Source organism: Echiichthys vipera, assembly GCF_963691815.1.
Source record: "Echiichthys vipera genome assembly, chromosome: 23".
Classification (NCBI taxonomy): Eukaryota; Metazoa; Chordata; class Actinopteri; order Perciformes; family Trachinidae; genus Echiichthys; species Echiichthys vipera.
In genome coordinates, this window is record NC_139848.1 from 13,733,563 (window position 1) to 13,805,651 (window position 72,089).

Below are 72,089 nucleotides of genomic sequence, written 5' to 3' on the forward strand. Positions count from 1 at the left end.
AGCAAACAGGACAGCAACAAGTGAAGATAGATGGATAGATAGATAGATAGATAGATGGATAGATAGATGGATAGATATTTCAATAATACTGAATTATTGAACAGTTTCTCACATTTTTTGGAGGTTTAGTACAGGTTTGTGCCGCTGACACGGTGTTGACAGAGTGCAATCTTTAGCTTAAGCTAACCCCCACATGTCCACGGAGCAGCTAAATTGGTCAACAGAAAAAAAATCAGCAGATTTCTTGGTTTGAACAGGACTGAGCTAGCAACACAGTATAGTGTTTGTGACACCCATAATCTCTACAAGCTAACATCAGCTTAAATTGGCTAACTCATGTGAGAGAAGAAATTGTCACGCTAGCTTATAACTGTCCATGGTAAAATGATTTGCTTTCACAGATATCTAAGTTATAACAACATTGAGCTAGCAAAGCAGTTAGTGTTTATGTGTGTAGTATTTATTCAGTTGTAAAGACAAGCTAATGCTAAAAACAGTAGGTTAAGCTACGTTAAGCTAACAGGGTTCACTCTTTTGGGGGGGGGGGGGGGGGGGGTTCGGACCGGTTTGTGATGGTGACGTGGCGTTGACAGAGTGTTAACTTTAGCTTTCTTTGTAAGACACTGTTTAAATTGGAATATGTCCATCGCCTTGATATTGCCATACTTAAGGTAATGTTTTATAAAAGCAATAGCTCACTTCAGATCATGATATGTTGGGATTATATAAAGGCCGTTGCAGTTGTTCGTCCCGAAGCTGCGGGACATAAAAGGTCTGTTAGCTCAATGCTAACACAAGCTGGCTCTGCACTGTAGTAGAAACCCAGAAGGAGAAATGTTGCAAGTATTCAGATGTCAGAGGCGTTGACTCATCCTCACAACGACTTAATAAGTTAATGCTTATCAGACGTTAGCGTTAACAGCCTCACTGAGCTGGAGTTCATGAGTGAAAAACATATTTCTCAACAAACCGCAGTGTGTTAATTTTATTATCTATCATGCTGATGATTTTAAGATGTCTGCCTCTGAAATGTTTGTGTTCGCGCCAAAACTCTGGAGGTTAAAGGAAGTTATACTCTGTGATGCTCCCAACTACAACGAGAAACTCGACATTACACAAAAGCAGCTACTAAACCACCACCTGTAGCTAGCTACATGTTTACGTCAGGAAAAGATTGGTTGAAAATGATTAAAACAAAACGCAAAATAACTCAAAATGTATGCAAAATGACTAAAACAGGATGCAAAATAACCTCAAGTAGATGCAAAATGACTCAAAATGGATGAAAAGGCACTAACAATGAATGAAAAATGACTAAGACTGGATGCAAAATGGTGCGAAATAACTTAAAATAGATGCAAAAATTACTAAATCGGGATGCAAAATAATCTCAAATAGATGCAAAATGACTCAAAATGAATGGAAAAGAACAAACAATGAATGCAAAATTACTTAAAATGGATGCAAAATGGTGGGAAATAACTTAAAATAGATGCAAAAATGACTAAAACAGGATGCAAAATAACCTCAAGTAGATGCAAAATGACTCAAAATGGATGCAAAACAACTTAAAATAGATGCAAAATGGCTAAAACTTGATGCAATATAACTTAAAATAGAAGCAAAATAATTCAAATAAGACGCAATGACTGAAAAAAGAAGCACTTAATTCTTGAAACTTCTGTCTTTACTCTGAGTCGTTTCCTCAGACGTTTCTGTCTCACTGTAAATGTTTTTCATGTGGCTTCAATGATCTTCCATAGCGGGGCCCAGCAGCAGGGGTGTGGTGCATTCACAGCCCCTGCTGATGACAGGAGCCCCAGGTGACGGCTGCCGACGTGACACGAGCGCTGACCTGTCATTACAGCGACATCACAGGGTGCCTAAACAAGCGCACCCTGTTGTTTGGCCGGGTGGGGCTTCACAGCGCCGGCGGCACCAAAGACACCTCACAGGATTTCAAACATCACCGACAAGTCAATTCAGAGATCGGTCTCATGTAATTTTCAATTCCTTTATCTTGAGATGACAGAACTAAAATTAGACGCAAAATCGAAACTGGATGCAAAGTAGATTAAAAGAGATGAAAAATGACTAAAATTGGATCCAAAATGATTAAAAATGGACGGAAAACAACTCAAAATAGAAGCAAAATGGCTAAAACTAATTGCAAAATTATCAAAACTAGACACAAAATGTTGTCTTTTTTTTCTTGTTCATTTGAAAACTTTGGAGGCCCAGAAGTGCCAGGTTTACTTTTATTTTTTTAATTCTAAAAATGTAAAACTAGATGCAAAATTAAAAATAGATGCAGAATTATTAAAATTAGCCGCAAAATGACTAAAAAATATGCAAAATGACTCAAAATGTATGCAAAATTACTAGAAGTGGATGCAAAATGATTAAAAATGGATGAAAAACAACTTAAAAAAGAAGCAAAATGGCTGAAACTAAATGCAGAATTATTCAATTAGCCGCAAAATGACTAAAAAATATGCAAAATGACTCAAAATGTATGCAAAATTACAAGAAGTGGATGCAAAATGATTAAAAATGGATGAATAACAACTTAAAAAAAGAAGCAAAATGGCTGAAACTAAATGCAGAATTATTTAATTAGCCGCAAAATGGCTAAAAAAGATGCAAAATGACTCAAAATGTATGAAAAATTACTAGAAGTGGATGCAAAATGATTAAAAATGGATGAAAAACAACTTAAAAAAGCAAAATGGCTGAAACTAAATGCAGAATTATTAAAATTAGCCGCAAAATGACTAAAAAAGATGGAAATGACTCAAAATGTTTGCAAAATTACCAGAAGTGGATGCAAAACGATTAAAAATGGATGAAAAACAACTTAAAAAAGAAGCAAAATGGCTGAAACTAAATGCAGAATTATTAAATTAGCCGCAAGATGACTAAAAAAGATGCAAAATGACTCAAAATGTATGCAAAATTACTAGAAGTGGATGCAAAATGATTAAAAATGGATGAAAAACAACTTAAAAAAGCAAAATGGCTGAAACTAAATGCAGAATTATTAAAATTAGCCGCAAAATGACTAAAAAATATGCAAAATGACTCAAAATGTATGCAAAATTACTAGAAGTGGATGCAAAATGATTAAAAGTGGATGAAAAACAACTTAAAAAAGAAGCAAAATGGCTGAAACTAAATGCAGAATTATTTAAATTAGCCGCAAAATGACTAAAAAAAGATGGAAATAACTCAAAATGTATGCAAAATTACAAGAAGTGGATGCAAAATGATTCAAAATGGATGAAAAACAACTTAAAAAAAGAAGCAAAATGGCTGAAACTAAATGCAGAATTATTTAATTAGCCGCAAAATGGCTAAAAAAGATGCAAAATGACTCAAAATGTATGCAAAATTACTAGAAGTGGATGCAAAATGATTAAAAATGGATGAAAAACAACTTAAAAAAGCAAAATGGCTGAAACTAAATGCAGAATTATTAAAATTAGCCGCAAAATGACTGAAAAAGATGGAAATGACTCAAAATGTATGCAAAATTACAAGAAGTGGATGCAAAACGATTAAAAATGGATGAAAAACAACTTAAAAAAGAAGCAAAATGGCTGAAACTGGATGCAAAATTATTAAAAGTAGACGCAAAATGACTAAAAAAGATGCAAAATGACTCAAAATGTATGCAAAATTACAAGAAGTGGATGCAAAACGATTAAAAATGGATGAAAAACAACTTAAAAAAGAAGCAAAATGGCTGAAACTGGATGCAAAATTATTAAAAGTAGACGCAAAATGACTAAAAAAGATGCAAAATGACTCAAAATGTATGCAAAATTACAAGAAGTGGATGCAAAATGATTAAAAATGGATGAAAAACAACTTAAAAAAGAAGCAAAATGGCTGAAACTAAATGCAGAATTATTGAAATTAGCCGCAAAATGATTAAAAAAGATGGAAATAACTCAAAATGTATGCAAAATTACTAGAAGTGGATGCAAAATGATTAAAAATGGATGAAAAACAACTTAAAAAAGAAGCAAAATGGCTGAAACTAAATGCAGAATTATTTAATTAGCCGCAAAATGACTAAAAAAGATGCAAAATGACTCAAAATGTATGCAAAATTACTAGAAGTGGATGCAAAATGATTAAAAATGGATGAAAACAACTTAAAAAAGCAAAATGGCTGAAACTAAATGCAGAATTATTAAAATTAGCCGCAAAATGACTAAAAAATATGCAAAATGACTCAAAATGTATGAAAAATTACAAGAAGTGGATGCAAAACGATTAAAAATGGATGAAAAACAACTTAAAATAGAAGCAAAATGGATGAAACTGAAAAAAGTATTAAAAGTAGACGCAAAATGTTGTCTCACAAAAGTCTTCATTAACATTTCAAAACTTTGGAGGCCCAGTAGTGCTGTGTTTACTTTTTTTTTTTTTTAATTCCTTTATCTTGAGATGAGAGGATAACTAGGTCATGATTAGATTATCAGATGTAGTGTTGCATTCACAGCAGCTGTGTAAATATGATAAACCCAGTTCACAGCTGGTGATGACACAACATGATGCTTTTAAAGAGTTTATACAAAACACGTAAATACAGTTGTATTATATCAACAAGTATGAACCCAGAAAACAATCTGTGATTTGAATTGATGCAAAATGGCTAAAATTAAATAATCAAATTAGTCACTAAAACTTGATGCAAAATTAATTAAAATTAGCCGCAAAGTGACTTAAAATTGATTCAAAATGACTAAAGATGGATGCAAAATGACTCAAAATGTATGCAAAATGACCAAACCGGGACGCAAAATGACCTCATTTCGATGCAAAATGACTCTAAATGGTTGCAAAATAACTAAAAAGGGATGCAAAATAACACACTGGATGCAAAATAACCTTAAATAGATGCAAAATGACTCAGAATGGATCCAAAATAACTAAAATGGATGCAAAATAACTAAACCGATACAAAGTGACTAAAACGGGATGCAAAATAACCTCATATAGATGCAAAATGACAAAAACTGGAATGCCAATAACCTCAAATAGATGCAAATTGACTCAAAATGGATGCAAAATAACAAACTGGATGCAAAATGACTTAAAATAGATGCAAAATTACTTAGAATAGATGCAAAATGACTCAAAATGGATGCAAAATGACTAAAACAGGATGAAAAATAACTTAGAATAGATGCAAAAGAACTCAAAATGGATGCGAAATAACCTCAAATAGATGCAAAATGACTAAGAATAGATGCAAAATGGCTAAAAATGGATACAAAATAACTTTAAAAAGATGCTAAATGACTAATACGGGAAGCAAAATAACCTCAAATAGATGCAAACTGACTCAAAATGGATGCAAAATAACAAACTGGATGCAAAATTAATTAGAATAGAGATGCAAAATGACTCAAAATGGATGCAAAATGACTAAAACAGGATGCAAAATAACTTTGAGTCAAAAGAACTCAAAATGGATGCGAAAGAACCTCAAATAGATGCAAAATGACTAAGAATAGATGCAAAATGGCTCAAATGGCTTCAAAATAACTTTGACTAAAAGTGGATGCAAAATGGCTTAAACTAGTTGCAAAATGATTAATATTTGAGGCCAAAATGACTACCACACTGCAGGTGTTGAGGCTTTTGGACTCCCTGTAGATACACAGTCATCACTTAGATCAGAGACTCCAGACAAAACGTGACTCACACAAAAAAGCTCCATGAGACACAGCAGGGGTTAAGAGAGGACCGTTAAATACTGCATTACAGCTAAAGACGTGCAAATACAGTTGTTAGAGCACGTTAGCGGAGAAGAACCACACGTTCTTCACGTCAACTGTCTGCTCAGGTCCATGAGCCAAAGACTAAGTGACGTGTCGTTGGCCCCTCAGGGCAGAGACAGGAACTGCAGCGGCACGTCCCACATGATCAAGTCACGCTGACTCATGGTTTCCCATCAAGCGCGTGCTGGCGCTCTCTGTGGCGAGGAACTTCTTCAGAAATGACGGGGACCTCCTGGAGCCGTCAGAGCCCAGACACCCCCCCATGAGTTTTGGGAAGTTCATGGGAGAAATAACTCTTTACTGACTCAGAGACGAATGGAAGATAAACTGTAAAATCATTCCTTCCCCTGCACGACTTCACATTAGTGATTTACACATTCAACCCATCAGAATTATAACAATTATTATGACCAACAGTCGCCTTTTGTCGTCTAACTTAACCGTCACCTTTTAATGTCTAAACTTAACCATCGACTTTTAATGTCTAAACTTAACCCTCACCTTTTGTCGTCGAAACTTAACCGTCACCTTTTGTCATCGAAGCTTAACAGTCACCTTTTGTCGTCTTAACTTAACCGTCATCTTTTGACGTCTAAACTTAACCATCGACTTTTAATGTCTAAACTTAACCCTCACCTTTTGTCGTCTTAACTTAACCGTCACATTTTGTCGTCTAAACTTAACCGTCACCCTTTGTCGTCTAAACTTAACCCTCTCTGTTGTCAAACTTAACCGTCGTCTTTTGTCGTCTAAACTTAAACGTCACCTTTAAATGTCTAAACTTAACCATCGCCTTTTGTCGTCTTAACTTAACCGTCATCTTTTGACATCTAAAGTTAACCGTCACCTTTTGACGTCTTAACTTAACCATCGCCTTTTGTCGTCTAAACTTAACCGTCGCCTTTAAATGTCTAAACTTAACCGTCGCCTTTAAATATCTAAACTTAACCATCGCCTTTTGTCGTCTGAACTTAACCATCGCCTTTTGTTGTCTAAACTTAACCATCGCCGTTTGTCGTCTGAACTTAACCATCGCCGTTTGTCGTCTGAACTTAACCATCGCCTTTTGTCGTCTTAACTTAACCATCTACTTTTGTCGTCCAAAGTTAAAGAAAGACGAGTCGGGACACGAGGAGAAGAGACAACGTTTCTTTCTTGTCACTTTCAAACAGTTCCATCGTTCAAAGTACAAAAGGACAAACAGTAAACAGAGAGCAGTGCTATGGAGGCACAGGAGGGCCAAAAAAGAAAAGAATGAGAACATAAAGGTGCATCTTTTAAGAGGAATGAATAAAATAAAATAGGGAAATTGTTTTTTAAAATATAAACAAATTATAAACATTTACATTTATTTTATATTTCATATAAATTATTTTTTCTCTTCATTCACCTTAATAATTACAAATGTTTTATTATTTTTTTTTGATTTGCATATCCTTGATAAAATTTTCAATTTTTAATTTATTTTATTTAAAAACTTTTATTTGCTTATTCGTCTCAATATTTCCAATTTTTTTATTTTTTAAAATTTCATTATTTGTTATTTTTTCCAGAGTACATTACCATATTTTTCATGTACTTAAGTTATTATTTATTTCTCTTTATATTACCACATGTATTTTCTCATTCTGTCACATTTTGCGTTGGCGCTCCTCTGCCTCCGTACTTAAACGTGTCCACAGTGTGTGATGAACATAACAAGTGAAGATATGTTTGAGGTCATCCTGGTCTCAATGTGACATTTTTATTGAAGTCATTCAAACAGGAAAGCTGATCTCAGACCTTAGGTAGATACACGTAGATGCAGCATTCGGCGCCGGTTCAGACCCGTTGTGACCACAGACTTTGCGGAAAGACTTTCTCGCATCAAAGACAATGACACACGTGTAATGTAGAGAAAACTGAACAAAACGTACACTGCAACATCGTGAAAACCCGACCGGTTTCAACTTTTAATCAGTTTTCTATATTAAAGTGCAGCGAATAGTCTTAGAGTTCTGTTAGCGCATGTGTTCCATTGTTGTGTATGTGGAAATTTATCGCAATTTTTGTGAAAACGGCTGGACGACTCTCTGACTAAAGTCGTAGCACACCATTCCCGATCATTCTCCGTTTTTTGAAGTGTTTAATTTAGACACATAATACATACTAATTATAATGTTGAAAAAATTTAACGCAAACCTCAATTGCGATTTGGTGGTCTTGGGCTCTTTAAGGTCGGTTATCCAATGTCTTGTATGTGGAAATGAATCGCAGTCTTTGCGATTTTTTGTTAAAACGGCTCGACGACTTTCTGACAAAAGTCATAGCACACCATTCCCGATCATTCTGCGCGCTTCGATGGCTTTACTGGAGACACATATGTAATAATTATAATGTTGAGAAAATGACCAGTTCATCTCTGACCAGTTTAAACTTTTAATCGGTTTTCTACGTTAAAGTGCGACAATTCATCCCTAAAGACAGGTGGTCTTGAGCTCTTTTAAGGTCGGTTATTTGTTGTTGTGTATGTGGAAATATATCGCAGTTTTTTGTGAAAGCAGCGGGAATACTCTAACAAGTCGTAGCGTACGTTTCGATAGTTTCATTAAAGACACTGATAAAGAATGGATATAAAATTAAACGCAAACCTAAATTACGTTATCATTAAATGATAATGAAATCGCAAGTCTACTGACCTGTTAAAATTCTTATCGGTTTTCTACATCAAAGTGCGGCGAATCGTTTTCGTTTTCTTTGACTAAAGTCATAGCACACCATTCCCGATCATTCTGCGCGCTTGGATAGCTTTACTGGAGACACATCTGTACTAATTATAATGTTAAGAAAATGTAACGCAAACCTGAATTGCGATTTTTGCGAAAACCGTGTTTGATATCAAACTGCAATAAAGACGTATATCTCCTTATCCGTTTAAAATTTTAATCCGTGAAGTGCGGTGAATCGTTTTTGAGTCAATTTCCCATTTTGTGTGTGTGGAAGTTTATCGCAGTTTTTGCGATTTTTAGTGAAAACGCATGTGTTACGAAAGTCGTAGCACATTATTCCCGATCATAATGCACGATATATGTTTCCTTAAAGACACTAACATACAAGGGTTAGAAAATTTAACAAAACCTAAACTGCGATATCGTGAAAACCGTGTTTGATATCAAACTGCAATAAAGTCGTATGTCTCCTTATCCGATTAAAATTTGAATCCCTTTTTTTACATTAAAGTGCGGTGAATCCTTTTTGAGTCAATTTCCCATTCTGTGTGTGTGGAAGTTTATCGCCGTTTTTGCGATTTTAGTGGAAACGCATCTTTTCCAAAAGTCGTAGCACGTTATTCCCGATCATTATGCACGATTGATGTTTCCTTAAAGACACTTACATACAAGGGTTAGAAAATTTAACGAAACCTAAACTGCGATATCGTGAAAACCGTGCTTGATATTGAAAACTAGGAATATTTTTTCGTTTAAACACGAGGCGAATCTCTGACAAATGTTTTCCGTGTATTTTTTTGCGCGTGTACAAAGAACGGATACGGCGAATATTAATCAGTGTGCATCACAGAATAAATAAAATACTAAAACTGGAGCACAAACTTCTTGAACACTACTTTAGTCCAATTAAACACCAAATTATTATTATTTTTGTTATTATTATTACTATCATTTTGTTAGCCTTTGCCCGTTTTTGGATAGAAACACTTTTTGGTAGAAAACAAAAACCTTGTAACTTAAAAAAACACTTGAATGTTTAATTTCAAAGGAAGGACTTTGTCTTAATATTTCCAATTTTCTTATTTATTATTTTATTTTCAAACTTATATTTTCTCATTGATTCTTCTTAATATTTTCATTTTTTATTATTTTATTTAAAAACTTGTATTTGCTCATTTATTTGTCTTAATATTTCCAATTTTCTTATTTTATTTTAAAAAATGTGCTTATTAATTACTTATTTCCAATTTTCTTATTTATTATTTTACTTCAAGTTTTTTTCTCATTTATTTGTCTTAATATTTCCAAATTCATAATTTATTATTTTATTTTAAAAAATGTGCTTATTAATTAGTCTTAATATTTCCAATTTTATTTATTTTATTTTAAACTTATATTTTCTCATTTATTCGTCTCAATATTTCCAATTTTATTTATTTATTTTAAAACTCTCATTTGCTTATTTATTCGTCTTAATATTTCCAAATTTTATTTTAAATATTGTATTTTCTCATTTATTTCCATTTTTTAAATTCATTGTTTTATCTAAAAACATGCATTTGCTCATTTATTCGTCTTAATATTTCCAATATTTGTAATTTTATATTTCATTTAAAAAATTGATTATTTGTTCCTCTTAATATTTCCAATTTTAAATTCATTATTTAATTTAAAAACTTATTTGGTGATTTATTCGTCTTAATATTTCAACCTTTTTGAAATTCTCTTTCCTCATTTGACCACCTTTTTCACTGACTCATCACGTTTTCCTCTTTCTATTGTAGATTCTATTGTTTTTGGACAGAAACACTTTTAGGTAAAAAAACAAAAACCAAAAAGTAAAAAAACACTTGAACGTCACATTTTTATTACAACGCTGGCGCTTCGCCTCAACGAACGCCGCCATTTTCCTCCTGGACGAAAACGCCGCGAACGTAAACGGGAACGCCGGTTGATGCCGCGCGGGTCTCTTTCCTCCGGTCTGTGGTGGCGCCGGTCTGAACCCCGACGATGAGCAGCAGCTTTTCAATCAAACGTGACGCAAAAAGGCGCAAAAACCCAAGAAGAAGTTTGTTTTCATCGTCCCGCGTGAAGCTTTTTTCGTGCACGATAAACGTACGAATACTGAGCGGACGACCTCCGAGCACCTTGAGTTTACACAACAGTGATGAAGACGACGAAGAGGAGGGAAGTCTGACACTCAGATATTAAATACATGCGCCAATGTGCCGTTAAAATGTAACAAAACAATATTTAAATGAGTGTAGGTGTTAATAAAATGATCAAATGTGACTTTAAATTAGATTTCTGTTTCAATTTGTGTTCATTTGTCTTTGAATTCAATTGATTTACTTTCTTTTCCCCATTATTGGTCACAATTTTTATTATTTTCTCCATTATTGGTTTTCTTTTTGACTTTACTTAAAGTATTTATTATTATGAATGTGTTTATTATGCAAACGAGGCTCATTAAAATAATCCAAAAGCAAATGGATTTTGTTTATTTATTCATTAATTGTAAATTGCCTGATTTAATTTAAGTATTTTTATTGATTGAAAATGATTTTTTTTAACATTTATTCATTTTTTTCAATTTATAAAATTGAAATAATGTTTAAATTGTTATGTATTCAGCACATTTTTACATATTTTAAAATGTTTTTTACATTTATTCTTTCGTTTAAATGCATTCATTTATTATTTTCTTTTACATTTATTTTTACATTACTTATTAGAATGACAGCACCTGTATTTGCATAATAATATGTAATGTAAAATAAATAAAGAAAGAAAATGCATGAATAAATAAAGACATTAAAAACTTAATACTTGTAAAAAAACATTTAAAATAAATTAAAAAATGTAAAGAACACAAAAATTAATGTAATTAAAAAAAGATCTCATACCTTCATCCATTAATAAATGCCCACATTTAATTTTTTATATTATTTTTGGTACACTTAATGTTTTAAATATTTTAAAATGTATTTTTACATTTATATGTATTTATTTATTTTCTTTTTACATCATTAATTCGAATGACAGCACCTGTATTTGCACAAGATGTAATGTAAAAAGGAATAAAGAAAATACAAAAATAAATAATAAATACATTAAAATAATTAATGGATTAAAAATACATTGTTAAAAAATGCAAAAAATAATGTAATAAAAATGAACTCATACCTGTATCAATTAATTAATGCCTACATATTATTTTTGGTACACTTAATGGCATGTTTATTGATGTATTTGTAAAATATTTTTAATTGTATTTTTACAGTTTTTCATTAATTTATATGTATTTATTTATTATTTTCTTTTGAAATTTCTTTTTACATTATTATTCGAATGACAGCACCTGTATTTGCATAATAAGATGTAATGTAAAAAGGAATAAATAAAGAAAATACATAAATAAATAAATAAATAAATACGTTAAAAACTTGATAGATGTAAAAAAAAACAAATTTAAAATAAATTCAAAAAATGTAAAGAAAATGAACTTATGCCTTTATAAATGAATGAATGCCTACATTTCCTTTTGAATATTATTTGTGGTACATTTAATGGCATATTTAATCATGTATGCATTGTTTTGGTTCTGCAGTGAGAGTAAAAAAAAAAAGCACGATTTCAAGTGATAACTGCGAGACATCAAACCGTGATGTAAGGCACCTTTTTACAAGTGCTACGCCCTTTCAAAATAAAGTGTCTGACTCATGCCCAAGTAGAGATTAAAAACAATAACGGTAACAACGAGGACTGGCCGGCTGACGTTACAGCACCAGGCTGGAGTCGTGTTCAAAATGAAAAAATAGAAAAACCCGATCGTATAAAACAAGACCCGGTTAAAACATGATCGTATAAAACAAGACCGGCTCCTTCTCTCGTCTTTTACAAAGTAACAGTCTTGGTATTTTTGCATACGAGCGGGCTCCAGAGATAAAAACGGTGATAAAAAAAGAAGCAACGGCTTTGACTTTAGTCACATAAATAAGAATATAAAAAGCAAAATCATCTCTGCGGTATGATACACGTCACAGCGTCGTTACGGATAAAAACGCGACTCTCGCCGTCGATAAATACGAGTTTCTCCTTTTTGCGATAAGTCGCATCGTTTCGCGGGAAATACACCGCCGCTGACTGAAAGTGGCGATCAGAAGTTCTTGAAGATCTCCAGGTCCTTGGGAGGCACGGGCGGGTCCTTCTTCCAGTCGTCCTCCGGGTAAACGTCGAAGTTAGACGTGTCGCCCTCGTGCGAGACTTTAGGGACGATGGGAGGCTGCGGAGACAAGAGAAACCATAGAAACTAGTTAACACCTGCTTCGTTGTTGTTCAAGACGCAGTAGAACCGAGAACCGAGTAAAACGCCACCTCTTTCACTTTTTTACAGGCAGAGGTCGTATTCAAGAGGCCACTTTATTAACTGTGACCTGAATGTGTGTTATCGTAACTTTCTCATAAGGCACCATTCATACAGGGTGTGTGACTAATACCAATCACTTACCTCATCAATTATAAGTCATTAATATGGATAATTAATAATAAAGTAAGACTATCATGGGGATGGATGTAGCCGCTGTGACGTCACCGGAGGCAAAATACCAAAATGTGATGCAAAATGAGTAAAAATAGATGCAAGTTACTAAAAATAGATGCAAAATAATGAAAAAAAATTGATGCCAAATGACTAAACATAGAAGCAAAATGACTAAAAATAGAAGCCAAATGACCTAAAATCGAAGCAAAATGACAAAAATGTGACACAAAATTACTAAAAAATAGATAAAAGATGACTAAAAATAGATGCCAAATAACTAAAATTAGATGCCAAATGACTTTAAATAGATGCAAAATGACAAAAATGTGACATAAAATGACTTAAAATAGAAGCATAATGATTAAAAATGTATGCAAAACCACTACAAAGGGGTGCAGAATCGGAAAAAGTTATTGTGGAGTCCCTCAAGGAACTAGTCTCTAGTTATTTCTCTATCAATGAAAACACACCTGGTGCCACAGTTCATGTGCTCAGTTTATATGTCAAGGTTTATTTTGTTTGATATGATGTAGACTGAATTTACGTCACATGGACGATGGTCTGAATTCAAACTTTTGTGTCTCACCTTCAGTTTCCTCAGAGGAACGGCCTCCCAGTCGATGATCTTGAACCACCGATGTTTCTTCACATCATCAGCTCCGTTCTGAAACAAAACAGCTTTTATTTTTAAAGAAACACCTTTGAAGAGTCCCATAAACACAAACAAAATGGAACAATGCTCACGAAAACTGAAAACAACAGAGCAGAATTAACCCGTCAGGTTGAATCAGCCACTTTTAACGATGACACAGTCGTTTAACAGCTGCTGGAGCTCTGATTGGCCAGACTCCTGCTAACACACGACAGCTGGCCAATCAGAGGTCCTGCTGCTGCTGTGTGTGTGGAACTTAAAGTGATCAGAGCCCAGGGTGTGTGTGTGTGTGTGTGTGTGTGTGTGTGTGTGTGTGTGTGTGTGTGTGTGTGTGTGTGTGTGTGTGTGTGTGTGTGTGTGTTGAGATGTAATGTGTGTGTGAGTATTAAAGCTACCAACAGTTCTGTGTTTTTCAAATGAAAACGACTCAGATGTTAGCAGGGAGCAGCAGGTTAGCACAGTGAGCTAATCAACAAGGTTATGAATATGAGATGCTAGCACTAGCTGAGTCGTTAGCTGTGCTACATTTGGAAATGGCGGCACAGAAACTATAAACAACATGACATGACTAAAAGAAAAACTAAAAGGGATACAAAATGACTAAAAATAGATAAAAAATGACTAAAAATAGATGAAGAATCACTACAAAGGGATGCAAAACATCTACAAGGGGATGCAAAATAACTAAAAAAAAGACACAGAATGACTAAACTAGATGTAAAATGACTACAAAGGGATGCAAAATGACTAAATTAGAAGAAAAATGACTAAACTAGATGCAAAATGACTACAAAGGGATGCAAAATGACTAAAACAGATGCAAAACCCCCACAAAGAGATGCACACTTACTAAAAGATGCAAAATGACCACAATGGGATGCAAAATGACTACAATGGGATGCACAATCACTACAAAGTGATGTAAAATGAATAAAATAGAAGCAAAATGACTAAACTAGATGCAAAATGACTACAAAGGGATGCAAAATGACTAAAAATAAATGTGAAAACACTACAAAGGGATGCACAATTACTGAAAAAAAGATGCAACGAGACTAAAAATGGATGAATAATGACGAAAAATAGATGCAAAAAGTCTACAAAAGGATGCAAAATGACTAAAAATAGGTGCAGAATGACCGCAACGGGATGCAAAGTAACTGAAGCCTGACGGTGCTCATCAGTACACGTGTAAAGAAGCATTTCAGTGTGTTAATGAGCGTTGCGTGGGCTCTGCAGAGGGATAATCAATATCATCTTGTCTGGGATTATGTGGATTTAATCAGTGGGCTCAGAGAAACAATCGCAGCTCCCACTGAGGAGGGACACAAATGTGTGTCCTAAGGCTGAACTGACATGAGACACTCCAGACCTGCTCCTGTGTTCTGCAGCGTGGCTGCTAAGGAGGCGTCGGGGGAGTTTCTTTAATCCCACCGTCATAATCGGGTGTCAGGGAAAATCATTCACTCTTTACTGAAGAAGACTCTGCACGTGAGGCAGTACGGGTGAATGTGAACCGAGGGAGGATTCACGTGAGGAGTAAAGCTACCGTTGAAATCTCAGAGAATACCCACTCTTTAAATTTAATACTTTAATCTCAGAGATTATCAAGTTTTTTCCTGTAAATTTAACACTTTAATCTCAGAATATTCAAGTTTTTTCTTGCAAATTTACCACTTTAATCTCAGAGAATCTTCCAGTTTTGCTCTTGTAAATTTAACACTTTAATCTCAGAGAATATTCAAGTTTTTTCCTGTAAATTTAACACTTTAATCTCAGAGATTATTCAAGTTATTTCTAGTAAATTTAACACTCTAATCTCAGAGATTATTCAAGTTTTTTCTTGGAAATGTACACCTTTAATCTCAGAGATTATGAGTTGTCAAGAGTCTCAGCTTTCCAGTCGGACCCAATTTTAGACTTTCAAGACTTTTTATAAACCCCAGTATTCAGGAAATCTTAAAATACTCAGGTGAAACACTCAACTTTATTTCTCGTAAATTCCCGACTTTAATCTGAGAGAATATTTCAACTTTTTTTTTGTACATTAGCGTATTTAATCTCAAATAATATTTAAATGTTTTCCTGTAAATTTATGATTTTTTTAATCTCAGAGATTATTCAAGTTTTTTCTCGTAAATTTGACACTTTAATCTCAGAATAGTCAAGTTTAATCTCAGAATAGTCAAGTTTAATTTCAGAATAGTCAAGTTTTGCTCTTGTTAATTTGACACTTTAATCTCAGAGAATATTCATGTTTTTTTCTTGGAAATTTGTCACTTTAATCTCAGAATAGTCAAGTTTTGCTCTTGTAAATTTAACACTTTAATCTAGTAATCTCTTGTATGTATGTTTTGTTATTGAACATTACCTACCCCTCCTCCAGCTCTGTAAAAAGACTGTTTATGGACCCCAGTATGCTGAAATCTGAAAATACCCTTTATCTAGAACAGGCACTGCAGGAGGAACACTGCACCATTTCTGGTCCTTTAAAGCCTTCAACGAGCCTTCTGTAAATGCGTCTCCCGTCCTGACTGCTGACCTCAAACTTACTCCTGAAGGGGTGAAACATGGGAGCCAGCCAGTCGAACCAACTCACCTTCATGTTGCCCAGCCGCCTGGCTCGGTCGATGACCAGAAACTTCTTGATGAGGTCTCTGGAGGGGGAAAAGACACGGAAAAGAGGCTGTCACAACGTTCTCCCAGCCAGCGCTGTCAGAAAATGACAAATGCCTCCTCTCCGAAGGTAGCCTGACAGCCCGTGAAAGGTGGCGAGGGCCGGCTCCCGTGAAATATTTTAATTGAAGGAAAGTTCTCGCACGCAGGAACTTTCTGAGACTACGGACGTGTGTGTGTGTGTGTGTGTGTGTGTGTGTGTGTGTGTGTGTGTGTGTGTGTGTGTGTGTGTGTGTGTGTGTGTGTGTGTGTGTGATGTGGACGCCTACGCGAGGGCCTTCTGATGGGATGTGATATCTGCCGACGAATGGAGATAAAAGGGTGTCGACGGGCGGCTGACAGCCAGAGTCTGGATATTTGCGGAATGAGCGTTCACTTTCTGATGGACGGAAGTGTGTGACGCGGGACTGTGCAAGAGTGATATAACGGTGGACATGTTGAAAAGCCTTCCGTCTGCGGGCTGCAGAAGAGACGGTTTAACGTGTGGAGGCGTCAGGCCTGATGGAGTGGTGCTTTCACACGCTGAAGCAGGGCTGTAAACTAACTTTTTACAGCCCTAACTAACTCATTACCGACTTATCAGAACTACAGGTAGGGCCGAACTGTTTCTGAGGGGAACTGTTTTCTACCCCGGTGACGTGGGGGGAGCTACTTCAGCGCGACGCACATTAAGGACACACACACACACACGGCGTCTTACTTGACATAGAAATCCAGATGGCGTGGGAACTCCAGTTTTCCGGCCAGAATCTTCTGATAGATTCCAAATGGATTGTCATCGAAGAAGGGCGGGTACCTGCACACACACACACGCACACGCACACGCACACACACACACACACACACACACAGTCAGAGTGTGCAGACTCCATCTGTACTCGAAAAAAACAGCATGATGCAACGGGCAGGTAATGGCGGTGAGAGGTTGCAAGCCCTCACCTGAGAGGGAAACACGTTACGCACTGTGATAACTTCCTGCTGCAGACAGAGCAGCCTTTGTTCAGCGTGTGTGTATCTCTACCACGTGCAGACCTGTCGCCGCTGAACGCTTCCCCAGCTCCCCTGTTTCTCCGGGCCTGGTCAAGTCATTACCCGCAAATTACATAATGGGACCGGCCTCTGAAAGGCATTACGCACGGAGCAGACGGGCGCGTAATCGCACCGGTTTGTCACACGCCGGTGAAAAGCTCCAGAGTCTGAGACTGTGGGTTTTGGGATGGATGGAGGGGAGGGGGGGGGGCGTCTGGGAGCCGGCTGTGCACCGCAGACGCCCAACTGGTGCTGTCATAGCTGGAGAATCTGGGTCAGTGTGGCGGGATGGGAAGACGACACGATGGGACCGTTTTACGACTTAAATGATGGTTTTACAGCAGAGGAAGCCACGACATATTAGGGTTGGTATTAAATGGACGGTAAAGGTGTTTAAACGATGTGATGTTCACCCTTTCAGGTCTGTTTAAGAGGAGATTTTATAGATTTACTCGACTAAAAGTTAGTTTGTTCAAGCTCGATGAGTTCTGACCGCGTCGACATCAGGTTATTAAACTGATGTTTGTGACAGAGTAAGAAGAGTAAGAAGTTATTTTCTTTTTTGTCGTAAATTTACGATTTTAATCTCAGAGAATATTTAAACTTTTTTGTCGTAAATTTACGATTTTAATCTCAGAGAATATTTAAACTTTTTTCTCGTAAATATACAACTTTAATCTCAGAGAATATTTAAACTTTTTTCTCGTAAATTTATGACTTTAATCTCAGAGAATATTTTAACTTTTTGTCGTAAATTTAAGATTTTAATCTCAAAGAATATTGAAACTTTTTTTGCAGTAAATTTCCGACTTTAATCTCAGAGAATATCCAGATATTGTTGAACATTTATGGCTTTAATTTTCAGAGATTATCCGAGTTTCTTCTTGTGAATTCCCAAATTTAATCTCAGATTATCAAAGTTTTTTAGGGGAAATTTACATCTCTTTTCTCAGATAACATTTAAACTTTTTCTCGTTAATTTATGTTTTTAATCTCAGATTATTTCAAATTTTTTCTTGTAAATTTACGTCTTTAATCACAGAATATTTAAACTTTTTTTCTCAAAAATGTACCCCTTTAATCTAAAAAATATAATTTATTTCTCATGAATTTACGAATACTGTTTTATTGTTAATTTACGACTTTAATCTCAGCAAACATCCCTGTTTTTTAGCCCAAATGTACAATTTTAATCTAAAAAAATGTTTTTCCTCATAAATTCACGACTTTAATCTCTGAGATTATCCAAGGGTTTCCTCATAAATTCACAATTTTAATCTCAGAGATTATCCAAGTTTTTCCTCATAAATTCCCGACTTTAATCTCAGATCATCCAAGTGTTTCCTCATAAATTCATGACTTTAATCTCAGATTATCCAAATTTTTCCTCTTAAATTCACAACTTTAATCTCAGAGATTATCCAAGTGTTTCCTCATAAATTCACAACTTTAATCTCAGAGATTATCCAAGTGTTCCTCATAAATTCACGACTTTAATATCAGATTATCCAAGTTTTTCCTCTTAAATTTACAATTTAATCTCAGAGATTATCCAATTTTTTCCTCATAAATTCACAAATTTTAATCTCAGAGATTATCCAAGTTTTTTCCTCATAAATTCACGACTTTAATCTCAGAGATTATCCAAGTATTCCTCATAAATTCACGACTTTGATCTCAGCGATTATCTCAGTTTTTCCTCATAAATTCACGACTTTAATCTCAGATTATCCAAGTTTTTTCTCATAAATTCACAACTTTAATCTCAGATTATCCAAGTTTTTCCTCTTAAATTCACAACTTTAATCTCAGAGATTATCCAAGTGTTTCCTCATAGATTCATGACTTAAATCTCAGATTATCCAAGTTTTTCCTCTTAAATTCACAACTTTAATCTCAAATTATCCAAGTTTTTCCTTTTAAATTCACAACTTTAATCTCAGAGATTATCCAAGTTTTTCCTCATGAATTCACAACTTTAATCTCAGAGATTATCCAAGTTTTTCAACATAAATTCAAGATCTTAATCTCAGAGATTATCCAAGTGTTTCCTCATAAATTCATGACTTTATTCTCAGAGATTATCCAAGTTTCTTCTTGTGAATTTACACAGGATGATTGTTTTCGGTTCAGAGCAGAAACCTGTCACTGAGGGCAGGATTATGGGGGGGAGATCATTTATTTTCCCTTCTGCTCCCACTTGGTGTCTTTTCAACTTGGCCCCAGAGGAGGACCATCGAGCGCCTGCAGACTTTTCAGATGCAGCCGCCACATTCTTGGATCGCAACCTGTGACGAACAATACGGCGGGATGAAGAGAGCTCTTTGTCTGAGGAGGTCTCACGGCAGAGTTTCTTCCCTGGACACGTCTGGTGCAGAGGACTTCAAAGCCTGCCCCAATGCATGCTGGGAGAAGGTCACATTCTTCACACTAATTGAAAGCCACGAAGCGTTTCCTCCCGTGATATGAATATTTTATAGTTATTCTTCATTTACAGTAAATGGTCAACAATTGATATAATTAACGTTGAAATTTCCCAGGTGATTACTCACATTAAGAACATTATTTACTAGTTTTAGTTTTCTGAAATATTAGGATTAAAATATGCAAATGAGGCATTATATAATGCTAACATAGAGAAATCTATGGACGCAGAGAGTGAAGTCAAAATAAATGTTTTTGTCTGAAAGTATGGAAGACTAAACCTGCCAAAATAAAAAATAGATGAATAAATAAATGTTTTAATAAATAAATAAATATGCCATTTAAATGTTAAATGTACTGTATTTGTTTTTACATTATTTATTATTTATTGCAATGACAGACCCTTGTGTTCATAATGAAGAAGAAATGTAAACATAAAAAATACATTTCTGATAATAATTTTGAAATGTAATAATAAATAAATATATGCACCATTAAAATGTGCAAACAATAATATTAACAATAAAAGTAGGCATTAATTCATTGATATGTTATAGAATAGATATTTCCGTTTACCTGTGTATTAATGACAATATTTATTTACTTTCCTATTTACCTTATTATTATTATTATTATTATTTATTTTTTCATTTGATTTTTGTATTTATTAAAAAAGGATTTAGTATTTTTTTCATTATTGAATATTTATGTAGATGACAGACACGTCCGTTGCACAATGAAGAAGAAATGCAAATAAAGAGAATACAGATTTTTTTAAAGAATAATTTAGAAATATAATAAATAAATAAATATGCCATTGAAATGTGCCAACAACAATATTAAAAATAAATGCAGGCATTAATGAATTTATATAATGTGACATAACTGAAATTTCTGTTTACCTGTGTATTAATGCCAATATTTATTAACTTTCCTATTTATTTATTTGTATTATTTATTTTTGCATTGAATTTTTGTACTTGTTTTAAATAATTTATTATTTTTTAGATGATTTATTATTGATTTAGATGACAGAAACTTCATTTGCGTAATGAATAACACATATAAATACAGAAATAAATAAAAACATGATAAAATGAATACATGCAAATATTAATAATAATTTAGAAAGTTTATAAAAATAATAGGATAAATTCAATAAATAAGAAGTGTTTTTAAAAGGTAGGGAAATGAATACAAAGGTTAATAAAAACTTTGCTAATTATAACAGAAATATCAATTTGTGTCACATTTTATGAGTTAATTAATGTCTATATTCAAATTTCATATTATTTTTGGTGCATTTTAAGGCGTATTTATGTATTCAAGTTTTATTTTGGCAGCTTCATATTTATTTCTGTAAATGTATGAGTTTAATCTCATAGAGATACAGATATATAGATATATTTGTATAGAGAATATATTAGGTTTTCTCTAAAATGTACCCTTTAATCAAAGAAAAAAAAATTTTTTCCTCTGGAAATTACACTTTTTTTATATTGTTAATTCATTGAAATTTACTTTATTAAATTTCCTATATTTTTTCTAAGTAATTTTTTCATTTATTTTTTGTATTTATAAAAATAAACATTTTTTACATTATTTAGATGAGATACTTCGTTTGCAAAATGAATAACACATGTAAACACAGAAATGACAGAAATAAATAAATAATAAATAATATAAATAATCATAATAAATAATGAAAATAACTATTTGGAATTCTAATAAAATTAAAAGGATATAATAAATAAATTGGAAATGTTTTAAATAGGCAGGTAAATCAATACAAATGTTAATAAAAAAAGACTAATATAGATGAAATATCAATTTACGTCCCATTTTCTGAATGAATGAATGTCTCCATTCATGTGTGATAATATTTTTTATAACATGCATTTAAAGGCATATTCATGTATTTCAGTTTTACTTTGGCAGCTCCAGTCCTCCATACGAAAAGGAGGTGGAAGAATGAAAACTGAAGAAGGGGGTTTCCACAGTGGACCACTGCTGACCTGGCGCCCCCTGCTGTTTAAAAACATCTTACCCAGCGAGCATTTCGAAGACCAGGATGCCCAGAGCCCACCAGTCCACCGCCCGCCCGTGACCTTTGCTCTGGATGACCTCGGGGGCAAGGTACTCGGGCGTGCCACACAGCGTCCAGGTCCTGCTCACACACACACACACACACAGAGAGACAGAGACAGAGAGAGAGAGAGAGAGAGAGAGAGAGAGAGAGAGAGAGAGAGAGAGAGAGAGAGAGAGAGAGAGAGAGAGAGAGAGAGAGAGAGAGAGAGAAAGAGAGACAGAGAGAGACAAAGACAGAGAGACAGAGAGAGACAGAGACAGACAGAGACAGAGACAGAGAGACAGCCAGAGAGAGACAGACAGAGACAGAGACAGACAGAGACAGAGAGAGAGAGACAGACAGAATGAGAGACAGAAATAGACAGACAGAGAGAGAGACAGACAGACAGACAGACAGAGTGACAGACAGACAGACACAGACAGAGAGAGAGAGAGAGAGGGAGAGAGGGAGAGAGACAGACAGACACATACACACACACAGTAAGGTTATTAAAAGACTACTTCTATTAATAATAATATTAAAAATGATGTAAAACAACAGCAAATAGACAAAAATTGACGACAAATAACCACAGAGAAGCAAAAATGTCAAATAAAGATGCAAAATGAACAGAAGCTAATGCAAAACAACTCAAATTAGACCCGGAGAAATGTAATCACGTCTATGTTTAGTCATTTCAAACCTCCTTGTGGTCATTTTGTTGTTAATTTGCGTCTTTTTGTAGATGTTTTGATTCTTTCTTTAGACGTTTTGGGGTTTTCGCCTCTCTGAACTCATTTTGCATCCCTTTGTTGTTGTTTCTGTCATGCTGCAACACCGATGCGCCCTTTTCCCCGTTTACCAAAACCAAACAAACTGATGGAATCGCGGAGAGAGAACTCTATGCTCAGTCCGTTTGAAACCTTGGACGTGGTTGTTGCCCGGTGATAACGGAGGGCGACAGGAAAAAGCACTATAAAAAGACAGTAAAATAAGATAAAATAGCAAAAAAGTGCGGAAAGGAGAGGGAGCAACTGTTGCTGGCTGCAGCTTAACACAGCGCCGGAACCGGAAAAGACACTCCACTGTTCCATACTGTCACTTAGTTCTTAAGGAAATGCTGCTACATTTTTAACACTGTTATCACTTATCGCTCCTTCTCACTTATTTAGTTTGTACTTATTTCATTTCAATCTGCTGCTAAACTGCACGCTGCGTATTGTTGTATATTGTATAAACCTACGCTTAACCACGACGTCTGTTGCACTCTGTCACACTTCATTGCTTGATTTATTTAACGTTAGCTTTATTTTGATTTGATTTATGTTTTTATGCTTATTGTTACTCTGACCCTTTCCAACCTTTGTATTGAAACTGTTGCAAAATTATTTCCCTCGGGATAAATAAAGCTTCTTGAATCTTGAATCTTGAAGTAAAGGGCTGGTTATTCGGCGCAGACTGACAGTGCAGCTGATTGACACGGTGTCTCTCTGTAAAAGCCACTCGTCCTCTGATGAAGAGCACTTGGCCCGCCGCCCGCCTTTCATCGCCTGTCACCGATATCACCTGGGTAATGACCTTTTTTCGGCCAGTTGCCATGGCGACGGTAATTTGTATGGAAATGATGTCGGCCCCCGTGGAGGCCGAGGAGGCTGCTGAAGTCAGCGGGAGGAGGAGGATGAAGAGGAGGAGGAGGAGGAGGAGGAGGAGGAGGAGGAGGAGAAGAAGAAGAAGAAGAAGGAGAAGAAGACGAAGAGCTGTTGTTCTGTCATCGTAAGCCAGCAGGGGGCGCCGTGGTAGCATTCGGGCTGCGGCAGCGCTCCATCACGTCCCGTACACGGCGAGTACAAGAGAGTTATTTTGCATCTTCAGAGTCTTTGTGCATCTATTTTTGGTCATTTTGCGTTTGTATGTTTGTTTTTTGTGGTGATTTTGCATCTATTTTTAGTCATTTTGCATCCTTTTGTGGTGTTTTGCATCTATTTTTAATCATTTTGCACCTTTTTGTGGGGGTTTTGCATCTATTTTTTTAGTCATTTTGCATCTTTTTGTGGTGGTTTTGCATCTTTTTTGAGTTGTGCACGTCCTCATTATGGTTTTGCAACTATTTCTGGTAATTGCATGTCTCTTTGTAGTCATTTTCCATTTATTTTAAGCCGTTTTCCATTTCTCCGTGTTCATTTTTCACTTCCTTTCGGCCGTTTTATGCCTCTTTTGTGCCTTTTTTTTAGTCATTTTGTGGACACGGCGAGTACAAGAGAACGCGAGGCAATTGTCTTCCCGCCACAGGAACTGTGCTGCCCTCCGTCTATATAAGTGGGTCCCTTCACATCACAGAGGGATCCACTCCATGTGCGCAGGAGAATGTTATCCGACTCCATTATGTTTACATGTCAGCTAGGGTCAGCGCTCCGGAGAAACACTGCAGCGGCGAGGCGTCTCTGCAGACATAAAGCCGTTCATCTTTTCAATTCTGCCGAGGTCGCTGGGAGGCCTCGCTCGCCGTATATCTAATTCAGACTAAATTACATCAGTGCGCCCTGCAGGGGAGCTGCTGCCGCTTCCTCGGGAGTTGTTGGGATTCCCTTAAAGTGTGAAAGCATCTCGAGGACATTCATTACTCTGCTGTCACACTCTGGACTTCCCTACGCCCGTGATTTACAGAGCGGGTCATGGATGAGGGCCGAACTCATTAACCACAGAGACACGATAAAGCGGCCAGAGATGGAAACAAGTTGCTCCACGAAACGTGTTTGATGACACCTAAAGTCAGGGATGAGGCGTGTCCATTTATACAAAGATGCGATTCAGGGACTTTTAATAATATTTGACGAGATCGGTTTGATCTGATCTGATAAGTCTGGCAAGAAAAGCGCATCCTCGCTATTGAAGAGGACACTTTAGCACACGTTTTGGCCCCTAGAGGACACTTAAAAATGCGATTTTGGCGCTTCAGCACACATTTAGGCTCCTGGAGGACACTTTAAAATGCGATTTTGGCACTTCAGCACACGTTTAAGCTCCTAGAAGGCACTTTAACATGCGATTTTGGCACTTTAGCGCGCATTTTGGCTCCTAGAGGGCACTTTAGCACATGTTTTAGCCCCTAGACTACACTTTAGCATGCGATTTTGGGACTTTAGCACGTGTTTTGGCCCCTAGGGCGCACTCACACTGTCCTTCCACACCTGGCCAAAACAGGATTTTCGGCTAAAGCCTAGTGCGTTTGACCAGTGTGAGTGCAACCGCTCCACGCATAGCTGCGGCCAGCTGGCCGTCAACAGCCCGTCTGAGAGAGGTGGGCTTTTGTAGAGCGCGCTTGCACATGTACGAGCACGAGCGTGCGCACGTGTACGAGCATGAGGCCTACTCCGGTTCTGATGTCATGTATGTGTGCCTGTTCGGACATAGAAAATAGAAGGACGGACCATGCGCGGACATTTAACAACAACAACAATGGCGTTGAAAGGTTCATGTTGGTGTGGTGTGGAAGTGGAGTGTTTACTGCAGATTTGGCCGATGAAAATATTCAAAAACAGTCGACAAGACGCACAAAAACTCTGAGGTCTATGGAAAGATTTGTAAACAAAGCGACGCATTGCTATGACGTCATCAATGTGTGTGACGTGTGACGTGTGATGTGTTATGACGTGATGACGTATGGACAGCAAGAAGCATTGGCTGAGGCCGGGGCAGTGTGAGTACAAACGGGCTGGCAAGCGGGGGGAGAGGGAGGGGGGACAGTACCCTAAAGCCCGGGGCGCGGTGCGGAAGGACAGTGTGAGTGCGCAGATATTTTAGCATGCATTTTGACACTTTAGCACGTGTTCCGGCTCTTAAAGGCCACATTAGCACACATTTTGGCTCCTAGAGGACACTTTAGCACACGTTTTTCAACAATTGCATCAGTAAGGGAATCACAAGTATTGTTGTTACTTTCTCAACACCAAGAGACCAAATGATAACCGGCGACTTTATCCATTAACTTTAATGTTGGCGTTAACCTTTAATCATCCCTTTGAGCCAACAGCAATGAAAATGTCCAACTGGAGAGACGACAAGATTCAGGAACTTCAGTCGTTAAAGAGGAACTATGATGCTTTTCCGTCTTTTCTGACCTATGAATGTAGTTATGTTTTATAGTCATGTTAAATAAAAGCAAAGGGTCAAATAATTAAGTATTTGCATTTAGGAGTGAGCAATAACGACCCTCTCGGTCCGCTGTGCTCAGCTCTGAACGCTAGGGTCTCGGTCGCTATCAGAGATTTCTCCAAATTTCTGAGTTTGGCCACTTTTATGCTGTTTTTCGGGAAATTAACCTGTTAAAGCGCACGTTAGCATGTTGCGCAGCTAACGTGGCTAGCTTCCATATGCAGTAGACAGTGTTTTCAGCTGCTGAGGTCGCTGATTCCGTATATGTTAAGGGGCGTAACATTTCCTGGTTCGCAGCATAAACAGTGTACCAATCACAACAGAGCGGACCAGCCGACCAAGCAGAGCACACTCGGCTCTGGGGGGGGGGGGGGTCGGAGCATGTAACCCTAGTGTAGCTGACCCGAAAAACACAAATATGACCCTGAAAACCAGCATAATAGGGCCTCTCTAGGGTTCGATGCCGAAATCATCAGACACACAGTCAGTTTTACCTTCCTCGTAATCACAGATGTACACTGATGTTATTTCAATCACCTGTCAGAAAGCTTCTTAGCGAAGCCAAAGTCCGTCAGGCGAATGTGTCCTTCGCTGTCCAGCAGGATGTTCTCAGGCTTCAAGTCACGGTACACGATTTCTTTGGAGTGAAGGTATTCGATGGCGCACACGATCTCAGAGGTATAGAAGAGGCCGGTGGCGTTGCTGAAGCGCCCGCGGCTGCGTAAGTAGCTGAACAGCTCCCCGCCCGGCACGTAGTCCATCAGCATGTAAAGGAAGCGCTCGTCGTGGTAGGTCCAAAACCTGAGAAGCAACAAAAAAAAAAAAAGGTTCACTCAATAATTGATAAATGCTGCCCCGCGTGTCCACCGGAGAGTAAAAGTGTTAAAGCACTCCCTGACGAGTTAAGGAAATCAGAACAAATAAGTCTGCGTTATCCCCCCTGTGAGCTCTGGAATTGTGTGCTACAACTATTTCGGCTGTGAGGGCACTTCAGAGGAATAAAAACAAGAGAGCACTGTCACCGATGAAGATGGAAGAGGCTCCGGTGTTTTCCAAAAGTGCTGGCTGCTGGCCACAAGGACGATTACCCACTCTTTCCCACAGTGCTATTTAATCTCCACACTTCCTGTAGCCTTTTCTGCTGACCTCCAGTCACGATTACTTACAAGAATACAGTCTTCAAAACCACAGGTCTTTTTTTACGATGCTTGGTTTACTTGGATCCTGACGTGCAAGAGATTAGTGCCCGACCGATGAATAAATCAATAAATAGACCAGACGAAATTTGTAGCATAAGCATTTAGCTAACTATTTCAACTGTTTGTTACTTTTAGCTAACTATTTTAACTGTTTCTCTTACTTTAGCTAACCATTACAACTGTTTATCTGTTACTATTAGCTAACTATTGCAGCTTTTTGTTACTTTAAGCTAACTATTTCAACTGTTTATCTGTTACTTTAAGCTAACTATTTCAGCTGTTTGTCTCTTTTAGCAAACTATTTCAACCGTTTGTGTAACTTTTAGCTAACTATATTAACAGTTCATCCGTTACTTTTAGCTAACTATTCATTTTATCTGTTACTTTTAGCTAACTATTCATTTTATCTTTTACTTTTAGCTAACTATTCATTTTATCTTTTACTTTTAGCTTACTATTTCAGCTGTTCTTCTATTTCTTTTAGCTAACTATTTCAACTGGTTATCTATTACTTTTAGCCAACTATCATAACAGTTTATCAGTTACTTTTAGCTATCTATTTCAATTGTTTATGTTACTTTAAGCTAACTATTTCGACGGGTTATCTGTTGGTTGGGAATCACTAGTTTAGACATATGACAAAACAAAAATGTCAACGATATGATAATAAACAGTGTCTCCATTTAAAGTTAGGCCGTTGGACGAATATAACGGCTTCTGGAGTGATGGTTTGGCCATTGATATGACTGTGTTTCTTAACGCGGCGCATAGAACTCTGTGAATGAAGGATTTATTTGGACCACACCAGAGTGGGTGATAGTTGGAAGACTTTAAACACTAACTAAGAAAGTTTTGGTGAGTTTTATTTAGCTTCTGTCCAGTTTAAGTAAGTAAGTAAGTTTTTACATAAACGTGTTTTTTTACCTAAACGTTTCATCACTACATGCTGTGAACCGCGCCACGCGGTTCACAGGCGGCGTGAACATTACAGGTGTGTCGTAGAGATCACAATGAAAGCAGAGTTCAAATGTTGTGTCTAGATGGTAACTCAGGATTTGCGAAATCTTGCAAAAACTTAGAGAGAGACTTGCTTCCCAACCACCTAACCTAACCTGTACCGTTTCAATGTCGATGCCTAACCGTAACCATCTCTAGAGACTTGGGTAACCATCTAGACACGACCTTTCGACCATGACCAATTTCAAAAAGGGCCATGGCCAAAAGTCACTCACACAGGTCATTTGGATCATTCCCATTCTTATTTAAAGTATAGACCCGTATTTGTAATTGTAACAAGCAGATACCAACATGTGTTTGAGACTCACAGTCGGATGAGGAAGGGGTGGTTGACCTCGGCCAGCACCTCCTTCTCGTTGTGGACGTGCTGCTCCTGCTTCAGTCTGATCACGTCGGGGATTTTCATCTGCTTCAGGGCGTAGAAGGCGCGGCTCTTCTTGTCCTTGACCAGGAAAACTCGGCCAAAGGTCCCTGTGCCTGAGGTGGTGGGGGTAGAGCAGAAGGTGAGGATTTACCACCGTGACAGGAATCAACACCAAGGGGACGCTCCATCTTGGTAAAGTTTGAGGTGCTGTGTTGAGCTACACTGATGTTCAAAGTTGTCATTCATCGATAATGCGTGCAAATACATATTCAGAGATCGGCAGGCACGGAACACGACAATAACACTGTGAATTCACCCGTCTGTCACAGCTTATCCCAGTCGGGGTCGCAGCTGACAATGTTATAGGGATTGACAGTAACCAATCTGAGAAAAATGCCACCAATTCTTGGCCTTGCGTGTAAAAGAACGCCCACGCAACTGAATCGATTCAAGCATGGTTTGGAAAAGTCTCACAAGATGGATAAAGGTTGAATGTGTAGAATGAGCTGAACAGCGGCATCTAGTGTCTCAAGATCGTCGTCGCAACAACGTCGTTTTGGTCAACGATTGTTCGGACACATGAGATGCGCAACTCCGCCAGCCTCCATTTTTAATTGCTAGCTAACTAGCTAAACGCTAAATAAACAAATATGATGATCAAATTTATGTTTTATCCACTCACTCTATAAACAGGAGTTTCAAATTTGTGTTATTAGCAAGCTAGCGTAGGCTAACTGGTTAGCCATTATTATTCAGCTCTATAGTTCTATAGTATCTATTTATTCCTGTATTCATGTATTAATTTCTGCATGTATTTATTTATTCAATTATACATTTATTTATGCATGTATTTATTTATTCATTTATAAATGTATTCATTTAATAACTAGCTAAACGCTAAATAAACAGATATGATGATCAAATGTATGTTTTATCCACTCACTCTATAAACAGAGGAGTTTCAACTTTGTGCAGATCATTTTCTGTAACGAGTGTAGTATAAAAGCATGCAATTAGCAAACTAGCGTTAGTTAACTTTTTAGCCGTTATTATTCAGCTAACTAGCCACTGGGTCCGCGGTCCCTCCAACTCATTACCAGCCACTAGGAGACTACTTTCGGTGGGAGCTAACTTGCTATACCTGGAGTAGTGTTGCCGCATTTAGTCGCCATAATTGATGGTGTGGAACGCAATGTTTTGGATCAATTCATCATTTTTACTTTTTCTAAACACTTCAACACATTACTATCAGTGTTTCTGCTATATTCACGTCCTGTTTTTATTATTTTTGAACCTACAGTTTTGCCTTTTATTATGTAAATATTTGTCTGAATTTTGCTTTCTGTTGCGTTACCCAATGGCATAGGGTTTGTCGGATCAAAATGAACATAGATGAAACTGTCAATTAGATTTTTTTGGAGGAAAAGTCCAGTCTGCCGGCAGTGGTTTACAACGCTTTAACATTAAAAAGTGTTTGCACACAGACAAAAAGCCCCAGAAAACACCTCATGGCATCAGACTCGATGATCCAGCGTCAGTGCGCGTGATGAGACGATGACAGGCTGTTATTATCATGTTATCATGAGCCTGGGAGAGCTTCCAATCCATCTGCCTCCGGGCAGCTCAGGAACGTTTCAGGCGAGTTGCGACAGACAGAGAATGGCTCTCTGTCGCCCTGAGCTCCGTGCTGCTGTTAAATACCAGGACGAGCGTCCGGTGTTGACAGCGCGTGGTCCAACAGTCCGCCGCTCTGACTCATGATTCCTGATGAAATGCGGGCTGTCTCGTTCCGCTGCTTTAATAACAATCAACCTTTGTCTCAGGTCTGCTGCTGTTGTCATAGCAACACAGAAACAGACAGACTAAAAATAACTGAAAGTATATGCAAGACCAGCACAAAAAGATACATGACTAAAAATAGATGCAGAATTACCACAAAAAGATTAAAAATGACTTAAATAGATGCAAGACCAGCACAAAATAATGCACAATGACCAAAAAAAGATACAAAACCACCACAAAAAGATGCAAACTGACTAAAAATAGATGCAAAACCACCACAAAAAATGCAAAATGACTAAAAATAGATGCAAAACCACCACAAAAAGATGCAAAATGACTAAAAATAGATGCAAAACAACCGCAAAAAGATGCAAAATGACTAAAAATAGATGGAAAACCACAACAAAAAGATGCAAAATGACTGAAAATAGATGTAATACCACCACATAAAGATGCATAAAGACTAAAAATAGATGCAAAACACCACAAAAAGATGCAAAATAACTAAAATAAATGCAAAACCAACACAAAAAGATGCAAAATGACTAAAAATAGATGCAAAACCAACACAAAAAGATGCAAAACCACCATAAAAAGATGCAAAATGACTAAAAGTTAATTAAGCCATTGTTTGCAGTGCACTTTACATGGAAGTGTTATTTCTTTTTGCTGTTAATGTACACTTAATATAAATAAATTAATCAATTAATAAATAATATTAAGATAACATTTAGATCTGTGTTAATGTCTAAATGGCTAAATGTTGATGTGAAGCCCGACGCCTTCACTCACACAAACAGGTTTACGCTTCATTCTTTCAGCAGTGAGATCGGATCAGTATCAGGTATCAGCTGCAGCTCAGCCCACGTATCAGTATCTGTCTGGATCAGTGCATCTCTAGTATTTATTTATTCATCTATTTATTCACTTCTCCATGTATTTATTTATTTATTGATCCTCAAGTCATGTTTAACCCTCTATAGATCCTGTATTTATTTACTCCTGTATTTATTTACACCTTTATTGATATATGTATGTTTTTATTTATTTATTTCCGCATGAATTTATTCATTCCTGTATTTATGCATTTATTTCTATATTTATTTATACATTTATTGATCCTTGAGTCATATTAAACCCTCCGTAGGTCCTGTATTTATTTATTTATTTCTGTATTTATTTATACAGTTATTTATTCATGCATGCATTTATTTATTCATTTATATGTTTATTTTTATATTTATTTATGCATTTATTTCTATATTTATTAATGCATTTATTGATCCTCGAGTCATATTAAACCCTCCGTAGGTCCTGTATTTATTTATTTATTTCTGTATTTATTTATACAGTTATTTATTCATGCATGCATTTATTTATTCATTTATATGTTTATTTTTATATTTATTTATGCATTTATTTCTATATTTATTAATGCATTTATTGATCCTCGAGTCATATTAAACCCTCCGTAGGTCCTGTATTTATTTATTTATTTCTGTATTTATTTATACAGTTATTTATTCATGCATGCATTTATTTATTCATTTATATGTTTATTTTTATATTTATTTATGCATTTATTTCTATACATATTTATGCATTTATTGATCCTCGAGTCATATTAAACCCTCCGTAGGTCCTGTATTTATTTCTTTATTCCTGTATTTATTAATTCATTTATTTATTTCTTAATTGCTACATTTATTTATTAATGCATGTATTTATCTATTTATTAATGCATGTATTTATCCATTTATTTATTTATGTATGCATGTATTTATTAATTGATACATTTATTAATTCCTGTATTGATCATCGAGTCATGTTTAACCCTCCATAGCTCCTGTTATTATGAATTGGTTTATTCCTGTATTTATTTACCCATTTTTACATTTGCTTATTTCTGCACTTATTTCTTTATTCAGTTATCCATTTGCTCATTTCTGCGCGGGTTCATTTATTCACGAACAGAGCCGACATGGACCCGCTCCGGTTCTGACGCTCTGACACTATTTGTTCTGGCGGGTTCTGTTTCAGGGGGTGGAACCGTTTCCTCGGCTCAACTTCAAATTAGAATAATGCATGAAAATCAACCTCTCCGCTGCACGAGGCCTGCGCCGCGTGTGACGTCAGAAGCTCCGCTGCTTCTCTGGTAGTTTCTCAAGCTGCCGACTGTTGGAGTGGTCCAAGAACCGTGCGTTTGATTCCAGAGAGTACCGTACTGTCGCTTAAAACTGGGTTGTCCCCGACTCTCCCACCTGCTGTTTCTGGGCTTTAGGAAAACAAGTGGACTGAAACTTTGATGAGTTCCACATTAATATGATGTTGGAGACATTGATGATGAATTTACCTGATATTCCCTGGGTCGTACAAGTCAGGGGTGCCATTTTGCATCTATTTTTACTTGTTTTGTATCGTCTTTAGTATATCTGAGCCTCTTTGTGGTCATTTCTCAATCTGTTTTAATCATTTTGCATCAATTATTAGTTGTTTTGTATCTTTTTATAGTATCTTTAAAAATCTTTGTGGTCATTTTTCAATCATTTTGCATCTACTTTTGGTTGTTTGGTATCCTTTTGTAGTATCTTTGAGCCTCTGTGGTCATTTTTCAACCTATTTGAATCATTTTGCATCTATTTGTGGTTGTCTTGTATCTTTGGGCCTCTTTGTGGTCATTTTTCAATCATTTTTAAGTATTTCAAAGATATTTTTAGTTGATTTGTGTTTCTATACTGCCATTTGGCATCTATTTTTACTTGTTTTGTATCGTTTGTAGAATCTTTGAGCCTCTTTGTGGTAATTTTTCAATCTATTTGAATCATTTTGCATCTATTTTTAGTTGTCTTGTATCGTTTTGTAGTATTGTTGGGCCTCTTTGTGGTTATTTTTCAATCATTTTGCATCTATTTTTGGTTGTTTGGTATCCTTTTGTAGTATCTTTGAGCCTCTGTGGTAATTTTTCAACATTTTGAATCATTTTGCATCTATTATTTGTTGTTTGGTAACGTTTTGTAGTGTCTTTGAGCCTCTGTGGTCATTTTTCAATCATTTTGCATCTATTTTTAGGAGTTTTGTATCTTTATATAGTATCCTTGGGCCTCTTTGTGGTCATTTTTCAACCTATTTTTATTAGTTCAAGGATATTTTTAATGGATTTGTGTTTCTATACAGCCATTTTGCATCTATTTTTAGTTATTTTGTATCGTTTTGTAGTACCTTGGGGCCTCTTTGTGGTCATTTTTCATGTCCATGGAGTCCTTTTGTGTCTGTTGGTGGTTGTTTCACATCTTCCTGATGTCTTGCATCTAATTTTAGTCATGTTATTTGCTTTCCTGCAGTGGTGAACTGGTGACAATAACTTTGGACAGACGTGGATGTCAGCTGCGGCTCGACTGGCCCCCGGGGGCGAACAACCGTGACGCAGTAACCCCGGTTCGTACACTTCCGCAGCTCGTTCGGGAGGTTAAAAGCCGTGGGTTTGGTCCATTTTTGACACATGACCATAGCGCCTGGTGCACTTTGGGAAAGAAAAAATGTGGAAGAGCTGCTCTCGGCGACATCAGCCAGTGACACATAAAGGACAAAAACAAAAAGACAGATATCTGTGGATGTGAGCTGTGTTTGGCGGTGCAGGCCGATCAGAGAAGGCCAGACGGCGAAGGAAGCGATGGCGCCGTTCTCATTAATAGCAACGGTTTGATTCTGCAGGCAGGTGACGAGCGTTGTGATTTACCGTCTGCTGTATTTATGGGAGGCATTTAACAGAATGATGCGCATTTAGCTGGACTCTGAGCTCCACGCCCGTCGGGGAGGCGCGCGGCACCGGAAAACGCCGTCACCGAGCACGCGGGCCGCTCGCATAAATCCAATTTTCCGAGCCATTTTGCCTGATGAGAGGGATTTACCGCCCAAAAGTAATCAGCTGAAGCTCGTCATCTGCCTGCTGCTTCGTTAATTGTCACTGAAATCACGAGAAAACTCTCCTGCTCCATGACATATCCTCCTCCTGTCAGATCACCGACCCCTCCACGTATTCACTATCAGAATGTCCCAGTGTTTACTCACTACATAAAAGTGGATTAACTGGGTCACACTACACGTGTTACTGAATCAATATCCTATCGAATCATGACTTTCTTGACAATACTCAAAGTCCCTATTTCAAATGTTTATCTGTTACTTTTAGCCACAGTGAAAGAACAAGATGTTCTTATAGGAAAAGGTTTCACGGTGGTGTGAGGTGTTTTTGAGAGAGCGTCATTTTGCATCTTTTTGTGGTGATTTTGCATCTATTTTTGATCATTTTGCATCTTTTTGTGGTGGTTTTGCATCTATTTTTGATCATTTTGCATCTTTTTGTGGTGGTTTTGCATCTAAATTTAGTCATTTTGCATCTTTTTGTGCTGGTTTTGCATCTATTTTTAGTCATTTTGCATCTTTTTGTAGCCATTTTGCATCTTTTTTAGTCATTTTGCTTTTCTTTGCGATGGTTTTGCATTTGTTTTTAGTCATTTTGCATCTTTTTGTGGTGGTTCTGCATCTACTTTAAAGGCATTTTGCATCTTTTTGTTGTGGTTTTAAACTTATTTTTATTCGTTTTGCATATTTTTGTAGTGGTTTTGCATCTATTTTTAATCATTTTACATCTTTTTGTGGTGATTTTCCATCTATTTTCAGCCATAATGCATCTTTTAGTGGTGGTTTTGCATCTATTTTCAGTCATTTTGCATCTTTCAGTGGTGGTTTTGCATCTATTTTTAATCATTTTACATCTTTTTGTGGTGATTTTCCATCTATTTTTAGTCATTTTGCATCTTTTTGTGGTGCTTTTGCATCTATTTTTATTTTGCTTCTCTTTAGAGATGCAAAGCCACCACAAAAAGATACAAAACAAAACTAGATGCAAAACTAATGCATAACTGATCTGTTTCATGTTTCAGATCAGTGGATATTACCTGTGTGAAATGTTCAGAAGAGATTATTGAACAGCAGCTCAGCCTCGAGGCTTCACCCTGAACTCTGTGTCATTGTTTCGCTTCAGTCATTGAGAAAAGACTTCATTCATACAGTGTGAATGAAGAGTCGACTCCCTGTGATTCATGATGTTGCAGTGACTCATCTGGACAAGTCAAACGCAGTGTCTGCCTCCCTGAAGGGCGGGACGCTGCCTGAACATGGAGCAACCTTGACATTACTCACTTTATTCACTGCTGCTGCTGCTGCGTCTCATAACTCAACACATTATGACAAAAACGGAAAAACACAACACATTATTTCTCAACTATGACTCCAGAAATCTGCCGTTATATCCTTTGGAATATCACTGATATTGTTGAAAGGGTCATGTTAACGCACTAACATCAGCTAAGTTAGCTCTGGGCCGATTAATTGATTAATAGTCAACTACTGATGATGTCACCTTGTTAAATGTGAGCACTTCCTGGTTCCTCTCCTCCGTAACGGTAAACTGACTTGAGATATTCGAGGCCATCATCTCCACATTATTTACCGTTTTAGAAACCGAACATATTCTTTGTACGCATACAAACACTGGAGGACCCAGGACGTTTCCCTGAGGGACCCCACAGCTTCTTATTAAAACATAAAACAAGAACGCTGAGCCAAAATCTGATCCTCTAACGGAGTGAAGATCTTCTGACGCACATGTTTTCACATTTTAGAGACAAAACGTCTTTTTTCAACATAAACAAACCTGAATAGAAACATCAGAGGACCCAGAATTAAAGGTAAAACAAAACAACTGAGCTGAAATCTGATCCTTTAACATACTGAGTATCTTTGAGACATTTGAGGACGTCTTCCTCTTTAAGTGTTCCTTTCAAAGTAAACAAACCGTAACAGAAATAACTGAGGCTGAAACAATTAACCGAGTGACTCGATTACAAACATTTGTTTGATTTGTTTAATTCCCATCTTGCGCGTACTGCGGCTTGTTCTGCGCAGGGATCATTGTTCTACACGGACGTTTTTTACGGATGCACACCACTGCATCCGGAGAAAGCAGAGAAAGTGTTTGGGATCATTTCACGCTTAAAGAGAAGCCAAAAAGGTGCAACGTGTCCACTGCAAACTAAGACCGTTATACCACAACAGCACGACATTAATGATTCAGCGTCTGAGCAAAAAGCAGCCTGGTGTTACATCTTTTTGTGGTTTGGCATCTATTTTTAGGCATTCTGGGTTTTGTTGTGGTTTTGTATCTATTTTTAGTCATTTTGAATCTGTTTTTAGTGATTTTGCATCTGTTTTTGGTGATTTTGCATCTGTTTTTGATGATTTTGCATCTGTTTTTAGTGATTTTGCATCTGTTTTTAGTAATTTTGCATCTGTTTTTAGTCAATTTGCATCTTTTTGTGGTGGTTTTGCATCTGTTTTTAGTCATTTTGCATCTGTTTTTAGTCATTTTGCATCTTTTTTTGGTGGTTTTGCATCTGTTTTTGGTGATTTTGCATCTGTTTTTAGTCATTTTGCATCTTTTTGTGGTGGTTTTACATCTATTTTTAGTCATTTAGCATCTTTTTGTGATGGTTTTTTATCTATTTTAGTCATTTTACATGTGTTTAGTCATTTTGTATCTTTTTGTGGTAGTTTTGCATCTATTTTTAGTCATTTTGCATCCTTTTGGGGTGGTTTTGCATCTATATTTAGTCATTTTGCATCTTTTTGTGGTAGTTTTGCATCTATTTTTAGTCATTTTGTATGTTTTTGTGGAGGTTATGCATCTATTTTTAGTCATTTTGTATGTTTTTGTGGTATTTTGCGCCTATTTTTAGTCATTTTGTATGTTTTTGTGGTAGTTTTGCATCTATTTTTAGTCATTTTGTATGTTTTTGCTTCTATTTTTAGTCATTTTGCATCTTATAATGCATATTATCACAGGGAAAATACCCTATGTATAGACCATTAGGTGTAGCCCAGTTTTAACACTCATTCCTGTAGAACTGAGGTTCAGTACACTCACCTGCTGTACTGTATCATCATCATCATTATTATTATTGTTATTATTATTATTATTATAGGAGTAAATACTCACCCACAGTGGCCACAGTCTCCAGCTCCTCCAGACAGTATATCCGGTTGTTAGCAGCTGTTTCTCCGGCTGAACCTCCGCCGGTACTCCCTTTACTTTTGCTCTCTTTCACCGGGTCTCTCTCGCTGTTGTAGACCGGCTCTTTAGCTCTGGAGGCGGCCATGTTCGCCTCTAATGGTGGGGTCTATTTGTGTTGATTTGGAGTGGAATCCAGCGGGTCAACGCGGTAACCGTCGCTCATTGCTGCAGCTTCCCTTCACTTCATCGTCTCTTTCCGCCCGTTTCTCCGCTTCTTCCTCCCCGGGACACGGAGCCGAACTCCCCGGCCGTGTCTGCGGTAACACGTGGAGCGAATTACAACACGACAAATGAACCGACACACACAAAGAACACGCAAACGGACACACAACAACACACGTCAGCCAGCGGCTCCTCTGTGTGTTTTTGGGGCGACCAGGAAGAGATAGGCCGCGGACCTTCCGCTCAAGACTTTCACAATAAGAGACTTCAAACACAACACGGCGACACTTACGGTTTTATTTAATAGATTTATTTACTTTTATTTTTACTGTTTATTTACTGTTTATTTATGTAAGTTGTGTTTATTTACGTACTGTTTTTTAACTGTATATTTATTTATTTACTGTTCATTCCTTCAAGTGATGTTTACTTACTTACTGTTTATTTGTTGTCTATTTATTTATTTATTGATTTACCATTCAGTTACTATTTATTTATTCAGTTACTGTCTATTGATTGATTTCCTGTTTATGTATTTACTCTCTATTTATTTACTGTTAATTTACTGTATATTTATTTATATAATGTTTATTTACTTTTTATGTATTTATTGACCTTTTGTTTATTCATACAATGTTTATTTACTTTCTATTTATTTACTGTTTGTTTGTTTATTGTTTACTGTTTATTTACTTTCTGTGTATTTATTTACTATTTATTATTTATTTACTGTTTATTCATTGTCTATTTATTTATTTATTTACTATTCATTTATTTACTGTACATTTCATTAAGTGATGTTCATTTACTTACTCTATTTATTGTCTATTTATTTATTTACTGTATATTTATTTTCTATTTATCTACTGTTCATTAATTTACTGTTCATTTATTTAAGTGATGTTTATTTACTTACTGATTGTTTATTGTCCATTCTTTTATTTATTTATTTTCTGTTTATGTGTACTGTTTACTGTTTACTGTTTAGTGTGTGTGTGTGTGTGTGTGTGTGTGTGTGTGTGTGTGTGTGTGTGTGTGTGTGTGTGTGTGTGTGTGTGTGTGTGTGTGTGTTTGTGTGTGTGTGTGTGTGTGTGTTGTTCAGAAGTTATGACGCTCGCTGAGACATTCCTTTAACCAAATCCTGACTTGATCAAACGAGTTCAGCTGTGCCACGACCTTCCCACGTGCCCCTGGTTGGGGCTGTACTTGGCCCGGGGTTAAAGTCGTCAGGAGGAAACTGAAGACGCCGACGCAAACTCAAAATACTCCACCCTGAGTCAGCTGCCTTCAGTGTCGAGCCCTGACAGAGGAGAATTTATTTAAATATGTCTGGAGGTGACGCGGCTCTGCTTGCTTTGAAGTCCTGTCTGTCCTCGTGTTTCATAACTCCCCTTGAGCGCGGCACTCATCCTCCTCTGGACTAAATAAATCAGCACGATTCTGCATATCACAGCTATTTCAAATCCCAGAATTTGTTATACAAGCGCATTAATTTTAACCAAAACCTAATTCCGATTTCCTGATTTGCACATTCTTGGCGTTTAGTCATGCAGAGCGGGGCGTCTGCTGTTAGTATTCATGCTGCGGCCTTCAGACTGTCTGCTGCATGGATGGAATGAAGATGCGTTTGATTTGGACAGAGGTGGCCTCACATTGCCACTTGCGTCCTCGAGCTGTGAAACTATTTGGCAGTGGGCGATGATACCGCCGCTGCTCTGAAGCTGCCTGTCAAACGCAGGGGGAGGGAGAGAGAGGCTTTAAATAGGATTTCAGTCTGACAGATGAGGTCCTGTGGAGTGCTTCTGATTCACCTGATATGACTGTAAGTGATGTCAGCTAATGATCTGCTATCACCGACTCACAAATAAGTGCCCTCTAGACGCCAAAACCGTGCTCAAGTGCCCGCTAGGAGCTCTATCGCGTGCTAAAGTGCCCCCTGGGAGCCGAAACGTGCTAAAGTGCCCTCTAGGAGCCAAAACGTGTGCTAAAGTGCCCTCTAGGAGCCAAAACCTTTGTTAAAGTGCCCTCTAGGAGCCAAAATGTGTGCTAAAGTGCCCGCTAGAAGCCAAAATGTGCGCTATAGTGCCCGCTAGTAGCCAAAAATGCATGCTTAAGTGTCCTCTGGGAGCCAAAACCTGTGTTAAAGTGCCCTCTAGGAGCTAAAACGTGTGCTAAAGTGCCCTCTTGGAGCCAAAAGGCTTGCAAAAGTGGCCTCTAGGAGCCAAAACGCGTGCTAAAGTGCCCGCTAGATGCCAAAATGCGTGCTAAAGTGTCCTTTAGAAGCCACATTCATGCTAAAGTGCCCTCTTGGAGCCCTAACGTGTGCTAAAGTGCCCCCTGGGAGCCAAAACATGTGCTAAAGGGACCTCTTAGAGCCAAAACGCGTGCTAAATGGCCCTCTAGGAGCCAAAACCTTTGTTAAAGTGCCCTCTAGGAGCCAAAATGCGTGCTAAAGTGTCCTCTAGAATCCAAATACATGCTAAAGTGCCCTCTCGGAGCCCTATCGCGTGCTAAAGTGCCCCCTGGGAGCCAAAACATGTGCTAAAGTGCCCTCTTTAGTGGCGAGGACGCGCTATACATGCTTTTTTTTTCACTTTTCACCCCTGCCCTTCAAAAAGTTTGTGCACACCACTGCAGATGAGGTTTCGTGGAGTGCTTCTGATTCACCTCATGTGACTGCAAGTGATGTCAGCTAATGACCTCAGGGCTAAAAAGAAACAACGGTCTGACTTTTTGGAATGTTAAATTCTTTTTTGCTTCTTTCCTTATCCTTTTCCTGTTTCTGAATTTTAATTTCCCTTAAAACTAAAACAAGACTGAGAGAGGCTGCAACGTTTAGTACATAAAAGATAAAGGAATAAAGGGATTAAAGGTTCGGTGTGTAACATATTATGTGTATTCATCTGGTTTCTTTTATTGCAAACAGGTTGGCGGCAATCCTGGGGCAATCAAAAACTTCCGGAACACCTGACCAACTCTCAATATCTGAGTCCAGCAAGACATGAGACCAAGACAAGGGCAAGTGAAAGGTTGTGTTAAGTTGCTGTGATTGGTTGCAGGTCACGTCGTAGTTGTTGTGATTGGTTGCAGGTCACGTTTGAGTTGCTGTGATTGGTTGCAGGTCACATTTTAGTTGCTGTGATTGGTGGCAGGTCAAGTTTAGCTGCTGTGATTGGTTGCAGGTTACGTTGTAGTTGCTGTGATTGGTTGCAGGTCACGTTTAGCTGCTGTGATTGGTTGCAGGTCACGTTTAGCTGCTGTGATTGGTTGCAGGTCACGTTTAGCTGCTGTGATTGGTTGCAGGTCACTTTTTAGTTGCTGTGATTGGTTGCAGGTCACTTTTAGTTGCTGTGATTGGTTGCAGGTCACTTTAGCTGCTGTGACTGGTTGCAGGTCACGTTTAGTTGCTGTGATTGGTTGCAGGTCACGTTGTAGTTGCTGTGATTGGCTGCAGGTCACGTTGTAGTTGCTGTGATTGGTTGCAGGTCACGTTAAGTTGCTGTGATTGGTTGCAGGTCACGTTTAGCTGCTGTGATTGGTTGCAGGTCACGTTTAGTTGCTGTGATTGGTTGCAGGTCACGTTTAGCTGCTGTGATTGGTTGCAGGTCACGTTTAGCTGCTGTGATTGGTTGCAGGTCACGTTTTCTGTTGCTGTGATTGGTTGCAGGTCACGTTTAGTTGCTGTCATTGGTTTCAGGTCACGTTTAGTTGCTGTGATTGGTTGCAGGTCATGTTTTAGTCCCTGTGATTGGTTGCAGGTCACATTTAGTTGCTGTGATTGGTTGGAGGTCACGTTTTAGTTGCTGTGATTGGTTGCAGGTCACTTTTTAGTTGCTGTGATTGGTTGCAGGTCACGTTTAGTTGCTGTGATTGGTTGCAGGTCACGTTTTAGGTGCTGTGATTGGTTGCAGATCAGGTTTAGTTGCTGTGATTGGTTGCAGGTCACGTTTAGTTGCTGTGATCGGTTGCAGGTCATGTTTAGTTGCTGTGATTGGTTGCAGGTCACGTTTAGTTGCTGTGATTGGTTGCAGGTCACGTTTAGCTGCTGTGATTGGTTGCAGGTCACATTTAGCTGCTGTGATTGGTTGCAGGTCACGTTTAGCTGCTGTGATTGGTTGCAGGTCACGTTGTAGTTGCTGTGATTGGTTGCAGGTCACGTTTAGTTGCTGTGATTGGTTGCAGGTCACGTTTAGTTGCTGTGATTGGTTGCCGGTCACTTTTAGTTGCTGTGATTGGTTGCAGGTCACTTTAGCTGCTGTGATTGGTTGCAGGTCACGTTTAGTTGCTGTGATTGGTTGCAGGTCACTTTAGCTGCTGTGACTGGTTGCAGGTCACGTTTAGTTGCTGTGATTGGTTGCAGGTCACGTTTAGTTGCTGTGATTGGTTGCAGGTCACGTTTAGCTGCTGTGATTAGTTGCAGGTCACGTTGTAGTTGCTGTGATTGGTTGCAGGTAGGGATGTCCGATTAATCGGCCCTCCGATATTATCGGCTGATGTTGAGTTAAAAATGTAATATCGGGAATTATCTGTATCAGGTTTTTACAACCAATGTTTTTTCTGTAGGCTTCAGCATTTCCGAGTCTGCATGAATGCAACATGGGACGTTTACAGGCGCGTGCTAGATGACGTATAACAACAACAACACGCTAGACTGGTAGGTTGCTTACTGTGGCTAACAAGCTTGCTCGCCTGGTGCACGAGATGTCTGTGGTTTGGAAGTATTTCCAAGTGTCACCTACTAACAGTATCAGCATATATTGTATCGGGTGATATCGGTATCGGAAATTAAGGGTTGGACAATATCAGAATATCGGATATCGGCAGAAAAGTCAATATCGAGCATCCCTAGTTGCAGGTCACGTTTAGTTACTGTGATTGGTTGCAGGTCACATTTAGTTGCTGTGATTGGTGGTAGGTCATGTTTTCTGTTGCTGTGATTGGTTGCAGGTCACGTTATAGTTGCTGTGATTGGTTGAAGGTCATGTTTAGCTGCTGTCATTGGTTGCAGGTCACGTTGTAGTTGCTGTGATTGGGAGGTTCCTGACTAATATGCATTTGTGAATTAGTGCGGTGGTGCCAGGCCATAATCCCATAGTTGTGTTTTGTTTTCTTTCACGTCAACGCGCTGAAAAGCGGCGATTCATGCACGAGGACGTGTTGATTGGGAGCATTAATTCAGGGGGTCGGGTGGGTGTTGTGGCGACATTCATCTACAGTGGGAAAAGTCAGCTCAGTGACACGTGATCTGAACTACGGGGTTCGAGTGAATTACATTAATAGCTGCTTTTTGCAATTACTGTTTCACAAGTTAATAATGAGTGTGTTTGGATCATCATTAAAAGCTAATGCTGAATGACTTTGGATGCACGCTTACTCACTTGTGTGCTTTCATTAGATAATTACTGACTCATTTGGCAGGCTTGCATGACTTTTCGGAGGGGGCACAAAAAACAGTAATTCAGCATTGAGTATTGAAGTGCTTAATTATTGTTCACCGAGGCCCGCTCATGTATGCAGAGTGTAAGACAGAATGACTAAACAACTGCTGTGCTGCAGAGAGCTGGAGGAGAGGAAGCAAGTAACAGCTTTCCCGTGCAACATCTAAGCAAAGCTCAAACCAAATAACTAAAAACAGTGACAAAACCACCACAAAAAGATGCAAAATGACCAAAAGCAGAAACAAAACCACCACAAAAAGATGCAAAATGACCGAAAACAGAGACAAAATCACCACAAAAAGATGCAAAATGACCGAAAACAGAGACAAAATCACCACAAAAAGATGCAAAATGACTGAAAACAGAGACAAAACCACCACAAAAAGATGCAAAATGACTGAAAACAGAGACAAAACCATCATAAAAAGATGCAAAATGACTGAAAATAGATGCAAAACCACCACAAAAAGATTCAAAATGACTGAAAATAAATGCAAAACCACCAAAAAAGATGCAAAATGGCTAAAAAGAGATGCGAAATGACCGAAAATAGATGCAAAACCGCCAAAATTGAAGCAAAATGACTAAAAATGGCGGGCTCCTCTTCCCCAAACACTCTCTGAGTCATTTAAAATCAATTGGAGTCGGTCTGTTTGTCACAAGCACCTCTCTCTGTCTCTGAGTGGCCCTCGTTTCACTAACAGTGATTGTCTCGCCATCTGTCGCCGCAGCCGAGCCGCCGCCGTCTGTGGCGTCACCCCTGATGTTTAATGAATAAGCGCGACTCTCCAGCAGAGACTGAACGTAGCTCGGCTCTCCCGAACGGTCAAACGGCCAGGACGGAGCGCGGCTGCCGCCCGACCACCTCTGGAGACGAGAGGCTCAGATAAGCCCCGAGTGTCTGATGGGAAAAACGCTCTCCCCTCCTTTATCAATCTCAAACAGAGAGCTTTCTCGCACCATTCTTCTGGGCTCAAACTGATAAGGCGTGGAGAGCCCGGGGCGGCGTGAAAGACATATTGTGAAGATAAAATGAGAGCGAAACACAAAGGTCAAAGGCAACGTTCAAGGATCAGGTTTATTTATAGGGAACTGCTGCTGCTACCTGAACAGTGGTTTAATAATAAATAAACGTGAACCCACTAGTGTGTGTGTGTGTGCAGACTTGGACAACGCTGATCACCGCAGCAGGACTGTGACAGTCTGGATCTGACACTTCAGAGGAACCAGAGTTTTGAAGACGGGCACATCCAGCTTCTTTTCTACAATTCCAGTCCAGAGAGAAAAGCATCGTCCTTCTCTTCAGGGGACTTCCAGTTCAGAATGGCTGAAAATGGATGCAAAACCACCACAAAAGATTCAAAACGACTAAAAATAGATGCAAAACCACCACAAAAGATTCAAAACGACTAAAAATAGATGCAAAACCACCACAAAAGATTCAAAATGCCTAAAAATAGATGCAAAAACACCACAAAACAATGCAAAATGACAAACATAGATGCAAAACCACCAAAAAAAGATGCAAAATGACTGAAAATAGATGCAAAACCACCACAAAAAGATGCAAAATGACTGAAAATAGATGCAAAACCACCACAACAAGATGCAGAATGACTAAAAATAGATGTAAAACCATCACAAAAGATGCAATATGACTGAAAATGGATGCAAAACCACCACAAAAAGATGCAAAATGGCTAAAAATAGATGCAAAACCACCACAAAAGATTCAAAATGCCTAAAAATAGATGCAAAAACACCACAAAACGATGCAAAATGACAAACATAGATGCAAAACCACCAAAAAAAGATGCAAAATGACTGAAAATAGATGCAAAACCACCACAAAAAGATGCAAAATGACTGAAAACTGATGCAAAACCACCACAAAAAGATGCAAAATGACTAAAAATAGATGCAAAACCACCACAAAAAGATGCTAAATGACTGAAAATAGATGCAAAACCACCACAAAAAGATGCAAAATGACTAAAAATTGATGCAAAACCACCACAACAAGATGCAGAATGACTAAAAATAGATGCAAAACCACCACAAAAAGATGCTAAATGACTGAAAATAAAAGAGACATATTGTGAAGATAAAATGAGAGCGAAGCACAAAGGTCAAAGGATCAGGTTTATTTATAGGGAACTGCTGCTGCTACCTGAACACTGGTTTAATAATAAATAAACGTGAACCCACTGGTGTGTGTGTGTGTGCAGACTTGGACAACGCTGATCACCGCAGCAGGAGTGTGACAGTGTGGATCTGACACTTCAGTGGAACCAGAGTTTTGAAGACGGGCACATCCAGCTTCTTTTCTACAATTCCAGTCCAGAGAGAAAAGCATCGTCCTTCTCTTCAGGGGACTTCCAGTTCAGAATGGCTGAAAATGGATGCAAAACCACCACAAAAGATTCAAAACGACTAAAAATAGATGCAAAACCACCACAAAAGATTCAAAACGACTAAAAATAGATGCAAAACCACCACAAAAGATTCAAAATGCCTAAAAATAGATGCAAAAACACCACAAAACAATGCAAAATGACAAACATAGATGCAAAACCACCAAAAAAAGATGCAAAATGACTGAAAATAGATGCAAAACCACCACAAAAAGATGCAAAATGACTGAAAATAGATGCAAAACCACCACAACAAGATGCAGAATGACTAAAAATAGATGTAAAACCATCACAAAAGATGCAATATGACTGAAAATGGATGCAAAACCACCACAAAAAGATGCAAAATGGCTAAAAATAGATGCAAAACCACCACAAAAGATTCAAAATGCCTAAAAATAGATGCAAAAACACCACAAAACGATGCAAAATGACAAACATAGATGCAAAACCACCAAAAAAAGATGCAAAATGACTGAAAATAGATGCAAAACCACCACAAAAAGATGCAAAATGACTGAAAATAGATGCAAAACCACCACAACAAGATGCAGAATGACTAAAAATAGATGTAAAACCATCACAAAAGATGCAATATGACTGAAAATAGATGCAAAACCACCACAAAAAGATGCAAAATGGCTAAAAATAGATGCAAAACCACCACAAAAGATTCAAAATGCCTAAAAATAGATGCAAAAACACCACAAAACGATGCAAAATGACAAACATAGATGCAAAACCACCACAAAAGATTCAAAATGCCTAAAAATAGATGCAAAAACACCACAAAACGATGCAAAATGACAAACATAGATGCAAAACCACCAAAAAAAGATGCAAAATGACTGAAAATAGATGCAAAACCACCACAAAAAGATGCAAAATGACTGAAAATAGATGCAAAACCACCACAACAAGATGCAGAATGACTAAAAATAGATGTAAAACCATCACAAAAGATGCAATATGACTGAAAATAGATGCAAAACCACCACAAAAAGATGCAAAATGGCTAAAAATAGATGCAAAACCACCACAAAAGATTCAAAATGCCTAAAAATAGATGCAAAACCACCACAAAACGATGCAAAATGACAAACATAGATGCAAAACCACCAAAAAAAGATGCAAAATGACTGAAAATAGATGCAAAACCACCACAAAAAGATGCAAAATGACTGAAAATAGATGCAAAACCACCACAACAAGATGCAGAATGACTAAAAATAGATGTAAAACCATCACAAAAGATGCAATATGACTGAAAATGGATGCAAAACCACCACAAAAAGATGCAAAATGGCTAAAAATAGATGCAAAACCACCACAAAAAGATGCAAAATGACTAAAAATAGATGCAAACCCTCACAAAAGATGCAAAATGACTAAAAATAGATGCAAAACCACCACAAAAAGATTCAAAATGCCTAAAAATAGATGCAAAAACACCAAAAAAAGATGCAAAATGACTGAAAATAGATGCAAAACCACCACAAAAAGATGCTAAATGACTGAAAATAAAAGAGACATATTGTGAAGATAAAATGAGAGCGAAGCACAAAGGTCAAAGGATCAGGTTTATTTATAGGGAACTGCTGCTGCTACCTGAACACTGGTTTAATAATAAATAAACGTGAACCCACTGGTGTGTGTGTGTGTGTGTGTGTGTGTGCAGACTTGGACAACGCTGATCACCGCAGCAGGAGTGTGACAGTGTGGATCTGACACTTCAGTGGAACCAGAGTTTTGAAGACGAGCACATCCGGCTTCTTTTCTACTATTCCAGTCCAGAGAGAAAAGCATCGTCCTTCTCTTCAGGGGACTTCCAGTTCAGAATGGCTTCAAAAGGAGCCACTGTGTTTTTATTCTGATAACTGTTCCACTGCAGCCAACCAACCAACCAACCAACCAGTCAATCAGTTAGTCAGTCAACCAATAAATCAGTTAAACAACCAACCAACCAACCAACCAACCAACCAACCAACCAACCAACCAACCAACCAGTCAATCAGTCAGTTAGTCAGTCAATCAATAAATCAATTAAACAACCAACCAACCAACCAACCAACCAACCAGTCAATCAGTCAGTTAGTCAGTCAACCAATAAATCAATTAAACAACCAACCAACCAATCAGTCAGTTAGTCAGTCAACCAATAAATCAATTAAACAACCAACCAACCAATCAGTCAGCTAGTCAGTCAAACAATAAATCAATTAAACAACCAACCAACCAATCAGTCAGTTAGTCAGTCAACCAATAAATCAATTAAACAACCAACCAACCAACCAACCAACCAACCAACCAACCAACCAACCAACCAATCAACCAACCAGTCAATCAGTCAGTTAGTCAGTCAACCAATAAATCAATTAAACAACCAACCAACCAATCGTTGATTGATTTATTGATTTTCAACCAATTAATCAATCAATTAATCAACACATCAATCGACAAATTAATCAATTAAACAACCCACCAATCATTTGATCAATTAACCGACCAGTAAAACAACCAACCAATAAATCAATTAAACAACCAACCAACCAACTAACCCATCATTGATTGATTTATTGATTATCAACCAACCAATCAATTGATCAATTAACCGACCAGTAAAACAACCAACCAATAAATCAATCAATCAATCACTCAACAAACCAACGAGTCAATCAACCAATGAGTCAATTAAACAACCAGTTAATCAATCAATCAATCAATAAACCACCCAACCAGTCCATCATTCAATTATTCAATAAATCGATCAACAAACCAACCAACCAGTCAATCAATCAACCAACCAATAACTCAATAAATAAACAAACAAATAAATAAATCAAAGAACCAGTCAATCAATCAACCAATCAATAACTCAATAAATCAATAAATAAACAAACAAATAAATCGATCAAACAACCAGTCAATCAATCAACCAACCAACCAACCAACCAATATATCAATTAACCAACCAGTCAGTCAATCAATCAATCAATCAATCAATCAATCAATCAACCAATAATCAATTTAACAACAGACCAGTCAATCAAATCAGTTTTTTTTTTATTCTGTTTGACTTCATCAGAGAGAAAACTGCAGTAGATCCATTTGATTTCCAGTCAGCAGCAGCTTCATGCAGTTCTGTTCTGAGACGCTGGAAAAAAGATGCAAAAAAAACACAAAAAGATGCTAAATTACTAAAAATAGATGCAAAACCACCACAAATAGATGCAAAATGATTAAAAACGACTAAAGAGGACTTTGGGTGTCTTGTTCCTGTAGACAGTGGGGGGCCCATCACACGTTTGAGCCCAGGTGCACGTTGTCTCAGTACACGTCTGTGACCCAGAGTGTTTCCGCGGCGCCCCCTGATCCCTTAAAAACCACAGAAACGTGACGCCTTCATCACCACTTGTAACTAAACATACACTTTGAGCAGCTTTCAGCATATAAGAAAGCGTACGGTAGGGAGGGAGGCTGACAGGACGCTGATAATGACGTCGTCAATGAGCGAGGATGGGGGGGGGGGTGGTCCCTTTCATCCTCCGTACATGTCTGTAATCGCACCTGTGACGCCTCACTTCCCCTCCGCCTCCGTACACACTTGTGCCAGCTGTCTGTCACCGCGGAGAGACATGCGGGGGAGCGTAACGACAACTTACAGAACATCTCCCTGACTAAACATAGCAGAGCCCCTCTGGCTACGGGCTCAACTCACCTCCTCAGCACACAGGGGGCTGCTCTGCATGTGTGTGTGTGTGGGGGGGTGGGGTGTTCCTCTCACGGCCACGTGGGGGCGCTGTGGACCTGCTGCAGAGGCGACCGACGATGCTGCTGCACCGGAGCTTTAAATTAAACATGAGGGAACAGAGAGGAGGACAAGAAGGCTCCGTTCATTCTACTTTCTTTCTCTCTTTCTTTGCTCCGTCTGACACAACGCAGTGGGAGGATGATTCACAGCTCAGGAGGGACCAGCTACGCCGGCGAAGGAAGGGTTCTTCGGCGCCACGAGAGCATTTACTAACGGTTGCGTTGTCAATATGTGACGTCCCGCGGGACGAGTCGCAAACGACATCAGCAGCCGATGATCACGTTCGCCTTTGTGTGACCTCTATAAAAACGGAGGGTTTCTACATTTCCAGGGTTTTTCATATCGACCGAAGGCTCTCCGAGGTTTCCAGATAGTTGAGTGAAGCTGTATTTTTTGCAATAAACATTTTTATATGCAATAAAGACGGTGTCAGCGGGAATCTCGACAATACATCGCCATATCATCACTTACACTAATACACCACAGTAGAGCAAGTATTAGTTATGATGGGAGCTTCTAGTGCAATGCCCGTTCGGAGAGGGCTGCTTCTCGGGAACCGCTCATCTTCACAACTTCACGCTCGACACTGCCCTCCCATTGGTCCTCAGCAGCACAACTGCCAAGCTTGAATCTGATTGGACGAAAGGTTCTTGAGTTATGTGAAGGACACGCAGACGGATCCTTCCTTCAGAGTCAGATAATGCTGCTACAGCGCCACCTATTGAAAAAATGGCACCAAACCTGTCACGTCCACTCGGACATCATATCTACACACGTGCGCCGAATGTGGTCCCAACAGTTCAAAGCATTCAGGAGATGTGACATGTTTTTGTTGTGTAAGCCCCGCCCACAACATGAGAGCAAATTTTGAGGGCCAGCTGTAGAAAAGCTGTACGGAAAATAAAAAATCTGAAAAAGTCACCTTTTCCAGCTAGAACCAGAGATGTTTTGTGCCAAATTTGGTGATGATTGCTCAAAATCTGTAGGAGGAGTAGAGAAAAAAATGATTTGGATGCAATTAAAAATGGCGGAAAAAGCTGTCGAGATGCAAACAGTTGGTTCAAAAGGACACACAAATTTGACACAAAGCACATCTCTTTATCCTCAGCAGTACACCCACCAAGTGCGAAGTAGATCGGTTGATACGTGTTTGAGATATGTGAAGGACAGTCATACATACACAGACAGGTCCTTCCTTCATAGTCAGATGATGCTGCTACAGCGCCACCTATTGAGCAAATGGCACCAAATTTGTCACGTCCAATGAGACGTCACATCTACATATGTCCACCAAATGTGCTTCCAACAGCTCAAAGCGTTCAGGAGATACGACATGTTCTTGTCATATAAGCGCCGCCCACAAGATGAGAGCAAATTTTTGGGGCCAGCCGTGGTAAAACGGTGCGGAAAATAAAAAATCAGAGAGAGTCTCTTGTTTCAGCCTGGTCAAGAGATGTTTTCTGCCAAATTTGGTGACGATTGCTGAAAATTTGTGGGAGGAGCATAGAAAAAACTGATTTGGACGCAATTCAAAATGGCGGAAAAAAACGATCGAGACAGAGTGTTGTTGTTAGATAGATGGGCTGCAAGTAGTGAAATTACTACACTTTTTAATTAAAAACAACAAGATTTGATCACATTTTATGAACAAAGAGCTGATCCGTTAATGGAGGAAATGATCCACGAGTTAATGGGAAAAGAAAACAATCGTTAGCGAGTATCGTCGTTATGAATGTGATGTGACACGTGTTGAAAGTGACTGAACAGGACGCACAGTGAGATTAACGACACTCTGGTCTCGTGAATAAACAGCGGCGTGCACGTGCTCTCTCTTTCGTTTCGTGTCGGGGCCAGATGTGATGTAACCACCACAAAAAGATGTAAAATGACTAAAAATAGATGCAAAACCACCACAAAAGATGCAAAATTATTAAAAATAGATGCAAAACCACCACAAAAGATGCAAAATGACTATAAAAAGATGCAAAACCACCACAAAAGATGCAAAATTATTAAAAATAGATGCAAAACCACCAAAAAAAGATGCAAAATGACTAAAAATAGATGCGAAACCATCACAAAAGATGCAAAATGATTAAAAATAGATGCAAAACCATCACAAAAGATGCAAAATTATTAAAAATAGCTGCAAAACCACCACAAAAAGATGCAAAATTATTAAAAATAGATGCAAAACCATCACAAAAGATGCAACATGATTAAAAATAGATGCAAAACCACCACAAAAAGATGCAAAATGATTAAAAAATAGAAGCAAAACCACCACAAAAAGATGCAAAATGATTAAAAATAGATGCAAAACCACCACAAAAAGATGCAAAATGATTAAAAAATAGAAGCAAAACCACCACAAAAAGATGCAAAATGATTAAAAATCGATGCAAAACCACCACAGGCGGGCGCGGAGAGGGCGATTAATGCAGTGGCTCGGAGCCATGCAGCCAGTTTTGCTATCGTGACCTTGTCGACTAACTGCCAGTCAAAGTCAGACCTCCGAGGGGTTTCTGTTTCCTTTAGCCCGGGCCGCCGCCGCCGTGTCTGTCACGCCAAAGAACCCCCCCCCCCGGAGACGCCACATGGCAGGTAGGAAACGGTTTGAAAAGACTGTTTTCTTCCCCCCCTGTGAACTTCAAGGAACAGCGGCCCCCACCGCCGCCCCTGAAAGCCCACAGATTAGAGTGCCAACTCAATCAACCTTGGCTAGAGTTTCCCCTCTGAATTAAGAAATCTTTGCGAGGACAATTGGAGGACTTGCTCGCATTAAAAGAAAAAGGTGATTTTTTTCTCTCTCTCTCTCGCTGTGTATCCAGAGGTTTTGTGAATAAATTAAATCCCATTAGATATCAGCCTAAGTGCTTGACACCGGTGCCCAATTAAGATGTGTACGGCCTGGAGCACAGAGCACAGCGGAGCCTATAGCTCTGTAACAGCAAATATGTGACAAAAGGGCTCTTTTAATCTCATAAAGCTGCAACGTTTTACTCATAGATTTGCCACTTTTTAATCTCATAAATCTGCGAATTTTCCTCGTAGATTTGCTACTTTTAATCTTATAAATCTGCAATTTTTTTCTCGTAGATTTGCTACTTTTAATCTCATAAATCTGCAATTTTTTTCTCATAGATTTGCTACTTTTAATCTCATAAATCTGCGACTTTTTCTCATATATTTGCTACTTTTGATCTCACAAATCTGCGACTTTTTCTCGCGCATTTGCTACTTTTAATCTCATAAATCTGCGACTTTTTCTCGTAGATTTGCTACTTTTAATCTCATAAATCTGCGACTTTTCCTCGTAGATTTGCTACTTTTAATCTCACAAATCTGCGATTTTTCTCGTAGATTTGCTACTTTTAATCTGACAAATCTGCGACTTTTTCTCATTTGCTACTTTTAATCTCATTGATCTTCTGCTTCTTCTTTGGAGATTTGCTACTTTTGATCTCACAAATCTGCCACTTTTCCCGCGCATTTGCTACTTTTAATCTCATAAATCTGCGACTTTTTCTCGTAGATTTGCAACTTTTAATCTCATGAATCCGCAACTTTTTCCTTGTAGATTTGCTACTTTTAATCTCATAAATCTGAAACTTTTTTCTCGTAGATTTGCTATTTTTAATCTCATAAATCTGCAACTTTTTTCTCTTAGATTTGCCATCTTAATCTCAGAAATCTGTGACTTTTTCTCATAGATTTGCAATTTTTAATCCGGTAAATCTATGTCTTATTGATCTTCTGCTTCTTTTTTGGAGATTTGCTACTTTTAATCTCACAAATCTGCGACTTTTCCTCTTAGATTTTCTTCTTTTAATCTCATGAATCTGCGTTTTTCTCCTGAGATTTGCTACTTTTAATCTCATAAATCTGTGACTTTTTCTCATAGATTTGCAATTTTTAATCTGGTAAATCGGCAACTTTTTTCTCGTAGATTTGCTTCTTTTAATCTGGTAAATCTGCTACTTTTTTTCTCGTAGATTTGCCACTTTTAATCTCGTAAATCTGTGTTTTTTTTCTCAGAGATTTGCTACTCTTAAGCTCAACCTTGGCTTGAGTTTCCCCTCTGAATTAAGAAATCTTTGCTTGTTAACTGCCAGAAAAAAGAAAAACAGTTAAAAAGAAAGAGGCCAATTGGAGGACATAAAAAAAAGAGGTGATTTTTTCTCTCTCTCTCGCTGTGTAGCCAGAGGTTTTGTGTCTGGAAGACAGTGAATAAATTAAATCCCATTAGATATCAGCCTAAGTGCTTGACACCGGTGCCCAATTAAGACGTGTGCGGCCTGGAGCACACAGCACCGCGGAGCCTATAGCTCTGTAATAGCAAATATGTGACAAAAGGGCTCCGCGTTGGACTTTGATAACCTCGTTTTTAATTACGCGTTTACATGGCCGTCTCCTAACCCGCTCTCCTCGGTGCATTTAAGAGCGGCCCCCAGATTCTGGGCCGTTTGTTCGTCGCGACGGCAGCTTTGAACTCGCGTCGGAAAAAACAATATGCAAAAATCTCTTCTTTGATGCGGAGCACAGTGCGCTCATTAAACAATTAGCATAGTTATCCGGGTGGTAATCGCCCGGAGAGGCTGCAAATTGGCAGCCGGGTTTAAAAATAGCCCTGTTTACGGATTCAGTGTTTGATACCTGAGTGTGTGCCCTGCGGCGAAACACTGCAACCTGCGCGCGTACGCGTAAAGGCGATAATGTACATCTTCATAGTCGTGTCACTCTTGAAGGCTTCCTGTCAGATTAGAAGAAGAAGAATTCCTTTTATTTATCCCACAAGGGAAATTCATTTTTTCCCTCTGTTATTATTATTATTATTCAGGTCACACACACGCACACACACACACACACACACAAAAACACAGGAGTGGGCTGCCAATGGCTGGGTGCCATGGGGGTTCAGTGCCTTGCTCAACAGCACTTCGGCAGTGTCCAGGAGATGAACTGGTACCTCTCCTGCACAGTGTGAGCGGGAAGACGCTTCCGTGAGTGAAATACTGATGAGGTGGAGACGCTTCAGTGGCAACAACACACACACACACTCACACACACGCACACACACACACAAACACACAGACAACATGAAAGCCCTGCTGAGATCACAGTCTCTCTCTTTGGTGCGTCTCCGTCTGCGGTGCTGAGATCGTCTCAGACATCAGCCGTCAGTCAGGACAGTTGTTCGCCCGTTCACCCGAGGAGCTGACAGAGAAACGCGGCGAAGAGACGAGCAGTCATATCTCATCTCACGTTGATACGATGACGTATCGCCGTTAACGAGGAGAGAGCAGCGTACTTGCGAAATTACACTTTATTAACACCTGATCTCTGGTGGATTTTGTGTTTGTCTCGGACGCATTCAGAGCAAAAAGTCCCAGATTTATAAACTAAAAGTAGCAAATCTATGAGAAAAAAGTCACAGATTTAAGAGACTAAAAGTAGCAAATCTATGAGAAAAAAGGTGCAGGTTTATGAGAGCATTTTTGAGAGATGGGTGCTGACAGAGTAGCCTGCGCAACCTGCGACGTTGTTCAACAGGGAGTCTAAAACAAAACACTATTTTTCTGACTTTTAATCTCAAGATTATGCAACTTTTTTTCTCGTAGATTTGCTACTTTTAATCTCATAATTCGGCCACTTTTTTTCTCGTACATTTACTCCTTTTAATCTCATAAATCTGCGACTTTTTTCTCAATCAAAGATTTGCTACAATTAATCTCAAATCGGCGACTTTTTCTCGTAGATTTACCAATTATAATCTAAAATCTGCGACTTTTTCTCATAGTTTTGCTACTTTTAATCTCAAATCTGCGACTTTTTTCTCAATCAAAGATTTGCTACAATTAATCTCAAATCTGCGACTTTTTCTTGTAGATTTACTAATTATAATCTCAAATCTGCGACTTTTTCTCATAGTTTTGCTACTTTTAATCTCATAAATCTGCAATCTATTTTCTCGTAGATTAGCGACTTTTAATCTAATAAACCTATCACGTTTTCTCATAGATTTGCCACTTTTAATCTTATTTATAGTGAAGTCTTTTCTCAATTATTTTCCATACTTGCATTACAACACAATACATTTACATTATTAGTATTATAATTCATTACTTTAGAAAATATAAAGTTATTGTGAATGCCTTTCACTTTTTAAAAACCTAAATTCAATATAAAGATATATATATATATATATATACCGTATAGTCACTGTGTTCTTGGACCCACTCACAGACACAATTCTAATTGAGCTAATTAAAGCCTCTCCCACACACGCTGACACTGGAGCTAATTTAATCCCATTTATTTTTACTCTCCCTGTGATCTCTTAAAAATCCCATTTCTTCTCATGAGACTTTTGGGTTTTAATTCCTTTCTCTGAGATGATCGATTGCATCTTTTCACTGCCTTGTTTTCCCTCCATCACACTTTATCGATGGTGTTTTCTTCATTGTCACTCAGCTGCTGTCTTTTCTTTATCACCGCTGAAATAAACTCACAGGTGTTTTCTGTTTTTTTTTCCCTGCCACCGCGTCGGAGGATGACTATAAATCCCTCGGCTTATCTTTCTCTAACGTCGTAACCCATTTGAGTCGGATGGGAAAATGAACCACCTGTCACGCAGAAAAATGACTGACTGTTCAGACAGGAGCTATGGAGGAATATTTAAACATGAATAGATATTACGCTGCTGGTGTAGATGGTTGCAGGCGGTTTAAAAGACATTTAGCAGCGTAGCAGGGAGGCTACAATCAAACATGCTAGTTGTGTTTCAGGACACAGGGCTTTTGGAGCCTTTTGGATACCCAAGGTCCAAACTGCATTGTATTCTGGGTAGTTGACACAACAAACACAAATCAACAGTGAGAAAAGCTATTTTTAATCACAGTCTCTCAGAGTCTCTCTTTTTTCTCGTATTCTCAAATCTAAAAAATCTGCGCCTTTTATCGTAGATTTGCTACGTTTAATCTCATAAATCAGCTAATTTTTTTCTCTTAAACGCTACTTTTAATCTCATAAATCTGTGACCTTTTTCTTGTAGATTTGCTACTTTTAATCTCATAAATCTGCGACCTTTTTCTCGTAGATTTGCTACTTTTAATCTCATAAATCTGCGACCTTTTTCTCGTAGATTTGCTACTTTTAATCTCATAAATCTGCAACCTTTTTCTCGTAGATTTGCTACTTTTAATCTCATAAATATGCTACTTTTTCTCATAGATTTGCTTCTTACTTTTAATCTCATAAATCTGCAACTTTTTTCCTGAGATTTGTTACTTTTAATCTCATAAATCTGTGACTTTTTTTTTACCGAGATCTGCTACTTTTAATCTCATAAATCTGCAACTTTATTTTCTGGGGGATTTGCTACTTTTAATCTCATAAATCTGACGCCTTTTTCTTGTAGATTTGTTACTTTTAATCTCAAAAATCTGCGACAACAAAAAAACAAGATGGCGACGGCCAAAATGCCCAACTCCTTGTTTCAAAACAGTTGTACACGAACCTACGGCTACATTTACCTTTATTATTTAGTCTGTGGAGATTTTTCACCATCAGTCCTAGTGCCGGAGGTTTCTGCGGGAGACACTATTGTAAAACTGTGCATTTTTGTTTTTTCCAACTCAAACTAACCTCAGATCACTTTAAAACATTTAAAACCTGCAAATATGTGTACACGAGCTTCAGACTGACTCTGGGAGCAGCTGGTGGTCGTGCTCTGGCAAAACACTCACAGTGAGCTCTGCAGATAATGTCAGGATGATGCATTATTATCTGCAGGATTAGACCACAAATGTCCAATTTAATAGTTACAGTGGCTGAACGGCTGTTTCCTCCACACTCTCGTCATTTATCACCACTTCTTTGGAGCAGCCTGTGAGGAGTGAAAACACACCTTTAATGTGCTGCTTTTTATCTTTCTGCGCTGTGGTTTAGAAACAGCAGTTAGGTTTATGGTCGTATGGTCTCTTCACTGCTCGCCGAAAGGCCTAAACACCCACGAGCCCTTGCATTTCCGTGTCACTCCCACGGTTGGTTATCGATCGGAACGCCTCGCTAACAAGACAGTTGGACTCAGGCGAGGATTTAATTAGATTCCCATCAAAACTCGGCAGTAAACATTTCATTCAGTGAGCAGATTTGAACACTATGAACATTACGTAGACTGACGTTAGGTTATATACTCGTCACACGTGAACGTTTTTAACGCTAGAGGTGGTTCGGGCATCTAGTAAGGATGCCCCCTGAGGTGTTCCAGGCCTGTCCAGCTGGAAGGAGGCCTCGGGGAAGACCCAGGACCAGGTGGAGAGATTATATCTCCACACTGGCCTGGGAACGCCTCAGGATCCCCCAGTTAGAGCTGGTTATTATGGCCCGGGAAAGGGAAGTTTGGTGTCCCCTGCTGGAGCTGGTGATTGCGATAAGAGGCTGAAGATGAGATGCGATGAGATTATTCAACACGGTTAGGGTTAGAAAACAAAACTACTTCAGGAAAAAGTTGTGGATTGGGTTCAAATATTCACATGGATCATTTTCATGTCCATTCAACAGTCAAATGACTTTAAAACAAACTTTTGAAATGTCGCAAAAATAAGAAATTTGGTGCGTTTCCATCAACCGGTGGGGTTTGGGTATATCAAGATGCTAGTTTCTGTTTGCGTGTTAATGGTAATGCCCATTATGTGTTAGCATTGCACTAACAGACTAAACACTATATATTTGCCTTGTGGTTTTAGCGGTAATGCTAGCTATAGGAGTTATTTTTCTTGGTAGCATGATATCAGTATCACAAAGCTAAGTTCCTTTAGTATGTTAATGGTAATTCCCAATAAGTGTTAGCATTGAGCTAACTGACTTTTTAATGTAATATTTGATTGCAAATCCGTAAACATGTCAATGTTACAAATGAACAATAACATCTAACAGACTAAAAACAAATTATTTGGCTTGTAGTTTGAGCAGTTATGCTAGCCATAGGAGTTATGTTTCTTGTTAGCATGATATCGCCATCATGAAGCTTATTTCCATTAGCGCGTTAATGATAATTCCCATTATGTGTTAGCATTGAGCTATCTGACTTTTAATGTAATTCTTTATAGCAAATATTGCAACGTTACAAATTAACAGTAATATCTAACGGCCTAAACACTATTTATTTGTCTCGTATTTGTAGCCGTTATGCTATCTATAGGAGTATTGTTTTTTGTTAGCGTGATATCGGCAACACAAAGCTAATTTCTGTTAGCGCATTAATGGTAATTCCTATTACGTGTTAGTATTGAGCTAACGCATATTCACTTTTGCTTTGTAAAGGTTCAGTTTTTTTAACCTTTACTTTTTACGTTTTAATGTAATTATTTTTAGTAAATATTGCAACGTTACAAATGAACAGTAATATCTAACAGACTAAACACTAATTATTGGTCTCGTATTTGTAGCCGTGATGCTAGCTATAAGAGTTATGTTTCTTTTTAGCGCAATATCGCCATCGCAAAACTTATTTCTGTTCTGTTCATTAATGGTAATTCCTTGTATGTGTTAGCATTGAGCTAACGCATATCCACTTTTGGCTTCGTAAAGGTTCAGTTTTTGGACTCGTCAGCTAAAATGTAGTTCTGGTTCGTTACCCTCTTGGTAGAACATCCCAGCAGACAGCAGCTTTTAGACATTTTGTTCTGAACCTTATTTTATAGTCATTACCGAAAAGGATATTGTGGGGATTTTTAAACATAAAGTGTTTATTTTTGTCACGATATGATTAAAGTTTACAATAGTTTATTGTGCACATATAGAATTAATAAAAAACTAACTTAGCATGCTTTTATATAATTAGTAATCTAACAAAGATGACACAATGAAGGAAAGTTGCAGTCAGCCTCAGGCTCGGCAGAAAAACAACAGTATTGGGAGAAGAAATCTGATACTGAAGGAATGTAATGGCAGAAAACAAGGAGTCAGTTAAGGTAACCAGAGGAAGGAGGTTTTTCTCTTTAGAAGACATGCTAACTTTGGTAAATGGATGGACTTGTACTTACATAGCGCCTTTCTAGTCTTCTGACTACTCAAGACACTATCACACTACTTGTCACATTCACCCATTCACACAGAAATTCACACTGATGGTGGACATCTTCATACCATCTAATGTAACCATTCACACCACATTTACACACCCATGTGCAGCCCGGGGAGCAGTGTCTTGCCCAAGGAAACTTTGACATGCATGCGCAGCACGGGGAGCAGTGTCTTGCCCAAGGAAGCTCTGACATGCGGACTGGGGGAGCTGGGGATCGAACCGTCGACCTTGCAGATGGAGGATGACGACCCACTCTGGCACTGATCCACAGCCGCCCCCTGCTTTAAGAAGTAGTCCTGTTTTCCTTGAGCAAGAACACCTCAATATATGGTGTTGCTTTTCTTTTTAACCTTAAGAACAACGATATTACATGTTGCGCTTGTTTCCTTGGTTACGTTACGTTACAAACAAACGTGTAGATATTAAGAATCGCGTTCCCCCTACAATAACCTGTTTTTTCATGTGAAGTTTTGTTTCACTCTTAGTTGTTTGTCTCCTGTGTCTGTTGATGCACCAGAGAATCTCCCGCCGACACAGACACATCGGTTATTGATTGCAGCCATTACCCAACCTCAGATGGGTTATTTCTGAAACCAACACGGAATAAAGCGTCTCCAGAAGGGCCCTGAGCAGCGGCTGCCATTGTTATGGAGCCCCGCGGCGCAGACAACACCTGTCTGCTGACGGATGAGCACCTTTAAACAACAGGCTGCTTTAAATAACCGCACTGAGACGCATTCGTTCCGGGCAAATACAAACGGCTCCTTTAGGACGCCCACGTGTCATTTCAATGTCAACGTTGCATTCATATCTATATTTTGTGTAATAAATCTTAACTTCCTGGCTTTTGATTGGACGTGGTGTTCATCAAAGGTGTTTGGTTCCACTGGATCCAACCCTGGAGCGTCAACAGTATATTTGTATTAATGTAAATACTGTAGCTCTCAAAATAGACGAAATGTACATTAAAAAATAAATGAAATCATTTATAAATGAATACAAATGCCATAAATTATTAACAGGTAAAATTGAAAAGTAAATCAGTCTGAGAATTAATACAAAGCTAATTAAATAAAGAAGTGAATGAAATGGATTTTATGTAAATAAATTGTGCCCCCATGAGGGCACTTTAACACACGTTTTGGCTCTCGTGAGGACACTTTAGCACAAGTTTTGGCCGCCATGAGGACACTTTAGAACACATTTTTGGCTCCTAGAGGACACTTAAGCACATGTTTTGGCTGCTAGAGGACACTATAGCACACGTTTTTCCCCATGAGGACACTTAAGCACACGTTTTGGCTCCTAGGGGGCACTATAGCACATCTTTTGGCTCCTAGAAGACAATTAAGCACACGTTTTGGCTCCTAGAGGGCACTTTAGCAAACATTTTGGCTCCAGGGGGCACTTTAGCACGTGGTTTGGCTCCAGGGGGCACTTTAGCACGTGGTTTGGCTCCAGAAGGGCAGTTTAGAACCTGTTTTGATTTCCGTAAGGACACTTTAGCACACATTTTTCAACAATTAGGCCACGAGGGGCGGTCACCCCCTGCCCCCCTGTGCACGGCACTGTTTTATGGTACGATGAGGAGATTAAGAACATGAATCCTTTCTCTTCACACTAAAATTGGCCGATAGAAATCTTCCCAAGCCTTTACTGTGCCAGTCGCACTGGTTTGATCTCCTGTTCCCAGGGTGATGGTGGTATTTTGGGACTATTGTCAAGTGAGCAGTTTCTCCTCGGTCCTTTCTCTCGGTAATGACCTGGTGTCCTGGAAGAAGAAAAGGCTGAATCCTTAGAGTGACTGTGTGCAGCCCAAGGCGCTCTCTCTGTCCGATCTGCTGTTCCCACCTCACTAAATAATTTATACCTTGATCCTAGAAGAAGAAGATAGAAGAGTCTCTTCAGTTCACTCACTCACTCTAACGTCCAACATGAACACCAATCCCTAAAAGTTGTAAGACGTACGTAAAGGCGCGATGTTGTTGCCTACGGATGCTAACTTTCTCTAAGTGCATTTGATTGCTCTTTATACGTCACCTGATTTTCTTCTTCTTGGTTATATCTTGTTTTGTTCTTGTACTCTATAAAGTGTCTTTGAGTGTCCAGAAAAACAAGATATAAGTCCAACACGAACACTAGTCTTCCAGGTGAAAGAAGATTTTTTTGGTAGTCCTGTACGTGGCTATGTGACGTATAAACGTACGGAGGCTAACTTACAAGTAAACTTACGAATGTGACTTAGAATAATAATGCTGAAATGTACGATATAGTTCCAACATGAACACCAGTCTCCAAGGTGAAAGTCGTAAGATGTACGTAAAGATGTAGAACGCCACGTTTTTGCGTACAGATGCTAACTTTCTCTATGTGTATTTTATCGTTCTTTATGCTACGTCACCTGATTGCCTTCTTCTTGGTTATGTCTTTGTTTTGTTGTGGTTCTTTAAAGTCTCTTTAAGTGTCCAGAAGTGCGAAAAAATAAATCCCACATGAACACCAGTCTCCAAGGTGAAAGTCGTAAGACGTACGTAAAGTTGTAGAACATGAGGTTGTTGCGTACGGATGCTAACCGAGTATTTTTAGTATTTTGTAGATCTGATGCATCTATTTTAGCCATTTTGCATCCATTTTTTAGTCTCATTGTGCTTCCCTTTGTAGTAGTTTTCCATCTATTTTGATTCATTTTGCATCCCTTTGTAGATGTAATGCATCTGTTTAAGTCATTTAGCATCCCATGGTAGATCTAATGCATCTGTTTGTCATTTAGCATCCCGTGGTAGATATAATGCATCTATTTCAGTCATTTTGCATTCCTTTTTTAGATCTAATGCATCTATTTTAGTAATTTTGCATCCCTTTGTAGATCTAATGCATCTATTTTAGCCATTTTGCATCCTTTTTAGTCTCATTGCATCTGTTTTACTAATTGTGCTTCCCTTTGTAGTAGTTTTCCATCTATTTTGATTAATTTTGCATCCCTTTGTAGAACTAATGCATCTGTTTTTAGTCATTTAGCATCCCGCGATAGATTTAATCCATCTATTTTAGTCATTTAGCATCCTGTGGTAAATATAATGCATCTATTTTAGTCACTTTGCATCCCTTTGTAGATCTAATCCATCTATTTTAGTCATTTTGCATCCCTTTTTAGATCTACTGCATCTATTTTTGTCATTTTTCATCCCTTTTTAGATGTTTTGCATCTATTTGAGTCATTTTGCATCCCAAAAGTGCCCTCCATTGTTTCCAGTTCTCTACCCGGATGTAATGTAAACAGAAGTTGTGATAGTTGGCCCTCAAAGTTCGATCAAATGCTTAAAAACACATCACATCTTCTCTGTTTCCTTCATCTTTGTCATCATCTTCTTTGTGACAGATTCTCCCGCTCTGAACTAAACCAGCATCTGTTGTGAGGCACGTTTCTGCGGCCAGCCTCCACGGTGTCCTTCATGCAGGCGGCGCCCTGTGATTCAGAGCTTTAATAGCCCAAATAAAGTTCTCATGTTCACAGCAGCCCTGGTTGTCAGCGAGGTTTTCAGCTGGCCCTCTTCTGACACCGCTAAAGAAAGCGAGGAATAATGTCGACTTATCAGTGCGACGAGGCGGCTGGGAAATCAAAATGTCACAAGGAGCTTTCAAGGCTGTTCCCAGCCGGGCCGCATGTCTCTGTCTCCATCCTGCTGAAGTCGGCTCAAACAGCCTCCTCCCTCCTCACCTCCTCACCGCAGCGTCTGAACGACTGCTGCTGGTCGAAGGTCGACCTGCCTCTGAACAGTCCCTGTTGCTTGGCAACATTTGGACAATACTTGCTAATTAAAGTTGAGCTGCGGCGGATTTAAATGCCAGGAACATTTCATTATCTGAGCCTTACAACACTCCCCTTATCCCAAAAGTGCCCTCCAGTGTTTCCTTAAATCACGCTGAAGTGTGCGTGCTCATTGGGACCGTGGCAGAATATGTCACTAATGAACCCAATTTTTACGCCTCAATTAAGTTTAATTGGATTTGCTCACTGTTGGCCACATTTGATTCATTCCCATTATGAAGCCGCTGTGACGTCAGGCCACTTTCCTGAACACCTCCCTCCTGCTTTAATTGTTTGCATCCCTTTCGGAGGAGTTTTGCATCCATTGTTTCAACATTTTGCATCCCTTTTTAAATAATTTTTAAAAGATTTCATCCATTTTTAGTCTTATTTCATCTTTTTAAGTAATTGTGCATCCTTTTGTAGCGATTTTGCATCCCTTTGTAGTAAGTTTGCTTCCTTTTGGGTTGTTTTGCATTTATGATTTGTCATTTGCATCCCTTTAGTCGTTTATCAGCTATTCTTAGTCATTTTGCATCCCTATGTAGTCATTTTGTACCCCTTTTGGTTGTTTTGCGTCTATTTTTTGTCTCATTGCATCTTTTTTTACTAATTGTGCACCTCTTAGTAGTATTTTTGCATCTATTTTTAGTCCATTTGCATCCCTTTGTAGACATTATGCATCTATTTGAGTTATTTTGCCTCCCAAAAGTGCCCTCCAGTGTTTCTACCCGGACGTCAATGTAAACAGATGTTGTGATTGGTCCGTTGTCCTTCAGAGTTCAATCAAATGCTCTGTCACATCTCTTGAACGCTTTGACTCTCTAGGAGCCAAAACACATGCTAAAGTCCTCTAAAGGAGCCAAAACTTGTGCTTAAGTGCCCTCTAGGAGCCAAAATGTGTGCTAAAGTGCACTCTAAGAGTCAAAATGTACGCTAAAGTGCCATCTAGGAGCCAAAACGTGTGCTAAAGTGCACTCTAAGAGTCAAAATGTGCGCTAAAGTCCCATCTAGGAGCCAAAACGTGTGCTAAAGTGCACTCTAAGAGTCAAAACGTGCGCTAAAGTGCCATCTAGGAGCCAAAACGTGTGCTAAAGTGCACTCTAAGAGTCAAAACGTGCGCTAAAGTGCCATCTAGGAGCCAAAGGTGTGTTAAAGTGGCCTTGAGGAACCAAAACATGTGCTAATGTGCCCTCTTCAGAGGCAAGGACGCACTATATGTGCCCTTTTTTTTCCCTTCCACCCCTGCCCTGTCTTTGCCACTGTTTCAAGCCAAAAGTGTCGCCTGACTCTACTATACAGTCGTCAAGTTGTTTGTTAGCCCACTTGTCGTCTCCCAGGGCGACGCTGTAGAAAAACAGCAACACACTGAGCGAAACGAGGACACACTGAATGGCTCGCATTTTCAAACACGGTTATGTCTGACGTGACTCCACATTACAGACAGTGTGTGTGCAGACTGTCTCTGCTGGGACTCATCTGGTCTCACATCACTTCACCAGGGTAAACCTGGGGACTTATAAACAAGCTTGTCCTCCTACAGTGCTGCACTCATGCAATCATAATGATGATAGTATTATTGATAATGACTGAGTCGACAGGCAGCCTCTACCATCATTAAGGGGACGTGTCATTTGTGATTAGCTCTGAAAGGATGGCAGAAATAACAGAGAATGTGTGGACAAATCTAATGTGGAAGCTAACACGCCATTAATTCAGCATTATCCACACCATTAGCTCTCCAACCAATGAGATTTAAATTGAAAATTGCTCCTACAATGGCAACTGAGGACGTTTTTTTTTGGGCTTAATTGGTCACACGTTTGGTGATATGGGGATAAAACAGGACCTCGCTCATTTCAGTGGGTATGAATTCAAATTCCTGACCCAGTAACCATCCAGTAACCCAGTGTCTTTTGTTTTAATTCACCAATGACGTCACAACAGTAATATCCGTTCTTCGGTCGTTAAAACGATATTTGGTTACAAAGATAAGAAGCTAGACTTTAGTTTGACACCATTAAATTGACTCTAAACATTACACCATCATTTATATTTGTAGGTTTAACAGAAAGTTTGATAGAATTGAGCCAAAACCATACACCTTTTGCTGTGTATCAGGCGGGGCATCAAGTTTATTCATTTTCCATTCAACTGTGTAACTCAACTTCAGCTGCTCACCCTCAGTTCTGTCACCCAGAAGTATCGTTTTAAGAAAAGCCTCATGATGATGATGATCGATATTTGGGATTCATGAATGATGTGTTCTGGGTCTGTTTCTGGTGATGAAGGTCGATCAAACCCTCAGCTGAGGATCCATCCATCTTCAACCGCTCATCCCGGGGTCGGGGTCGCATGGGGCGTGAGGCGGGGTACACCCTGGACAGGACGCCGGAGAAAACCCACGCAGACACGGGGAGAACATGCAATGCATCAGGCCCAAGCCGGGATTCGAACCAGGAACCCTCTTGCTGTGAGGCGACTGTGCTAACCAACCCAACTAATCCAACAACTATTGGGACTTTCCTCCGGTGTCCCCATGAGAGCGTCCTTTTGTTTTTTATTTGAATGAAAGTGGCTTTAAAACATGCAAACGAAGCCAACTGCCAACTGCCTCGAGGCCCCAAAAGCTAGATGGTCCCCAGAGGGTGCCCGTGTAAAGGCGGATTCATACCTCATCCGTCCGTTCCAAACGTTGTCTCCGGTGCTACCCTTCATACCATCGTCCGGTTTCAGCGTTGTTATGGATGTCCTGCATACATCCTCTAGGGCATGGGTGTCAAACTGATCCAGTAAAGGGCCGTGTGGTTGCATGTTTTCATTCCAACAAATCAAAAACACACCTGGTCCGACAAATAAACTGTGTGAAGACAGTTCAGGTGATTGGGTAAGTCGAGTCTGGTGTGTTCTTGCTTGGTTGGAATGAAAACCTGCAGCCACACGGCCCTTTATTGGATCAGTTTGACACCCATGCTCTAGAGGGCAGTGCAGTGTCGCAATTATCGGCATCGACTATCGCAAACATGCCGTCTGTAGAGATGATTTTGCCATTTGTCATGCAAAATCAGCAAAAAATAAGCAAAAAGTGTACGCGGCGGTGGCGCGTGGACCCCTCAATGATAACAGACACCTTAATGACGGGTTTATTTCTTTGGTTTTGCCGATGAGTGAGTTGGATGACAAAAGGTACTAAAAATTTAGGATGTCTGCTGCTACCTTCTATGATGGCCCGCACAGTCGCATCATTCAGGTGGATGGACCCCTTTACCAACTCCCAGATTTTCTCCTCCAAATTTTGCGACGTTTTTAAATGTCCAGTTACCACTCTCTTCGTCGATTTTCCTGAATGGTTGGACTGACTCTATACCGCCGTCTCGATTTCCGGTGGTATTGCTCCGTTCCATCCGGAGCACTCCGGATTCCTAAGCTCAGAGGCAACGGACCCACTGACGAACAAGACGAGTCCATTAGGTCTGTTAACCCGTGTATGAGAACTCTGATTTGACCTCTAAATATTGCCTTAACCTTAATATAATCAGGTTTTTAAAGTGTTAACCTCTAATGAGTCTCTCAGGGTCACTGATACCTTTGAATTGTAACAACTTGTGCTCTAGAGGGCACTTAAGCACGCATTTTCGCTCCCAAGAGGGCACTTTAGCACGCGTTTTGGCTCCCAAGAGGGCACTTAAGCATGCGTTTTGGCTACCAAGAGGGCACTTGAGCGCGCATTTTGGCTCCTAGAGGGAACTTTGGCATGCGTTTTGGCCCCTAGAGGGAACTTTAGAATGCGTTTTGGCTCCTAGAGGGAACTCTAGCACGCGTTTTGGCTCCCAAGAGGGCGCTTTAGTACGCATTTTTGCTCCTAGAGGGCACTTTAGCACGCGTTTTGGCTCCTAGAGGGCACTTTAGCACATGATTTGGCTCCTAGAGGGAACTCTAGCACGCATTTTGGCTCCTAGAGGGAGCTCTAGCAAGCGTTTTGGCTCCTACAGGGAACTCTAGCGCGTTTTGGCTCCTAGAGGGCACTATAGCATGCGTTTTGGCTGCTACAGGGAACTTTAGCACATGCTTTTCAACAATTGGGCCGTGATTGGCGACCGCCCAACGACCCCCCCACGTCTGTGTGACAACACACTGTTTTAGGCGTGTGTGTGTGTGTGTGTGTGTGTGTGTGTGTGTGTGTGTATTCCTGGAGTAACTCTCCGCTCTACGTGAGGTAATCATCGACAGTGGCATCCAGTGATTGACATGAGCTTGTTTCAGACGCCGATTGCGTTCATTCCCCGCCGCCTGTGACACACAACCTCGAATTTCGCCTCGTTCTAACAGGTCGGTTCCACAGAAACAATATTTCTGGATTTAGAAAAAGGCATGCATATTTCATTTGCACTAGCAGAGTATCAATCTCTGCCACGCGGCATCAGCATCAGCAGCAGCGGCGGGGATATTGATTCACTTTATTTTCTCATCACACAAATGTACCGCAGGGCCCTTGTGTGTGTTTGTGTATGTGTTTGTGTTTGTGTGTGTGTGTCTTCCTGTTACAAAAACTCAGCCATGAATAATTCTATAGATTTTTCCCCTTTACTTTGTTCACACACAAAAACACACACATACACAGAAACACAGCTGCTTCGCCGTCACTGTCAGTGTCGACATGAGCTCTGTGTAAAGTTATGTTCACACAACGCACAGACGCAGACGTACAGGAGCTGTCATCGCCCCCCAAGGGGCTGCAGGCTCCATCCAGGGCTCAATAACCGAGTCATTTTCTCACAGACGGGCCCGTGTTTATCTCGCCAGATTACATTTGCTGTTTTCCTTACTGTACGGTGTGTGTGTGTGTGTGTGTGTGTGTGTGTGTGTAAGTGAGTAAATGGAAGCGCTGCAGAGCATGTTGTGTCTGTTTCAGAGCTGCCTCCATAAACAGCAGGCTGATTATTCTCCCAACTCCCAACTGATTAAAAACGCATTAAGATTACCACGTTTTGTTTTTAATCATCCATGCATTACTGGAAAAAGGACAATATCATGACTTCAATGTGCTTATCTGTGGGTGTAGTGTCCACAGTTATATATACCCATGCTGTTGGGTTTAAAATGTCCAGTTTCTGAGGAGAAAGGGACTCACGACTGGTGTGTTTTTCTCTGTCTGGGTCTGGAACATCTGAATGAGAACAGGATTTTTCCGTCCTTTCTTTGTCCTCTCGCACTATAAAAGATAACTCTCTGTGCGTCCAGGAGGTTTCGCATTTTGGCCGGAGGATCTCCAAGTTTTTCTGCTACTTGAAAGATGCTGTACTTTTTGTAATAACCGTTTCTATATGCAACAGGAGCGGTCTCGACGGGCGTTTCTGCAACACATCACCGTATCATCTGCACCAAGAAACCACATCTGGCTGCAACACATCACAAAGAAACCTGCAAATACTTCATGTTTGACCTCATGTGAATGGTTACAGTTGTGTTAATGCGTCCTCAGGCGGACTTCTGCGACTGTCACCGTAAATCTGCACTGTGACACCACCACACCGACACCAGCACCATGCTGACACCACCACCGCCATCACCGCCACCACCACTGCCATCACTGCCATCACCGCGCTGACACCATCACCACTACCACACTGACATCACCATCACTACCACCGCCGCACTGTGACACCACCGCTGCACTGACACCCCCATCTCCGCACTGACACCATCACCATCTCCACGCTGACACCACCACCACCCTGTGACACCACCGCACTGTGACCCCACCACCTCTGCCGCACTGACAACACCACCACTGCACTGACACCATAACCAGTACCACCGCCGCGCTGACACCACCGTCACTGCACTGACAGCCTCACCACCGCACTGACACCACCACCGCCACTGCGCTGACACCACCATCACTGCACTGACAGCATCACCACCGCACTGACACCACCACCATCACTGCACCGACACCACCACGGCCACTGCACTGACACTACTATCACCACCACCACCGCACTGACACCACCACTGCCACTGCGCTGACACTACCATCACTGCACTGACAGCATCACCACCGCACTGACACCGCCACTGCGCTGACACCACCATCATTGCACTGACAGCATCACCACCGCACTGACACCACCACCGCCACTGCGCTGACACCACCATCACTGCACTGACACCAACACCACCACTGCAACCGCTACACTGACACCACCACCGCCACCTACGCTGCGCTGACCCTGCCACCAGTACCACCACCGCGCCGACACCATCATCACTGCACTGACAGCATCACCACCGCACTGACAACGCCACTGCACTGACACCACCATCACCGCACTGACGCCACCACCGCCACTGCGCTGACACTACTATCACCACCACTGCCGCACTGACATCACCGCTGCGCTGACACCACCATCTCTGCACTGACACCAACACCACCACCGCACTCACACCACCACTGCAACCGCTACACTGACTCCGCCACCTACGCCGCGCTGACACTGCCACCAGTACCACCACCGCCCGGACACCACCATCACTGCACTGACAGCATCACCACCGCACTGACGCCAACACCACCACCGTGCGGACAGCATCACCACCGCACTCACCACCACTGCAACCGCTACGCTGACACCACCACCGCCACCTACGCCGCGCTGACACTGCCACCAGTACCACCGCCATGCTGAAACCACCATCACTGCACTGACAGCATCACCACCGCACTGACACCACCACCGCCACTGTGCTGACACTACTATCACCACCACCGCCGCACTGACATCACCGCTGCATTGACACCACCGTGCGGACAGCATCACCACCGCACTCACACCACCACTGCAACCGTTACGCTGACATCACCACCGCCACCTATGCCGCGCTGACACTGCCACTACCGCCACTGCGCTGACACTACTACCACCACCATCACCACCGCTGCACTGACACCATCACATACGCAGTGTCACACCACCATCACTCTGCTGACGTCTGCTGACGTGTGTTTCAGTCATTATGAGCATCATCAAAGTGCATTATGGGCCGTCTCTCTGTGACCGTGACTGACACAGCACCTTTGTTTCTAGTATTTTGCTGCCAACAGTGATTCCTGTAGAGCATATTTTACTTTATCCATGAACAAAGTAACAACAAAGTGAGTGACTTTTATCTCCACGTCTCCCTCCTCTAACCCCTCACAGGCAGAGTTGACTCAGGTTGATTACCTGCTTCCAGACTGATTTTTAGCAAAGAAGCACATTTACTCAAGTACTTGAAGGACTGACTTTCCTCTTCTGCATTTCACAGGGAGATTTTTGACATTTTATCCCCATCTGACAGCTATATTAGACTCATAAATCACTGCTGTCAAGGAGAAATTTGCAGCTCCCTGGGAGAAACAGTAATTTTTTTTAAAGTTTTTTTTTTAGAAACAATGCATTTTTGATAAAGAAATCTGCAGCTCCCTGGGAGAAACAGTAATTTTTTTAAAAGTTTTTTTTTTAGAAACAATGCATTTTTGATAAAGAAATAATCCCCTCTCTTCACCTGGGGAGGATTATATCATCCTTCAAGTGACGAAAAAGCACTGTGTGCAAACTTTCACATGTATTAATGGTTGTTTCACCAGTGGGTGAACGGGTTGCTACGAAACTTAAAACCTCAGACCTTTACCGACATTCTCGTTGTCTCCAAGAGAAAATTAAAATCCTAGAGGAAACACTGACATGTGGAATATATCCTGCTACTATTAGCTCAATGTTAATGCAGCTGAACTGCTAGCTAGCTGACGTAGCAACATCCTGTCTTGACTGGATAACGTCAGCTGCTTCATCCAGACTCCTGGCTGGCTCACCGTTTGTTAATGACTTCATCAGCTAACGTTACCAGCAAAATTAGAGCTTGCTGGCTAACATTAGCATCTTGTTTATGTTAGCTCAGTTAAACCTAAGCTGGCTAATGTTAGCTCAGTGAAACCTAAAATGACTAACATTAGCTTCTTGCTAACATTAGCTCAGTTAAACCTAAGCCGGCTAATGTTAGCTCAGTGAAACATAAGATAACTAACAATAGCTTCTTGCTTACTCTACCTCAGTGAAATCCAAGCTTGCTAACAACAGCTCATTGCTAATGTTAGCTCAGTGAAACCTAAGATGGCTAACGTTACCTCATTGCTAATGTTAGCTCAGTGAAACCTAAGCTGGCTAAGGTTAGCTCCTTGCTAACGTTAGCTCAGTGAAACCTAAGCTGGATAATGTTAGCTCCTTGCTAACGTTAGCTCAGTGAAACCTAAGCTGGCTAATAATAGCTCCTTGTCAATGTTAGCTCAGTGAAATCCAAGCTGGCTAAGGTTAGCTCCTTGCTAACGTTAGCTCAGTGAAACCTAGGCTGGCTAATGTTAGCTCCTTGCTAACATTAGCTCAGTGAAATCTAAGCTGGCTAATGAAAGCTCCTTGCTAACATTAGCTCAGTGAAACCTAAGCTGGCTAATGATAGCTCCTTGCTAACATTAGCTCAGTGAAACCTAAGCTGGCAAAGGTCAGCTCCTTGCTAATGTTAGCTCAGTGAAACGTAAGATGGCTAATGTTAGCTCCTGGCTAACGTTAGCTCAGTGAAACCTCAGCTGGCTCTGTAGCCTCGTGTCGTTGGCTGATGGAGTGATTTACAAACAGTGAACTGGAGTTACTGTAAATATGATTGTGATTCATTTTATGGCCTTATACCAACATGATGTCGTCCAATCACATTCAGTCTCACTGTTTTGGTCGATATGAGCAACAGGAAGCTGAGTGCAGGTCACTGACAAAGTCGCCGATAACAAG

At 39.3% G+C, this 72,089-nt stretch overlaps 1 protein-coding gene across 1 annotated transcript; it reads right to left on the minus strand.

Annotated features, from left to right (window-relative positions):
• Positions 1 to 11,945: 11,945 nt before the first annotated feature.
• On the minus strand, positions 11,946 to 37,904 carry prkx (protein kinase X-linked). Its single transcript, XM_083938054.1, has 8 exons — positions 37,467 to 37,904; positions 28,572 to 28,740; positions 26,585 to 26,848; positions 21,875 to 21,994; positions 17,075 to 17,170; positions 16,298 to 16,355; positions 13,633 to 13,710; positions 11,946 to 12,788 (listed from the first exon to the last, which is right to left on the minus strand). Exons 1-8 carry the CDS (start codon positions 37,624 to 37,626, stop codon positions 12,663 to 12,665), a joined length of 1,071 nt encoding a protein of 356 aa, XP_083794180.1. The 5' UTR covers positions 37,627 to 37,904; the 3' UTR covers positions 11,946 to 12,662.
• Positions 37,905 to 72,089: the final 34,185 nt, after the last annotated feature.

What these genes read in the sequence shown, in the direction of transcription:
- prkx (XM_083938054.1), bottom strand. Translation starts at nt 37,626, where the DNA reads ATGGCCGCCTCCAGAGCTAAAGAGCCGGTCTACAACAGCGAGAGAGAC. An exon ending in GTCTTCGAAATGCTCGCTGG is followed by an intron (nt 17,171 to 21,874) that starts GTAAGATGTTTT and finishes GTGTGTGTGCAG; the next exon opens with GTACCCGCCCTTCTTCGATG. An exon ending in CATCTGGATTTCTATGTCAA is followed by an intron (nt 16,356 to 17,074) that starts GTAAGACGCCGT and finishes TTCCCCCTCCAG; the next exon opens with AGACCTCATCAAGAAGTTTC.